Source organism: Momordica charantia, assembly GCF_013281855.1.
Source record: "Momordica charantia cultivar OHB3-1 chromosome 8 unlocalized genomic scaffold, Mcharantia_2.0 BLBB01000008.1, whole genome shotgun sequence".
Lineage (NCBI taxonomy): Eukaryota > Viridiplantae > Streptophyta > Magnoliopsida > Cucurbitales > Cucurbitaceae > Momordica > Momordica charantia.
The window spans coordinates 12,283,320-12,344,267 of NW_028275166.1; the positions used below are offsets into that span (position 1 = coordinate 12,283,320).

Here is a 60,948-nt window from a genome sequence, read left to right on the forward strand (position 1 = left end):
AATCGATTAAGGATTATGTTTCCTATTTTGATTATATCTCTTTATTTACAAACTATCCTAAAAATCCATAATTCTCAAATTGAAGCGTCCAGCCATAATAATTGTGTCTATATTTTATCCATTAGGCTCTCCCCAATTTGGTGAAGTCTGTATTATCCTCTAAAATTGCGCTTTTAAATTATTATTCTTGAATCTTCACTCTGCCACAAAATTATAATTATAATTAAATTCAAATATTTAAACATAATAAATTTATAAAATATAAAATAAATATATAAAATATGGGTGCATTTTTCATTTTATAACAATGAAATCCTCCATGTCATTAAGTTGCAAAAGACGTTGCTCCCCATCTTTTTGAAGATCAAAATTAAATTTCTTGATGGCCCAATAGGCTTTCCGTTCCAATTCCACTGGAAGGTGACAAGCTTTCCCAAACACTAATCGATACGGTGATGTACCAATTGGAGTTTTAAAAGCTGTTCTGTAGGCATAGTGCATCGTCCAACTTCAAAGCCGAATTCCTTCGGTTTGTTTTGACTATTTTCTCCAAGATCTGCTTCATTTCCCTTAGCAGCAGTACGAGTAGGTCCAAAGTGACCGCCATAAGGTGAGGAGTGACATTCACGCAAAATTTTATTAATTTCCTTAGTTGGAACATACCTTCGAATGATTTGTTCAGAACAAATTTTGAAAAGTAAGGGTTCGTCCCACAGGTAATGTTTTACATCATGCAAGAATTTTTTTCTTTGATGAGAATTGAGATCCGGCGGTAGTACTCCTCCTACAATAAAATTAACAAAGTCAACAAACCAATGAATACTAGACTCTACCTGATACAGTTTCTCATCAGGAAAATTTTCTATAATGGGAAGTGTTTTGGGATTGTCCTATTCAATCTTCAACAAGTGATCAGCTACCACATTTTCACAAGCTCTCATATCCTTAATCTCAAAATCAAACTCTTGAAAAAGAAGAATCCATCAAATCAGGCGAGGTTTTGCAACCTTCTTATCAAATAAAATCGAAGAGTTGCATGGTCAGTATGCACAATTACTTGAGTGCCTAACAAATATGGCCTAAATTTATCAAAAACAAAAACTACAGTAAGCATTTCTTTTTCTGTGGTAGTGTAATTTTGTTGTGCACTGTCAAGAGTCCTGCTTGCATAATAAATTGCACTGGATAATTTATCGCGTCTCTGGCCCAAAACTACTCATACTGCATCGTCACTAGCATCACACATAAACTCAAAAGGTTGAGTCCAATCAGGAACTAAAACAATAGGTGCAGAAGTTAGTTTCTCCTTTAACATATTAAATGCTAGCAAACAATCATCAGTAAAGAGAAATAAGCATCTTTTTCAAGAAGATTACATAAAGATTTTACAACGTTTGAAAAATCTTTAATAAAGCATCTGTAAAATCTTGCGTGTCCTAAAAAACTCCTAACTCCTTTCACATTTGTTGGGGGATGAAGTTTTTCAATCACTGAGATTGTAGCCCTATCAACTTCCAACAATCCCATAAAATGACATTTTTCCCAATTTAGAACAAGGTTAGTTTATTGACAACGCTGCAAAACACGAGAAAGATTATGTAGGCATGTGTCAAATGAAGAACCAAAAATCGAAAAATCATCCATAAAAACCTCCATGATGTCCTCAACCATATCAGCAAAATAGCCATCATGCATTGCTGAAATGTAGCAGGGCATTACACAACCCAAATGGCATTTGCCTAAAGGAAAATGTACCCTAAGGACATGTGAATGTTATCTTATCTTGGTCATCAAGAGCAATCGTGATCTGATTATAACCTGCATAACCATAAAAAAAACAATAGTAAGGATAATTTGCCAATCTATCAAGCATCTGATCAATAAAAGGGTCGGGAAAGTGATATTTTCTTGTGGCCTTATTTAATTTTCTGTAGTCAATGCACATGCGCCACCCAGTTACCGTCCTAGTAGAAATGAATTCATTTTTGTCATTTTTTATTACCGTCATACCTTCTTTCTTTGACACAACCTGTACAGGATTCATCCAAGAACTTTCAGATATAGCATAAATAATCTCTGCCTTAAGGAGTTTTAGAACTCCAGCTTTTACCACATCCTTCATGGCCGGGTTTAATCTCCTCTGATGCTCAACTGATGGTCAAAAAGTATCCTCCATTAAAATTTTATGCATAACTATCGAATGACTAACACCTTTTATATCAGTAATGGACCACCCTAAAGCAGATTTATGAGTGCGCATAATTCTCCACAATTTTTCCTCTTCTACTTGGCTCAAAGAAGCATATATAATAACAGAAAAAGTAGAAGGCTCACCAAGAAAGCATATCGAAGATGAAATTGTTTTAACTCAAGAGCAGGAGCTTTCAGAGGTTCATCAATTTTTTCATTAAGCTCCATCACATAAACTTTAATATTTTTATCATGAATAATCACTAATTGATTAAAAGCCTCATGATAAAAAGAAACCTCCTTATATAATCCCCCAATTCCTTAATATCATAACCAAGCATGCATTTTTCAAGGGAATCAACAAATGAAACAAAACCTTTAATTTTAGCCACATAGGCATCAACAACGTCTATCCTATGACATGTACTTACCTCCTTGGGATATCACGAGATATGTCAAACACAACGACCTCCTCATTAACTCTCAAAGTCAACTTACTAAATTGCACATCTATCAAAGCACGTCTAGTAGCTAGGAAAAGTCGTCCCAAAATTATGGGAATCTCTTAATCTTCTTCCATGTGTTCAAGACCACAAAATCCGCAGGGAAAATGAATTTGTCCACTTTGACTAGAACATCTTCAATACCACCTCTGGGATAAGTGATAGATCGATCAGCTAGCTGCAAAGATATTGTACTTGGTTGCACCTCTCCAAGACCAAGTTTCCTGAAAATAGATAAAGACATCAAATTAATACTGGCACCAAGATCACATAAAGCCTTATTAAACGATGAACTCCCAATAATACAAGGAATAGTAAAACTCCCTAGATCTCTTAATTTCTGTGGTAGTTTTCGCTGAAGGATCGCACTACACTCCTTAGTGAGATTCTCCATTTCATAAGCCTCAAATTTTCTTTTTCCAGTCATAATGTCCTTCATAAACCTCACATAATTTGGCATTTGTTCCAGTGCATCTGCAAAAGGAATATTAATATGAAGTTTCTTAAAAATTTCTAAAAATTTAGCAAAATTTAGTATTAATTTTTTTCTTTTGAAACACTAAGGATAAGGTAAAGAATTAGGAGGACTCGAAGTAATAGAACTAGTGGGCTTGTCAGCTTGTAGAGCAGGAGTGGCCTCCTTTACAACTTCCTCCTTATTTTCCTATTCCTCAGTTGTGATGACTAATTCTTAAATTTCTTTCTTTTCATGCTCCTGTAGTTCCTTTCCACTTCTCAAAGTGACGATTTTGCAATGTTCTCGTGGGTTAACTTCAGTGTCACTTGGAAACTTCCATTTCTGCATAGTGTTCAAGGTGGATGCTATTTGCCCTATCTGAACCTTCATATTCTTCATGGTAGTTGTGTTTCCTTCTAATTTAACTTCCATGCCTTCTACCTGGTTTTCAATCCGACTAGCTCGACTCCTGGACTCATTGGTGAAAGCCCTAAGTAAATCCTCGAGGGATGATTTCTTTCCAGTTGGCTGAGATGTGAAACCTAGTAAAGGTTGCATAACATTCCTGTTGTTAGCATAAGAAAAATTTTCATGAGTCCTCAATCTTGGATGATAGTGTGTTGGCAATGAGTTTTGTTGCTGATTCCCCTTGTAGCCAAAATTTCTATTATTGACATACTGAGCTTGCTCAATGGTTGGCTCCATATAGTAAGAATATGTATCTGCTACTACCACCAACTCATTTGAATGCAAAGTTCCTGTTCTTGAAAGTTTAGACATAGTAGTATTCAAAGCTTGAACTTGAGCTTTTAGGGAAGAATCAACAGACCAACCAAAAGCTTCCAGAACTGCTGAGTTTAGAAGATATGTTCAAGGCATACATGACAAAGAATGACGCTAATGTGCAAGGCCAAGCTGCATTGTTGCAGAGTCAAGCAGCATCCTTGCATAATATGGAAGTTCAGATGGACCAATTGGCAACATAATTAAAAATCAGGCCAAAAGAAGCATTACCGAGCGATACAGAGCAGTCAAAATGAGATGGAAATGAGCAGTGCAATGCTTTAACTGTTGGGTGTGTTGCCCTAAACTCGTAGTTTGTATTTATGCAAAAACAAATTTATATTCAATAAAGCTTTATTCAATCAATTTGTTGTTGAATTCATTGCATGACATTGTCTAAAATCCAATAAACTAAATATTCAAGGTTATTATCATGTAACCGGAACAATATATACACTGGATATATATTTGATATACTCTCGATATACAAGTGGATAATATCCTGGGAATAACCTAATGGGTCTATAGTATATGGATAAGGTTGGGTACCTTATCCTGGCAACACTATGTGATACGACCCACTTTGTAAATGTTACAGACGACCCGATCTAGGTCGTTCGTGTTGAGATATGCGATTGGGGGTATGCTATAAAATGAGTTGTATACGATCGGACCACGAAATAGCCGATCTTTAGATGTAACGTCGTTGACTAACAGATTACTATTTCATAGGATGACCAGACAACTCATTCTTAATCTTGAGTGAGTTATGGACTCCTGTTCGTGAGGTCTCATCCTTTGATCTATATGGGTGGGAGTGGCTCGAGTTGCCGACTCAATATTCCTACCATTTTAGGGACGAGACCGAGTGGGGAGTTGGGAACAAAACTTCAAGAGATGGAATTCACTGCTGCCCGACTTTCGGGGAGTAGATGAGTGTTCTCTTAAATGCTGACTCCGGGACTTGAACAAGGGGGCCACACCCTTTCACTAATCCGAGAGGGACTTCCGGTTATTGGTGGGACCATGACCAGGTTGTTCATTAGAGGAGCAGTGATATTTAAGGAGTAAGATGTGACTCAGTGGTAAAACGGTAATTTGACTCAGCTTGAGTTACGAGCACTCATGAAGGATTGACTTGCCATTAATGGTCGTATAACCGTGGACACGAAAACATTATGCAGTGAGAAGACTATAGTTGTGGGTCTTTAGTGGAGTGACCCATAGTTAACGAATGTTGATTAACTCGGTTAATGAATTTGACCCATTAATCCTATATCGTTAGAGCTTCTGATCTGTAGGTCTATTAGGTCCCTTTGTTAGCTCACAACGAATAAAACGAGGATCATGAATTATGAAATAATTTGGAATGTTCAAATTATATTAGGGAACGTATATAATATATATTGATACATTATATATATTATATATAAATATATATATTAATTTTGGATAAAGATACAAAATTAATACTATATATTATGAGAGAAATCATTTTAATGGATTCAAATAAAAATTAATATGAATAGGATTCATATTAAAACTATAACTTAAAAATAATGTGCATGAGATGTACATTATAACTATAGGTTATACGAGAGAAATGCTTTAGAATATGATTCTATTTTGATAATAAATAATTAAATGTTAATTATTTATTTGATTAATATATATATATAAATAATTAATTAATTAATAGTTAATTAGATTAATAATTAATTAATTTATATGATTAATTTATATAATATTAATATATATATATATATTATCAATATTCATTTTATTAATATTCATTTAATAAAAAACAAATAAAAATAAAAAAACATTTTGCAGGGGAGTGGGGAGTTATCCCATGTGGTCATGTTGGTTTTAGATTTTGCAGAAGAGTTATGCAAAAACAGAACGGTAAAACCCAAGAAAGCTTTCCTGCATTTCTCCTAAACAAACAGACTCTCTCAATTCCTTTGCTTTAAGAATTCATAAACGGTTGCTCCCAGAAGCAAGATCATCGTTCCCAGAGGATAGCAGGAAGAACTGTGGTAGTGTTCTTGAAGAAGATTGTTAAAAGTGAGTTATTTTCCCCTGTATTTTCCTTTTCGTTTGTGGTTTTTGTTTCTAAAAACTCAAGTACAAGATCGTCGTTTTCGCTGCGGGATTAACATCCCATCATTAACATTGAGAAGTGGCAGGGCACTACCACTGGCGTATCAGTAAGAAGGAGCTAACGAGGAAAGGGCAGTTAGACCAAAAATCCTCGAGCAAACAGAGCAAACTACACAGTCAGATGAATTAGTGAATGCCTAGGAAGGCCAAAGGGTATAGCAGTTGGGAGACAATGAAACCCCAACACAAACGGTAGAATCAAAGCAACAAGTGTATGGGGATAAGAACACTGAAAGGGCATCTAAATCAGGGAAAGCTAAAGCATTCGTGTCTAAGTCAGCTGATAAGCAGCAGCTTCCAGAAAAACCCCCTGCTTCAGAGAGTCCTCGGAATATGTACCTATAATACTATATCCAAAAAGGTTGCAGAAGAAGAATCAGGAGGGGCAGTTTAAACACTTCCTTGAAGTGCTTAAGCAGATACACATTAACATCCCACTGGTGGAAGCGCTCGAACAAATGCCAACTTACGTGAAATTTTTAAAGGATGTTCTCAGTAAGAAGTGCAGACGAGGAGAATTTGAAACTGTCTACCTGAAAAAGAGTGCAACACGATTCTGACCAGAAAAATTCCAGAAAAAATGAAGGATTTGGGAAGCTTTACAATTCTGATATCCATTGGAGGTCACAAAATTGGACAAGCACTGTGGGACTTCGGAGCAATCATTAATTTAATGCCGCTGTCAGTATACAAGAGGTTGGGCATGGGAAAAGTGAGGCCAACTACAGTCACACTTCAGCTAGCGGATCGCTCAATTGCAAACCCTGAAGAAAAACCGAGGATGTGCTGGTACAAGTGGATAAGTTTGTATTTCCAGCTGACTTTATTGTTCTTAATTTTCATGTAGATGAGGAAGTGCCAATCATCATAGGAAGGCCATTCTTGGCCGTGGGGCATGCGCTAGTGGATGTACATAAAAATGAAGTAACGATGAGAGTACAAGACCAAGAAATCAAATTTGCAGTGTATGACTACATGAAGTATCCTTCGGATGGTGAGGATTGCGCGGTCTTGCGAGTGCTAGATGAAGCTATAATGGCGTCGCTCAGTGCAGAGACAATGCTGGAGTAGCAGAATAGTGAAGTGGAAATATGCTGGAGCAGGCAGATGAAATATGCCAAGAAATCCTCTATTTGGACTGCGAAGGAGATTTAGCAAGATAATGATCAAGAGTTCACGAGAGCTTGGAATTAGAGGACATCAGACGTAAGCAGTTGAAACTATCTATCAAGGAACCACCCGCAACATTTAAAGTATTCATATCTCGAGGTATCCAACACGTTGCCTATTCTAATTGCTGTAAATCTAACTGCAGAAAAGGAAAACGAGTTGCTGGCAGTATTGAGGGAACACCAAAAAGCCATTGGCTGGACAATCGCAGATATTGAGAGGATACGCCCCAGTTACTACATGAACAAGATTGTTTTAGAAGAAAATTGAAAGAACTCATTAGAACCACAACAGAGGCTTAAAGCCAACTTAGTCCTTAAGTAGGAAAAGTGCCATTTTATGGTACAAGAGGGGATAGTATTGGGACATCGAGTTTCCAAAAAGGAACTGGAGGTGGATAAAGCCAAAGTTGACATCATTGAACAGTTGCCACCGCCAGCTAACGTAAAGGGAATCCAAAGTTTTCTCGGCCATGCAGGGTTCTACTGAAGATTTATAAAGGATTTTTCGAAACTCGCTAAACCTTTGATTTTTCTACTGAATGTTTGCAGGCATTCTCTACACTTAAGTATGCACTCACTCATGCTCCTATTATTCAATCCCCCGACTGGAAGCTCTCATTCGAGCTAATGTGCGACACCAGTGATTTTGCAGTAGAAGGAGTGTTGGCGCAAAAGAAGGATAAAGTATTACATCCAATCTATTATGCCAACAAGACACTGGTAGTGGCTCAGATTAACTACACCACTATAGAGAAAGATCTGCTTGCGATGGTATTCGCTTTTGAAAAGTTTTGAGCCAACCTGATGGGACCGAAAGTGATAGTCGACACTGATCACACTACTTCGAAATATTTGCTAACCAAGAAAGATGCAAAGTTAAGGTTGATTAGATGTATTTTGCTGCTACAGGAATTCGATGTGGAAATAAAGGATAAAAAGGGGTCAAAGAACTTAGTAGCTGACCATTTGTCAATGATTGTAGGAACAGACGCAGGTGTGAAAGCCATAGTCATTAGAGATAGCTTTCCAGATGAGCAGCTGCTCGCCTTGTCACGTAAAGATGCTAAAGAGGAAGAGTACCGGTTTTCAGATATTGCAAATTTCTTAGTAGGAGGAATGTGTTTCTGAAATGTTTCTTCCATGAATGCAGATTTTATTATTGGGATGATCTTTTCTTGTATAGACTCGGGCAGGATAATATAATTCAGAACTGTGTCACCGAATCAGAAGCATCCCAGATATTAAAGAGTTGCCATGCTGCCCTTTATGGGGGACATTCTTGTTACTTCTGGCCATCAGTTTTCAAGTATGCTCACGAGCTGGTAAAAAACTGCGATGAATGTCAGCTGGTTGGGAATATCTTGAAGAAATCTGAAATGCCATTGACCTACTTTGGAGTTTGAGTTGTTTGACGTGTGGGGTATAGACTTCATGGGCCCATTCCCCCATCTAACGGTCATTTGTTTATTTTAGTAGCGGTGGATTATATGTGTCTAAATGGGTTGAAGCAATTTCGTGTCCCACGAGCGATGCTAAGGTGGTAACCAAATTTCTCCTGAAAAACATCTTCACCAAATTTGGTACACTGAGAGAAATTATAAGTGACGAACGATCACATTTTGTGAATAGAGTCGTGCTAGATATATTATCAAGTACAGAATTGCTACAGCCTACCATCTCGAATCCAATGGCCAGGCAGAAAGTTCAAATAGAGAAAATCAAGTGCAACCTAGACAAAGTGGTGAACATCAGCAGAAAAGACTGGATATTCAAATTAGATGAAGTTCTATGGGCATACAGGACGACATTTCAAACTCCGTTAGGAACGTCCCCATACAAGCTGGTGTTTGGAAAAACATGCCAATTACCCTTAGAGCTGGAGCACAAAGCTTTTTGGGCAATGAAAAAGCTTAATCTCAATCATGCTGCAATAGGGGAAAATTAGGAAGCTGTAGCTGTAAGAGTTGGAAGAATTTCGAAGGGACGCCTATGAAAACTCCAAGATTTATAAAGAGAACAAAAAATGGCATGATGCTCACATACATCCCAATAAATTTCAAGTGGGGCAGCAAGTTCTCCTCTACAATTCAAGGCTCAAGTTATTTCCTAGGAAGTTAAAGTTTAAATGGTGGGGAACCTTTCAAATAGTGAAAGTTTCCACTGATGGAGTAATAATGGTAAAGGAATTAAAATCGAATAAAGAGTTCACTGTAAACGGGCAACGATTAAAGCAGTACTGGGGAGAATATGTGGCACGGGATGCTGGAAAACACCCGCTTGCCCCTGCGTAAAGGGATGTCGCCTTGAGAAAAAAATAATAATAAATGAGCTATTCTTTAATTGCCACATTTTGCAAAGCTTCCATATTTTTCTTTTGCTTTCTTTAATTTAAATTTTAATTTATCTTCATTTATGGTAAATCTTAGTTGCTCGAAACTTGATTTGATTTTAATGGCAGGTGGTTAGATGGCTGGCAAGAAATTAAAATGCAAAGCAGAAAGAGAAGGAACAATAATGATGATGGCGCAGCTGGCAGGTAGTTAAGCAGGGTAGCAAGTGGTAAATTTTCCATTTGATGAAGGGCAGTAAATTTTTTTTTGGTTTGGAGGCAGGTTTAAAAGTCAAAATTAAAAAAAGGAAAACTGTGGGAGGGGTGGCCTTTAGGGGTGTTCAAAAAAACCAACAACCCGAAGAATCGGTTTGGGTTGGGTTGAGTAAAGGCTCGATTTGGGTTGGGTTGATATTTTCCCAAACCGAGCAAGTCGGATCGGTTCACGAGTTCGAGTATAAAAAACCCGGGTCAACCCGACCCGACCCGAACTAACACTAAATTAAAAAAAAATTATATATATATATATATATATATATATTTAGGGTTTCGACTGTAGCCACCTCCCTCACCCTCATCTCTTTCTCTCCCTAATCCATTCGTCTCCCTACCCCTCAACTCCTTCTATCCCCCTTCATTTCCTTCCCTCCCCCATCTCTATTCCCTTCTTTCTCCCTCCCTCTACCTAAAAATGAAATCTCTCCTCCATCTCTTTTCCCTTCTTTCTCTCCCATCTCTAATCTCTATTTTTCTCCCTCCCCCTTCGTCTCTTCTTCAACCCACCACCGTCTCCTTCGTCTCACAGTATCCATCTCTTTCATCTCCTTCGTCTCACACTATCCATCCCTTTCGTCTTTCTCTCCATCTGTTCGATCTTTATTTTTGTTTTTTCTTTTTGTCTTTCCTCTACAACCCCATGCCGCCGTCTCTCCCTCCTCACTTTCTCTTCGTCTCCCTCTTCCTACCCTTCATCTCCGTCACTCCGAAAATTTCAAACTCGACCCAATCTGAAAATATAATGGTTGGGTTGGGTTGGGTTGGGTTGTAAATGTCATTCGGTTCTGTCGGGTAGTAGAACCGACTAACCCGAATTTTCGGGTTGGTCCAAAATATCCCTCTAACCCAACCCGACCCAACCCAACCCGTGAACACCCCTAGTGGCCTTTAAGTTCCCTATTTAAATCCCACCACCTCAACCAACCAACCCACGATGACCTCCCCTTTCGTCTTCTTCCTTCGCTGAAACCGCTCAACCAAAACCCTAACTCCTTTGTTTTAAAAAGTCGCCAGCTGTCCTTTTTCACAAAACACAACATGCCTCGTTACAAGTAAAAGCGAATCGTAAGAAGTTAATGGAGCTGCCTTTGTCAGATAGCTCGTCAGACGATTTCAGCGATGCAGACGACCAATGGCTGGCGGCGAAAGTTGCTGAATACACATTTAGCATCGCTCGCAAAGCCACCAGTTGTGTCTACTTCCTATTTGCCTCCGTTTCAGGGTCGGAGCAGCAACTTCAGGCTGAGTTAGAGGAAGAAGAGACTCAGGCCAGACCCACCACTAAAAACCCTACCGAAATCCCTCCACCCATTGCCACCCCACATCCTTCTCACCCAGTAACTGATACTCAGCCTCCACTCGTCCCAACAGCATCGCCGAAAACCACTAAACGTCTATCCTTCTCTGGTCTGGCCTCCTGCACTAGAACTGGCAAAAGGCCAAACGAGTCTACCTTGGAAAGCCTGTCCTCTAAACACGTTAAGTCAGTGGCGGTAGCAAAGCCTAGCCCATGGTCGCCCCATCTTCATCTGCTTCCAAAGGTTCTAACAAAGGTAAATCGGTAAAGACTGCCCCCTTGCCTGAGAGGAAGCGGCAACCTTCTTTCTCTTCAATGCAGGTAAGTGTTGGTACGGTTTAGAACCTTTTGTGCAAGTGTACACAACCGTTGTAGCAAGTGATAAATAGATCGTATCCACAGGGGATTGATAACTAAACACTTCAACAATTACTTAAGAAAATAAACAAATTAACAAAATATGTTTTGAACAAGAAAAACTAAAGGAACTGAAACCAAATATTGTATAGATGATTTGCTAAGTAAAAACAACTGAGAACCAAGTAGAACCAAACCGATTAAATGAAAGTATGCAAATAAGGGATTAAGTACTGATGTTTAAAAGGGTAAGGGGAAGAGTTTATGTGACTTTTTTTGGGCTTACGCAAACGATGCTACAGTATTGACGATGTAATATACTAGCCAAACAGACACGAAATCTTCCCAGATTTCCCAGATTTTCTGCTATTCATGTTTTTAGACAAACTTGACAGCATATATACTCAGTTTATAACCTTGCTAGGTGAGCCTTATTCCTAAGTACCCACACTATAACTAAAGCAGAATCTAGCATGAGTTGAGCCTTATTACAATTTTCCAAGAGTTAATAAGAAGATATCCCAATATGTTAGCCAAACACATTGAAAATAAAACGTTAAAAAGAACTTCAACTCAGTATATATATCATCATAAAGGCAAAACAAAGTTTACAGCCCAAGAACAAGTTCACAACATCTTCCCCCTTCCAAACAAACTTAGCTATTCAATGTAATATAAAAAAAAGAGAAGAAGTAAATACAAAACTCATGCACTTAAGAGTACAAAAGAAGAAGAAAATGAAGAATAGCAGCAGCCATTCTCTCTCTTTGTTGTCTTCTTCAACGATTTCTTAGGAGCTTTCTTGAAGTGAGAGTGAAGTGATGAGATGAGAGTGTTGGAGGCACCATTAATTGCAAGCTTTTATGCCCATCTTGATTTTAGGGCAACACAAATGATAATGTGGGCCCTAGCTCAGAATATCAGGAATTTTTTCATTTTACTGCAGTAATTTCTCGGGTGAAAACTGTCACTGTCAACTCTGTCTTTTTCTGTCTTTTTTATTCCGATGCTCAAAATCAACAATGCTACAACAAAACATTCAAAATTAGGTCATTCTTCATAACTCTCACCATTATCAGCAAAAATAAGGAGGATAGTGAATTTATAACATTTTTTGCCCAAAATCAGTGTACATTGAATGTTGGTGTGGCTATCCTTAGCTAATCTATATGAAGTTCTTGCAGAAATAACTCTCTTTTGGAGAGTTATCACACTCCCAAACTTGAATTATTGCTTGTCCCCAAGCAATTCTAATTCTATCGATACACTCCCTAGAATGGAAAAAAAAATGCATGCCAAACTCTCCCTCAAATGCCCATGATCCATTACTGCAGACAAAACCTTTATGATCTATTAAAGTCTCAAGCTGGTTAGAAATCAACATATCATTTGCACTAAGACTAAGGTGCTTTATTCACAAAAGACCACTTCATTCCACCCTCTCCCTTGACAACCTTCAAAACTTTCCCCAATTTCCTTTCTCAAAACGACTTTCACTCTTCTAAAATGCTAACTTGCTACTGCCCTTTTTAATAGCTATGGGCTACTAGCCCTTCCGAACCCTGTAGCTCTTTTGAAATTTTTTTCTTCGTTTTTTTTTTGTTTTTTTTTTTGGAATTAGAGATTAATTACAGAGCCAAAAATTTTTCATAGCTTTACAAAAGATTGTAACTACACAGGAGATTACAAGAATGAATACTATATTGAAATGAGAATCTCTCACCCCCAAACATAAAATGGAGCATTTGTGTCCCCAATGCTTAAGGAATGACTTTGAAGAAATAAGGACAAGGCTCCCCCAAACTTAGAGTGAAGATAGGATAGATGAAAATGGTATATGAAATACTTCCTATTTGAAGTGGTTCTAAACGGGTGAATGCTTACTAATTTTTCTAAGGCCATTAGCTTGCTGGCAAGATGTGTAGAGGGATATACAACTCTTGAAATTTGGCTAAGGTTAAATTTCTAGGGCTGACAGGGGATACTAGTAGGGTGCAGCTATCCTTTGCTACATAAATACACCTTATTAAGAGGGCAAAAATGTACTTCTCTCTAACCGAATATCATCAAGAATAGGCTTCCAGAATTTTGTCTACAAACCAGTCATCAGGGCAATAGTCTGGAATCAATTAGCATGCATTACCAGACCATTCTACATTGGACCTCTCATTTTTCAACCATGCTTTTCTTTCGTTTCATTGAATTACACTGAGTGCAGCTAAGAAACAAAATCAAACTAGGAATTGAAAAACTAATAGCTACTAGAAATTAAACACTATTCAAAAACATGCAAGCAAATATAATAAAGACAGAGAGTAAATCAGCATGGAAAATAAAATGTCAAGTAGGGCAAACCAACTCGCTTCAGTCAATCTTCTTCTTCTTCACCGTAGGAGCCGCCCGTGGGCTAAGATGCTCCAGCATCGATAGTGTCCCCTACATGTTCGAAGGCTATGGTAAGTTCTTTCTCTAAGCAACCCAACAAGGTCTCCTTTTGTATTTCCGTACTCAGCAAGTCATATGCAAGTCTTAAGAGAGAGCATTCTTCTACATCAGTAGAATATTTTACTAAGTTAAAAAACAAAAAATGTAACCTGTTGATCATTCACTCTCATGGTTAGTTCCTCATTTTGAACATCTATTAGTGTTCTGCCAATAGATAGGAAAGACCTCCTTAAAATTATTGGGATCTCATTGTCTGCTTCATAATCGAGGATGATAGAATTCAGTTGGGAAAATGAACTTGTCCACCTGTACTAACACATCTTCAATCTTGCTTTCTTGATGAGTGATTGACCTGTCAGCTAATTGTAGTGTCACCGTGGTGGGCCTTGCTTCACTAATACCCATCATCTGATATACTGAGAATGACATGAGGTTTATGCTTGCACCCAAATTGCATAAAGCATGACCCACATTCTTACCACCAATAGAGACTGGAATAGTGAAACTTCTGGATCTGATATTTTATGTGGAATCTTGTCTTTTAAAATTTCACTGCACTCCTTGGTTAAAGCTACGGTTTCAAATTCTTGTAATCTCATTTTCTTAATCAATATATCCTTAAAAAATTTTGCATAGTTAGGCATCTGCTCAAGAGCCTCAACTAAGGGTATACTGATGCGAAGTTCCTTCAACACATCCAAAAAATTCTTAAGTTGATTATCTTGGTTTTTCTTTTGAAGCCTTTGAGGATAGAGAGGTGGCCATATTCCCTTGGTATTTCCACACTTTTCTAGACTAGTGCTTCTCTTGGTTCTGCTTCCTCCGCGGATTCAGCTTCTGCGACTCTTTTTCCTCTGCTAATTTTAGGTTCAGGCTGAGCTTCTGTCGCTGGTATCTGCTTATCCGATGCTCCAGCATCGTCCACTCCTTTATCATCAGCCAACACATTTTCGCTCTCTCCCTTCTGGAGCTACTTGCTCCATTTCCTCCTCCGTTGGGAGTTCGCCCAACGTGCTTCTTGAAATACCCCTTCTGGATGAGGCCTTCAATTTGCCTCTTTAAGTCATAGTAGTTGGAGGTATTATGCCCGTGGTCCTTGTGGAAGTGGCAAAACTTTGATCGGTTGTGCTTCTCTGGATCTCAACGCCTGGGACTGGGCACAGTGAGGAGGTCAAGCTTCAAATCTTGTATGTTGGTGAGAATTTCAGCCACGGGGATATTCAAGGGTATGAAGTGATCGTACCATTCAGGTGTTGCGCCCATACAACCGTGTTGACAACACGTACAAGTCTACACGAATTTGCCAATTGTAGCACGAAACGAGGTCGAATCCACAAGGACTTTTGATAATATTCTAAACGATGTTCGCAGATACCAAAATGTAAAAAACAAAGAAATATAGGTGATTGGCTTGTATGTAAAAGAATTTTCATAAACAAAGCAGTAAACACTCTCAACAGCAGACACACTTCAAACAGCTGATGACAGGAAGAAAGTTACAGTACAGAATAACGAAAATTGGGAGTTAACAGGTATGAAAAATTGGGGGAGATTCAACATACTTTCACAAACTTCTCAACCTACCCTCTGGCTTACGAACATTCATTAGTGTCCAACTCGACTTGGTTCCCTCCCGAGACACCCAAACATGGATACCCACACCTCCCGTTGCTAAGTTTTCAAGCAATAAAAACAAGTTCTAGGCATGATTAAGGGACCTCGTTTCTGAGCATCCACAAAATACTATAGAAAAGTACTAATAACAAATAAAGCAAATCGGCAATCGGTAAGCCCTCCCAGGTCAATACAGAAGCGAGCATACAGAACAAAGCGGTCAACAATGTTCAATAAGATAAAGGAAATAAACACAACTTCATTTAAAAACAAATGGCGTAGCTAGAGGTTCGGTTGTTCATCAATTACAACATATGAATCTCCTCCGAAATGGGGTTTAGGTCATGGATAAAAAAGAAAATACAATGGGTAAAGGAAAAACACAAGACATTTTAAGGAAATAGCTGAAAACCAAGGAAGAAGATGACAGCTTGATGCAGCAATCGAATATCCTCTCTATCGTCAGCTTTCTGACCTAAAAAATGGAGAAAATCCTCCTCCTTATCGTTTCAGCCCTAAAAAATGTGTCTCTATTGGGATCTTTGTGTGGCGGCTAGGGTTAAATGTCCCTTTTATATCGGGTTCTGTTTTTAGGGCATCCAACTGAAGTTTGTACAAACATGGTAAACCTCGTGTCTGGACTATTGTTGCGTAATGAATCCATGCTCCAACTCTACTTCGCTCCAGCTTTCATCTGTTCTGTCTCGGAAATTCTTCGCTCGCTCTTCTCTAGGCTTAGCACTCTCTTCATGCTTAATTTTCAGCTTCCAAACCTATGCATTTACACCAGAAATAAAAGCGTTTAGCACAATATTTAGCCAAAGCATTCAAGACCTAGGACTTTTAGCTCGGATTCAATTTTCTAATCTTATTTAGGCTATTTAAGAGCTAAAACAGACACACTTTGACAATTATTTCCATAAAAACACCAAATATACTCTAGAATAACTCTCGTTTGGAGAGTTATCATCAGGTTAGCCGCGTTTCTGGTCCTGCCTCTGGCAGAAGTCGTGGTCGCGTTGTTGCCGGTGGGGTGACGACCTCCTCTCGTTGTCCTGACCTCTTCTCTCTCGAGGCGCGCTAGCTCCGTCCGGTGGGTCTTCCCATGTCTGGATGAGCTGGTTGGCCTGCATGAAGTTCTTGTCGCTCAATGCTAGCCTTAATGGTGAGCTCAGGCTTCTTCGCCAGCGACCACTTCAACTACTCATAACATACTCCTACGGCTAACGTTGAGCAAGCGAACTCCTCGTTGCACAACATCGTGATTTGTGCAGTGAGGAACCTTCTCACATAATCTCTGAGTTTTTCACCTGACTTCTGCCTAACAGTGAGTAGGTATTAGGCAGAGTGTTGAGTTTCTTGTTGGGTCGCGAACTGGGCTACGAACGCCTTACGGAGCTGCTTCTAGGAGGAAATAGAGTGGGCCAGTAACTGCTGGTACCGTTTCCTAGCGGAACCTTGCAACGTCACAAATAACGCCCGACACTTTATTGCATCCAGGTAAGCATGGAAATCCATCAGAGACTTGTAGGTCTCCACGTGGTCCACCAAGTCGACCCAGCCATCGTACTTGTTGAAGCTATAAAGCTTTCCTTTGGAGGAGATCGATGCAGTCAAGATGTCCTGGGTGAAAGGTGGCTTATCATGCTTATTATCATCTAACACTGGCTTTCCCTAAATTTTTCAGAGGTCGTTCTTGAGCTTCTTCCTGAGTTGCTCAAACTGCAGCAACAAATTCCCATTGTTGACTGAGTCTGATCTCGTCAGCCTCTCGACCTTCTTGGTGGAGTACTTCTGGTTCAAGGCCTTGTAGAGGCCTCGGCCATTTGGTGAGGAGGGGTGGGAGCAAAGGTCATCTTGGCCTCGAGGTCGGTCGTTCCCTCCTATGATCAGTTTTGAGGGGTTTGGGCCACAGATCTGTCTAGGTCTTGTCCGGCAGCCTTAGCCTTCCCCCTTCTCGAGCTTAGGCAACTTGGGGAGCGACACCCCGGTCGTTTGTAGGGCTTTCGTTAGAGCAGCACCCCAGTCCTGGGGGTCAAAAACTACCTCGACCTAGAGTCAAGACTTCGACCTCTGGGAATCTGCTCGAGTCTTGGGCTTCCGAGTGATTGGCGACTTGGACGCACCTGATCGTGCCTTTGGGTCTTTGGGACCCAGTGATTGTCCCTGACCTTCGGGCTGTCTCTTTCTTGAGGTCTGAGAACCTTCTGCCATAACTAACGCTTATAAGCGATCTGGCAATGACAGCATTTCCCACAGACTGCGCCAACTATTGATGTCAAAACCCGCCTAAGTCTCATGGGACAACCTGTCAAGTCTATGGACTACTTGGGGCGAGCTTCCTCTGTGGTACCTGTAGAAACAGGCAGATCACTCCGACACCCAAGTTAGTTTAGAATCCAAGCTTAGACAAATGAGCATCAGATAGATTCTCATACCTGTATTGGTGGATAGATGGTGTATTTTTAGTGGTCAATGGGGTAGCTACTTGTCCCATCGGTATATTTCCCTGCTCAAGCTCAGTTCATCCCAAGGGCTGACTGTCCATGCGCGTCATCGGATTCTTCCTACGTCAGGATGGCTATTTCGAGCATTTTTATTCGTGGCAAAGTATTTAACCCCCACCTCTTAGGTCGGGCTCTTCCATGATTTTGGAATGGATCAGCCACTTGGAGTTTGCCTCACAATAAGGATTGTGAGAGAATCTCGCGTGCTGCCTTATAGGAATAATTTTTATTTTGTTTGTACAAAATATAAGGAATGGTATATTTCTGTACTTAATCCTATTATTTATTATTTGTAGGTTGGGCTTAGTACTCTCCATTTTTTTTATTAGGTCTCTTTTGGGTGTATTTTGTCTCCTTTAGAAGCTCTCAAGTAAAAATATCAAAATTTATCCCTGCGTGCCAATTTTATTTTAAACTTTCAATTCCATCAAATTAGATTTTAGATTTTGATTAGTGCTACAATCTTTACAATATGTACTGCAATTTTTAACTCTTAATAGTTATTCGTTTCAAAAAATTGGTAAAATAAATTTGTTGGGTGAGTTTAATGAATTATTAAAACATATGTCCAGTATGTAACTTCATGAAAAAAAAAAAGTGAAATACTTAGATTTCTTTTTTTAAAATATTAGTAAACTCATAACGTCTTGATCAGAGATAGGTGCCTTAACCAAGGGTGGATTTGACAATTTTGTGCGATTCTATTAGTACGTTATGGTAGATTTTTACTATTTTATGAAACTTAATTTTTTTTCAACGTGAAGGTAAAAAATTATTTCTCCTTTTTTCCAAATCACATAAAACACTTTTCTCTCTATCTCATTTCTATCTCCTACCATCTGTTGCACACGTCCACACTCTTCCTTTTGTTTTTTTGTTCTTAGAGAGATAGTGTTGAGATATTAAATTTACCAAACCTATCAAATTAAATTAAATTTTTAGTTGAGTGGTGGTTTATTCATTTCATAAGTCATAAGTCATGCAGATAGAAGAAGAAAAGGGGAAGGAGGGAAAAATTGAAGAAAAGGTGGTGGCCTTATACAATAATTTTTAGAATAAAAAATAGAAATTGATCAAGTATTGTTATTTAAATAAAAAAATCAATTAAAGAAACAAAAAGTAACACTCATCAATTTTTTCACAAGGACGGTGTGTCAATTCAGCAGGACACTTAACCTGGCGGTCTCAGTCCAAGTTTTAAACAATTTAAAGGGAATGAATTTAAATAGTAGTGGTTCGTTGATGCAATAATCCGGAGCCACGTGCGCCTGCCTTAAGTCACGAATACGAGACATCCAAAGTTGGTTGTAAACTCAAACTCAAACTTAAGATTTCCAAGTTTGTTTAACTAAGAGACTCGAAGCCGTTGCGAAGAAAAATTATTTATCATCACTATCATTCTTATCTCTATCTCCATTAGACGTATGGTCACAATTTTCTTGAGCTGTGTATAAATAGGACCAGTGGTTGTGGGGTTGTACAAGCAAAGGCCAAAGAGTAATTCAAAGGGCATCACCATTACAAACTCAGATCGGCGAAAATGCTTGATGGGGTACTTTCAATGGTGGCAGAGGAGAAAAGGGTGGAAGCCGAGTGTCACAATCGCACTTTAACGGGACTCGAGAAGCGATTGTGCGGCACTTGCTTTCACCCTCTAGCAAGTCAGCCAATGCGGAAACGAATAGCCGGTGGCACAAAGGCTATATGTCGCAACCTCCACCCCCGTTTTCGGGAAAACGGTTTTGGAAAACGGGATTAGAGAAAAAGGTTTTGGAAAACGTTTGTAAGCATTTTGGAAATTGTTGTAAGCTTGAATGCAAGAGAATAGATTAGCGGCAAGACAAGAATACAACGCAATGTAGAGAGGAGACTAGGTGTACCCCCTAAGGTAGATTATAAATCATTTTGCCTTTGGCAGGCGTGAACATGCAAAGTGGCGAGGAGTCACTCGCCACCAAAAGTACAAGGAAAACTAAATAACAAGCAAAACTAAATACATGGCATGAAAGCATGTGGAAAGAGGTTGTTATGGGCATGCGGCCACGGGCAACAGACCCTGGACAAGCATGACCATGACATTCTCCCCCACTTAAATGGTTGACGTCCCCGTCAACTGTCGCTGCTCGAACTCTTCAATTGCTACTGCAGCTGTCTTTAGATCTTCAGTACGCTCCCAACTTATCTCTTCATCTGGGAGCCCTTTCCACTTGACTAGGAATTCCTGGACGTCCCTTCGTGGTCTTCCTACTCGGCGTGTTCTTTCGGCGAGGATTGACTCAACTTCTTTGTCAACCTTGTTTGTCAACGTGACTGCTGGACGGGTTACCTCGTTTCGTGTAGGGTCGACAGTGTCGGGATGGTAAGACTTCAAGTTGCTCACGTGGATTACTGGATGGACTTTCATCCACGAGGGTAGTTGAACCCTATAGGATGTCTTGCCCACCTTCTGAAGGACGTTGACGGGTCCTTCATATTTTCGCACAAGGCGTTGGTCTTTGTTACCTCGGAACCGAAGCTGTTCAGGTCTCAACTTCACAAGGACTTGATCTCCTGCCTGGAATTCTAATGGTCTTCGCTTTTTGTCTGCCCACTTTTTCATGTGTTTAAACACCTTCTCTAGGTATGCTCGGGCGACTTCGGTGGATTGACGTCATTCCTTCGTGAAATTGTAGGCTTGAGGGCTCTTGCCCACATAAGGATGGTCGACAACATGAGGTAACACCGGTTGTCGCCCGCACACGATTTCGAAAGGGGTTCTTCCCGTGGTGGTGCTCTTTTGACAATTGAAACAGAATTGGGCTACATCGAGCATCTTGATCCAGTTCTTTTGTCGAGCATCAATAAAGTGGCGGAGGTACTCTTCTAGCATACTGTTGAAGCATTCCGTCTGTCCGTCGGTCTGTGGGTGATAACTCGAAGAGATGTTCAAATTGGATCCTAGTAGGCGGAAAAGTTCTGTCCAGAATGTCCCTGTGAAGCGTCTGTCTCTGTCGCTCACGATGCTCTCAGGAACACCCCATAATTTCACCACATTCCTGAAAAATAATTGTGCAGTCATTTCGACCGAACACATCTTCGGAGTTGGAATAAAGGTAGCATACTTAGAGAACCGATCAACTATCACGAGGATCGCTTCTGTCTCTCCGACTTTAGGTAGGTGGGTGATGAAATCGAGAGACACACTCTCCCACGGTCGTGATGGGATTGGCAAGGGTTCCAGTAAACCTGCAATTTTGTTTCGCTCGACCTTGTCTTGTTGGCAGATGAGACACGTTTTGGTATACTGCATCACGTCATCTCTCAAACTCGGCCAGTAGTAGCCTTTCTTTAACAGGGCGTAAGTTCTCTGTCATCCAGCATGGCCTGCCCACATCGTGTCGTGACATTCTCCAAGTAGGAGCTTTCTTAAGTTCCCAGAACGGGGAACCTACAAATGGTTACCTTTGGTGAAGAGTAGGCCATTCTCCACCCAAAACTGTCTAGTCTTCCCTTCGTTGGCTAACTGAATTATCGCTTGGGCACCTGGGTCATTCTATAAGTTCTCTCTGGTGGCTTCACGAATGGATCCAGTGAGCTTGCTCGCTTTTAGGTGAGCTAACATGCACAGGGCCGCATGTTCGCTCTTTCTGCTAAGGGCATTTGCCGCCTGATTTGCTCGACCGGGCTTATGTTCAAACTGAAAATCGAACTCGACGAGGCACTCTTGCCACCTAGCTTGCTTGGACGACAACTTCGGTTGGTTGAAGAAGTGACAGACTGAGCTGTTGTCGGTCTTGACAACGAACTTGGCCCTTAAGAGATATTACCTCCAGGCCCTCAAGCAGTGGACTACTGCTAACATCTCTTTATCGGAGGCGGCATACCTCCTTTCAGCATCATTCAACTTCCGACTCTCGTATGCAATGGGGTGACCGTCTTGGAGAAGTACTCCTCCTAGTGCGAAGTCTGACGCATCGGTTTCGACTTCGAACGGTCGTGTGACGTCTGCAATTCCCAACACCGGCCCCTCCATCATTGCCTTTTTCAAACTCTCAAATGCGGCGTGACATTCTGGGGTCCAGTTCCACTTCTGGTTCTTCTTCAGTAAATCCGTTAAGGGCCCGGTCTGTTTCGAGAATCCTTCCACGAATCGCCTATAGTAATTGGCTAATCCGAGGAATGAACGTAGTTCTGTGATGGACGTCGGAATTTTCCACTCTTGAATGGCTTTGACCTTTCCATCCTCCATGCCTATTCGACCACATTCTATCACATGACCCAAGAAACTGATGCGTTCTTGGGCAAACGAGCACTTTTCCCGTTTAACATACAACTGGTTCTGTTTGAGCTTCTCGAAAACAAGTTGTAAATGTACCTGGTGTTCTTCCATGGTTGGACTGTAGACGACTATATCATCTAGATAAACCACCACAAATTTGTCGAGGTATTCATGAAACACCTGGTTCATTAAGGTACAGAAGGTGGCGGGAGCATTTGTAAGGCCGAAGGGCATGACAAGAAATTCAAAGGCTCCATACCGAGTGACGCAGGTCGTCTTCGGTTCATTTCCTTCTGCGATGCGCACCTGATAGTATCCAGATCGCAGGTCCAGCTTAGAGAAGTACTTTGCCCCATGAAGCTGATCGAACAGGTCTGTGATGATGGGCAAAGGGTACTTGTTGCGGACTGTGACTTTGTTTAATGCTCGATAGTCAATGCATAGACGGAGACTTCCATCTTTCTTCTTCTGAAAAAGGACTGGGGCCCCATAGGGAGCTTTAGCTGGGCGGATGAATCCAGCATTTAGTAGTTCATCAAGTTGTTTCCTCAGTTTGGCTAGCTCGGGAGGAGCCATCCGATAGGCGTTCTTGGCGGGCGGTTTTGCCCCCGGTAACAATTCAATCTCATGGTCTATCCCCCGTCTTGGAGGTAGATTTTTGGGCAGGTTGTCTGGCATTACATCGGCATACACCTCCAAGACTCGCTGGATTTCTCTGAGAACTGGCTCTTCAGAATTTCTGCCTTCCGCAACAGGAATGGCCATGAAGGTCGGCTCGTCACGGGCGAGACCTTTCTTTAGCTGTAGTGCTGATATCATCTTCACTCCGCTTGGTTGTTTGATGCTTGTCTGAACAACTGTGGGATCGGAACCCGTTATAACCAGGCACTTAGCAAGGGGTATGGGGATGACTTTGTGTTCCAGCAGAAATTCCATCCCCAATACTATGTCGAAGTCGTCCATCCGCACTATCACAAAGTCGACCAGTCCACTCCATGTCCCTAGCTTTACTGAGACTCTTTTTGCAACTCCCATGATGGGGAGAGCAGCCGAGTTGACCGCTTTCATCTTTCCTGGGTCTTTATCCCATCGCAAGTTCAGCCGACGTGCCTCGGTTTCTGTCATGAAATTGTGGGTGGCACCAGAATCTACCATAGTGCTTTTTGCGGCTTTCTGATTGACCCATGCTTCCACATACATCAGACCACGTTCTAGGGGTTCCTTCACTTCCTCGGCTTTCTTCTGAAGCGCCGATAAGAATTTAAGTGCTCCCATACGAGGGTTGTCATCGGCGTCTTCGGGAGGAGTATCTGTTTCGGGGCCTTCCGGTTCGATCGCTCGGTCGTTCGTCAGTGTGGCTTGGAAGGCCCGGAGAACAGCTCGATTCGGACACTCGTATACTCTGTGCGGTCCCTTACAAATGAAGCAGGATGGTCCTGTTCGATTGTTATTGTTTGGTGGGTTCGGCCCTCTCCACGTATTTCCCCCTCTCTACTGGAAGGGTCTGCGGTCTCCTCCTCCATTTCTGTCAGCTCCCCCATTTTTAGGGGACCCCGATCTTGCGAGTCTGTTTCCACTACTAGAAGAAGCTTGGGTCTTCCTCTGCTCTTGTGACGTGTCGTTGCTAAGATTGAACAGTCGTTCGGCTGTTGCGTAAGCAGTAAGGATATCTTGTACCTTCTGTTCATATAGTTTGGCTCGGGCCCATGGTTTCAAACCCTCCACGAAGGCGAAGACCTTGTCTTTCTCGGACATATCGCGGATATCCAACATCAACCCTGAAAACTGCTTTACGTAGTCTCGAACATTTTCTGTGTGTCGTAATTCACGCAGTTTACGACGAGCAAGAATCTCTACATTCTCCGGGAAAAATTGGGATCTGAGTTCCTGCTTTAGTTTTTCCCACGTGTCGATGGTACATTTGCCCTCTTGTACATCTACGTATCTCACTCTCCACCACAACTTCGCATCGTCAGCAAGATGCATTGTGGCTAGTGTGACTTTCGATTCCTCTGTCACCGTGCTTGTCGCCTTGAAGTACTGCTCAAGGTCGAAGATGAAGTTCTCAAGAGCTTTAGCATCTCGTGCCCCACAGAAGGGCTTGGGTTCGGGAACTTTCACCTTGTTGAACTGAATCGGTCCCCCAGCTGGGGCCTGGTTTCCCACCGCTCTCATGGTGAGATTTACTTTGGTGCCTAATTCGGCAATCTCCGCCCTCATTTCGTCGATGGTGGCATTGAAGTCGTCGGTCAGCTCACTGATCATCTGCACAATAGTCTTTTGGGAGATGTCTATTTCTTCGACATGCTCCTCCATGTGGGCGATTGAGCTCGATGAGCTTTCGCCACGCTCAAGGTTATCAGTACGCTTAACCTTGTCTTCAAGGGTCTCAACCCGAAGCATTAACTCACGTATAGCAAGCCTGTCTATGTGGGCATTCACGACGTCAATTCCGTCAGCTTTGGTGGAGATCTCATCCAGCCGAGATTCCACATATCTAAGGTTGTCAGGCATTTCCCTCAAGAACAACAGTTGTTCTTCGATCTCGACGAGTCTGTCGACGTGGGACTTGCCCAACTGCTTTGTCGCGGACATGGTTACTGTTTTCCAACTCGAGGAGCCAACCTGGCTCTGATACCAACTGTCAAAATCGCACTTTAATGGGACTCGGGAAGCGATTGTGCGGCACTTGCTTTCACCCTCTAGCAAGTCAGCCAATGCGGAAACGAATAGCCGGTGGCACAAAGGCTATATGTCGCAACCTCCACCCCCGTTTTCGGAAAAACGGTTTTGGAAAACGGGGTTAGAGAAAAAGGTTTTGGAAAACGTTTGTAAGCATTTTGGAAGTTGTTGTAAGCTTGAATGCAAGAGAATAGATTAGCGGCAAGACAAGAATACAACGCAATGTAGGGAGGAGACTAGGTGTACCCCCCTAAGGTAGATTATAAAGCATTTTGCCTTTGACAGGCGTGAACATGCAAAGTGGCGAGGAGTCACTCGCCACCAAAAGTACAAGCAAAACTAAATAACAAGCAAAACTAAATACATGGCATGAAAGCATGTGGAAAGAGGTTGTTATGGGCATGCGGCCACGGGCAACAGGCCCTGGACAAGCATGACCATGACACCGAGTACCCAAAGAAGATGGAGGAAGAAGCAAAGAGCCGTGCCGATGGCAACAAATTCCCCAAGCATTTCGACCTCAAATCCAGCCACAACGACAAGTACCTCCACTACATAAACTACCACGACAACGAATCATTTGATGGTCTTCTCCAATTCACCAGCGATAAAATGATAAGCCCATACACCAAGTTCGAATTCGTGTATTCCGGCATCGAAGAATGCTACCACTGTTACAACAACAACAGATATTTGGTACGTCACGACGACAAATCATTATATATCGTTGCAACCGTCTCCAAACCCGTAAACGACCCTAATGATTGGAGATGTACGTATGTATGATTCATACGCAAAGAAGCATCAACTTCGCCACCATCAGCTTGGCAAAGCCTCACATATATACAAGGTCCCGAAGTCCCCAACATTCCCAATGCAGCCTATCCCTATGGAGATCCTAATTATAAGCAATCGCTGGCAAACAATGTGGATTGGGACTCCATCTATATACTACCGAGGTATGTGGGGTTGGATCACCGGCAAAAAAATAGATGCTAATAGCACCGATCCCGACACCTTGTTTTCGCCCTTCAAAGTCAAAAACAACATTGCCGCGTTTCGTAATTTGGGTGAGCTGAGTTCATCTAGCTTACAGAACTTCACTCGACTCAAAAGTTTAAGCTAGGACAATCAAAATTTAACCTTTTTATTCATATACTCTCAACAGGTAACGATCGTTTTTGCGTGATAACCAGCGGCTACTTTAACGATTGTCTTAATGCCGATTCGAGTTTGCTTACGAGCCAGCGTACATGGAAGTAGAAGAGCTCGTAGGCTCGCGGACCATTGATAATATGGTGTAACACTTGGTTCACTCATTAAATTTACCCTTGTGGTGACTCCATTGGCACAGCTTTAGACATGAATTCATAGTCGTAGGAGTTGAGGCCAATGAAAAGTCCATCGTGTAGATTATGAACGACTCGTTGTCCATTATGGAAAACATCAGTTTACAATACGAGAAAGGAACTTTGCACATCCCTTGTTTCACCACAGCATTAATCTCCACTCTTGAATTTGGAGGCAGAGTCACAGGGTAAGTAAGTTCAATTATTTCTTTGTGTTTTTGGGTTTCTCCCCATGAATATTCACTCCCCAGCTCAGTTGAAATTTCAACACTTCCACTTCCAATATTGGGAATCCCATCTAATTTGAATTTTGTTGTCACACCAATCTTGGATGAGAGGGTAGCAGACCAAGTTGTCTTCAATTTCTTCTCATAATAGAATTAAAAGGTCACCGTGTCGGTTTCATTTGTCTTGTTGATGGCATCTCCTTTCGCCATGGACAACACCTTTTGGCCATAAACTATTGCATCATGGAGCTTGTACATACATTCCTCGTCTAACGACAATATCTATAATCAGTATTCAGTCTTCCTTGTGAACTTACTCAATAATCTAATAAATGTGCTAAATAGCAATAATTACAACATATAACAAGGTCGATTCAGAAAGATTTAAGATTTAAATGCTATAGTATAAATGATGACGAAAAGCAAGTTAGCTTACCTTTGTTATAATCGAACTTTGATGGAAATGGCCACAACATGCTTAAGCTCACTTGAACGTGGTCCGACAAAATAAAAAATCCTTACAACTTCTCGTTCCAGTGCGAAGCTTGCTTCTGTCCTATAAACCAATAATAAGCAAGTTAGGAAAATGGGCTTTCTAAAAAAATTTGACATAAACAATAACATTCAAACAAAATTTTAAATAATACAGACATATGTGTTGCGGTATGAACCCAACCAAGAGTTTTTTACTTCAAAGTAACATGTCTGACGAAGTAGTCCTACCAGAAAATTTGAATATTCAGATTACTTGAATGGTTATAAGTATTACACCTTCAAATGAATAAATAGGTATATAGTTAACAACTCACAACAAAATTTTTCTGTTCCTCAGGTGAGATAAAATGACCATGAAAGTATAAGGTAGCCGGCAGTCTAAAAAACATGTCTAACAAAAGTGTTGTTACTAATGTATCAACCATGAACTCGAACAATGTGCAAGCAAAAAAGATATTATATGCAACATGAGTTCATGGACAACCCAAAAAGGTAATTACACATATCTTAGGCATAAGTTAAGTAGGACCCAACAAACTCAACCCACTCTATTCTCAACATGTTGATGTCGTCTTTCGTGTATTCATTTAGTTCAAGTTTCATCTATAACCATGGAATCAGTAATTAATTAAGTTCGAAACATTTCACATATATACATATGTTTTGACATTCATGCAGGCTAAATTATTACTTACTACATCCGGGATTGAAGTGCTCTTTTGGTTGACTATGACTCGCATGAATCGCATCACATAATACAAACAAAGAAATCCAGCATCCATGTTCTAAAAAAGTTTTATTGTCTAAACATCAAGCTTTCACGGGATCATTCCAGACATTAAACCATAACAATGCCAGCATGCTTTAAACATAATGAATTGCAACATCGCATTATTAACATTTCTAGCATATCAGATCCCAACCAAAATCCACTGACAAACTTAGCATAGCCAACAAGGTTATATACATCATGCTTACAAACTCATGATACACTTTCCACACAACAATCGTGCAACAGTTCATTCTCAAATCAATAGCAACATTTCTAAAGTAACAACAACACATGCATTCAAGCAAATAATAATCATGGCACACGAACAAGCAACAATTGATTCATATCAATGTACAACAAACATCCTCAAGTAAGAACTACTTACAACCAAGAAACCTAATGCTCCTAAACTGCGTATCGTCGTTTGTTAGGAGTCTATTATCGTGTATATTATCGTGCATACAAGATAATTTGTTTGTCATAGACTCCCAACATATATTATCGTGTATGCCAAACAAATTCAAGTATTCTTAAGCATAATTCCAACCACAAGCAAATAGAAGAATCCGTGTTCGACCCTCACCTATTCACTTTCAAGCTCTGTAATGTCTAGCTTGTGAATAGGTTTAAGGACTACATAGGGGCTAACTTTGAATAAGTTTAGCTGTTTGGTGGCATAAATATTAAACTAATAAAGTTAATGATATGACCCCTATTTGACAAAAGATTGTAATCAACTTTTTAAAGTACATGAACTCTCACAGCCTTACAAACTTCATGGAAAAAATAACTTAACTTGATATAAATCATATACAAAAAGTATATTATGACATAATATTCAAAATATGGCATAATTCACACCATTTTCAAAAACTATATTAGAGTAGTTTTGAATAAAATCACTCCAAAGACTAATTAATGGTGTGGTGCACATTTTTGGCCAACCTCATCTCCCCTTTTATCTTTTATTATGCTCTTTTCTTTTCCATTAAATTATTTCTAATGTGCTGTAATCACAAACATTAAAGAGTAAATCTTTCTTAATTTCTTTTTCTCGCCCCCTTTTCTTAATAAGAGAAATAAGAGTTTCGTGCTGCTGGCCACTCCCCTGCCACTACTTACTAGTGCGTACCTATTTGTAAAACTTTTTGTTTTTGCATTTCTATCTCATCATTAGATGTGAAGTTTGTGGCCGGTTATGTTTTCTTACAAAAGGAAGATCCAGATCTGGAAGACGAAGACTTGTAACTTCTGCTGTTATTGCAAAGATTCACACCATAGATTAGACTATTGAGCGACTGATACTCTGGCAGGAATGCATGGCAATTGGTAACCAAATAAACCCTTTGTCCAATTTTTCTTTTTTTTTTTTTATTTCTCTTTGCTAATGTAAGCATGACTCAATTGGTTAAAATATATATATATATATATATATATATATATTCTCAACTAGCTAGAATCTCGAAAGTTCGAATTCCTATCACATATGTTGAATTAAAATAGAAAACAAAAAAATAAAAAAACTGTGGATTGTCTATGGTATATTGTTCCAATCATATCGAATAATCTTTGAAGAAATAATTAGATAAGGCTAGAACGATGAAGGGAAAATTTTACATTTTTACATGCATAAAATATGTTTTTTAAATATGTATGGAACAACACTATATTTTTTACAATTTTTATCTTTTTTTTATTTTTTCTAAGGTATGGACTTTTGGGAAAGAAATTTAAAGACACATTTGGGCATGTTGGAGGATCCTTTCTTAGAGGTTTAGTGGGTTTGGAAAAACCCAATAACCATAGTGTCCCCTATTCCTTAACAGAATAATTCGTAAGTGTTTATTGGATGCACTCGCTCCTACCCGATGATTTCTATCTCAGAGATGTCATTGTTGAACCTCATCACAACAAATCTCCACTCTTGATCAACAAGGAGCTCTCTCTCGATTATTGTCGATTTTATCTTTGTTTTGAAAGTATATTAGCTAATATGGACAATAAAATGACCAAAATATTAATCTAGAAAGGATCTTTATTATCCAATTAATAAGCAACTAATTAACTATTTTTTGTTCTTTTGATAGAGTGCCAATGGGGAATATGATAGGCCATAAAGGAGAGCAGGCCTCATAGAAAATGGGCTTCACGGCCCTATTAGTTTCAATGGGCCACCAAGCAAGTGGGGCCCTCGAGCTTTGGAATTATCCACTGTGGCTTAGGGATCTCATACCATATGATGTGGACGGTAAGGATAGGCCCCATTACGTTGACCTTGCAGCTCTCGAAGGTTGTTGACTCAATCACAACCCTTCATTTCCCTTGATCCAATCTAATCTGCGCCGTTTATTTACATCATGATGGGTAAAAATGTACTTCTGCAGTTTATAGAGACAGAGAGAGGAAGGTTGCTAGGTACAACGACTTCCGCAGGGATTATTGCTCATCCCGATCTCCAAGTGGAAAGATCTAACGGACAATGATGAGGCAATCGAAGTGCTTCGTGACGTGTACGGTGAGGATGTGGAGGAGCTTGATATTTTGGTGGGGTTGATGGGAGAAGAAAATCAAGGGCTTTGCCATTAGTGAGACTACTTTTGTTACTTTCTTGCTCATGGCTTCGAGGTATTTTAACCTCAAATTTATTTATATTTCCATATTTTGTTATTATTTGATTTGTTTAGGTTTAAATCATATTTTGAGTTACGGTCTTCTTAGTCAATTTTGCAAAATTTTAACATAAATTTTATACATAACGAAGTGACAATGATCTCAACGAATCAAAACTATAAGAAAAAGTACAAGGATGATATGACGATTTTATTGTTAGTTGCATGACAATTTAAAAAATAAAATGATTATTAGACATACATACTGGTTCTAATTTTCGGCTAACATATGGAAAAAAAACCCCTAAAATGCAGAAGGCTAGAGGCAGACAAGTTCTTCACAAGTCATTTTATTGAAGAAACATACAGGATTTGAATGGGTGACCGCAACAGAGAGTTTGAAAGATGTGATAGAAAGGCATCACCCAGAGATCTCAACCAAATGGATGAATTCATCAAGTGCTTTTTCTGTTTGGGATTCTCCTCCTAACAAATCCAACCCTGTCCCTATTTACCTTAGAATTCCTAGCTGAATTCTTTTCGTTTTCCTTTGAAAAATACTAAGATGCATATCGATCAACACTCTCTTTTTGCTGGTCACAATTAAATTTTTGACAGGTATGAGAGAGAAATGCAGAAAAATATATGTTTTTTATGTGTTTAAAAAAACTACACAGCTGTCAAATTTTTATTGATGGTCAGCATAAAAATATGTGTTGATCGATAAGTATTAAGTATTAGTGTTTTTCTTTCACGCCCTCCTACCATCGTCATTATCATGCATTGTGTTGTATTGTACTTCTTCAAGTTTTCTATCATCAATTTGGGTTAGTTTTTATTGTCATATATATTTTGGAATAAAAAGATGGTCTTTCCCTCTAAAGATTTATGAGTTTTCTTTTATCTCACAAGAGATGATTTTAGGTTTGTTGCAATGTAAGTAAGTTAATATTGGAATATCTAGTTACTTGTGTTCATGTAAAATAAAATCACATATTATATTGGAATATCTAGTTACTTGTGTTCATGTAAAAGAAAATCACATATTTGAGAGTGGTGGTAGAATGAGTTAGTTAATTAGAAAATTAAAATTAAAAGTAATCACAATTGATTTTGTAAAAATGATTTAATTACCATGGACTAATATTTGATTTGAAGTGATTTTTATATAATGGCTGATGTCGATCATTTCAACTATACTAAATGATTTTAGATTTTCTCAAATCAATTCTATCTCATGTCCAGACATCATCATTTTAAATAAATGTGATTTTAGTAATGAAAAAATAATTTTAAACTATACCAAAATCACTCTCAAACATATCGAAAATATTGGAGTGTAAGAAGTTCTTGATATGTTGGTTGAAAATTGCAAACAATATAATTGATTTCATAACTTTTGCTTTCTTTCTACTGATTTAGTATTACAAATTGTTGATGCATAATTTTGGTCCTGATCAAGATTTCACCAAATTCGCACCAATCTTCAATGATAAAAAGAGAACTAACATCAACTTGCAAAACAAAAAACTTGAACACTAATGTTGTACTAGTCAGACAGGCTCCGATGCTTAAATTAGAACAGAGGTTGATGATTTTTAAGAGTAGGGTTTTCTAGCTTACCTTGATTGTGAGACTTCTCTCTTTATTTATTTATAGATGTTAAAACCCTAGAGTTGACAGAATATCTACTCAAATAGTTTGGACTTTGGAGATAGCACCATCGTAGGCCGGACAGTACAAGAGAATGGGAATCAGCCCATTAATTGACTTATTGGCAGAGACGAAAACCTGTCGGCTGGGATCTGGTCATGTCCTGGATCTGATCATGCCTTGAACCTTGTCATTCGTTAGATCTGGTTGGGACCTGGTCGACCGAGACCTAATCATGCTCTGAATCTAGACATGCCTTGAATCTGCTAATGTCTTGGATCTGACATGGCCTGAATCTAATCACACCTTGGATCTAGTCATACTCTGGATCTGGTTACCCCCAGATCTGGTCATGCTTTGGACCATGGACCTGTGATGTAGTTCGCATCTCGGGTCTAGTTTACTCTCAAAATAGCAGACAATAAGCATAAATAAAATGCTAAACTTCTATATTGAGAGTATTTGTTGTTTGGTTTCCGAAGATTTTGTTGTTCATGGGCCGACCATTTTTACGGAGCAGCACCCATATTTGATATCCTTTGTCATAATTAGCTTTTAATCAAGTCTCTTAGGCTCTACTATACGATTTACATCTATTCGTTAGTTCTGTTAGCATTGGGCTCTAATTAACCAGCTAGCCTCATTTGCTTGCCTTCAACACATTTCAGTTTCTACACCATTTTGGCTTTTTGCCATTGGTTTTACGAAGACTTCCACCACTAAGTCAACAATATCACAAAATATGGCCATCATGCAACGCTAAAACGTCGCTGCCGATTGGGGCATTGCAGATGTTGAAGGACATTCTCTGAAAGCAAAAATCTTGAAAGTAGTCTTCTATTGATCCTACAGCACGATGGCTATCTGATTATAGTCGTTGTACCCGTCTAGGAAGTAATAGTACTCTTGTCCAGCTAGTCTATCCAACATTTGATTTATGAAGGGTAGAGGGAAGTGATCTTGTTTACGGCATTGTTGAGCTTTCTGTAGTCCATGCAAATTCGCCACCCGATCACTGTTCTTGTATGAATCAACTGTTCTTTTGTAATAAAATAGCCACCTCAACTCCTATATTACATGAGTGTAATTCATATGGCAATGACCATGTTTTTCACGCAACAACAAAGCATATAGATATAGATCATCACTTTGGAGAGAAAAAGTGAGTCTTGGAAACTTAGTTGCAAAATAAGTACCCTCAACAAAACAAGTAGCAGCAGATATCACAAAAAGTCTATCCAAGGCTAGTTTCAAAGATGTTATAAGCAAATTAGGAGTGTATAAAATACCCACTAGATATAAAATTAGAAATCAGCCTACCAAACACTCAACTTGAGGAAATAGATAAATGCTTAACTATACTCGAAAGGAGTACTCTAAATCAACGTAGCTTGAGATCTCTTGGAATTCATCTTTTCCATGAATCTCACTCCAATTAAGTCTTCCTCATTCCAGCTTGCACAGATCAGATTTCTTATTTTTTCAATCTTCTATTTTTGGTACACTGGCGATTATCTCTCTTTCCTTTCCTTGTCTTTATTCAATTCATTCTACATGTGTCTTTAGGAGCCGTTGGTTCCTTTTCTTCTTTTTCTTTCGCCAATTTCTCCTGTAATCAGTATTTTGTACACCTTTTTTACTTGATGAATATACAGAAAGCATCAGCCCAATTTTATTCAATTTCTCCAAAATATTCAAGCTAAAACTTTGATATTAATTTTCCTTCCGCAACAAATGGTGAAAATGTCAATAAAAATATTATACATAGAAATTTAATATATATATATATATATTAGATTTTTTAATTAAATAATGTTCCTTGCGTTCAAAAGATACCACCTCATAAAAATAATATTTTTAAATATCAGAATTTCTTTCTTTTTTTTCTATCAATTTCAAGGACTTGATTTTTTTTCCTTCTGTAGATTGGAAATTCGAACCATAATTTCTCCGGCACAATTATCAAATTGGTGAATAGATACAATAAGTCGTGAATGATTTTCAAGAAAAATCCAAATTCTTAATTTTTTTAATTAGTTTGGTAAATATCTATTATGGGTGGCTCATTTATCAAAATTAAGGTGAATTGAGATGGGATGAGTTCAAACCTCATGATGGTTACCTTTCTTATTAATTCATGTATTTTTGCCGCGTGTAAACTGTTCAAATGAATAAAAAAAAGTTTGGTAGACATAGAATTCATGATTTGATATTCAGAGGCCCAAATAATATTATTTTGCATGAAAAGAAGTTGCTTTCTTATGCCTTTCATTTCATCTCTATAAATATTGGCTTCCATATTATTCTTCTCACAATTCAAACATAGAGAGAGGAGAGAGAGAAAATGATTTCTCAGTTACTGAGATCAGAGCTTCAAAAGTTCATCCATAAAGATTTTCATGAAGTTGTTCAGAGGATGACTGTTATCGACACTCTGCTCTTCTTGGTAACGGTTTTTCATTTTTGGTTTTTCTGTTAAGTTAAAAGCTTTGTTTACAAATTGTTTTATGTCATATTACAACTTTTCAAAAGCGAAATATTTGTTGAACGAAACGATAATATTTGGTAACGCTTATAATTTCTTACGGTCGGTTTGGTAGTGTTTTTCTTTCTCTCTTTTTTTTTTCATTTCGATTCTTGTACTTTTACAAATAAGTCATTTTTGTCGTTATTTTCAATATTTTTACACAATAATTCTACACATGACTAAAATCATTTAATGTAAATTCATGGTTACATTTGACGAATAAAAATGTTGAGTATAGTGTCATGTTGGAATTGTGATAAAAAATGAAATTAAAAATAAAAGTAAAAGACCAAAATGGTCACTTTTTAAAAGTTAAAGTGACCAAAATAAACATTTAGAAAATATAGGAACCAAAATAATCAAAGTTGAAAGTATAAAGTTCAAAATAAACATTTTAAAGGTACAGGGACCAACCTGAACCAAAACTAAAAAGTATATTTTAACCTTATATACTTATTTTTTTAAACATTTATTATGTATTTCCGACCCTAATAAAATAATGTTTCTATTATAATTTTGTTTATAAAAAAAAAAAGAGAGAAAACTAAAAATTAAAAATAAGAAACTTGATTTTATTGTTTCAAAAGTTTTACATAATTTTGAAAATATTTCTTAAAAATGAGAAATATAAACCTTTATCGAACATTTATTCTTCTTAAAAATTAAAAATGAGAAATAACAACATGGCTGGAAAATAATATTACCAAACCGCAATACCTTTCTTATTTTTTATTTTATGTGCTTTGGTTTTCTATTCTCGAGTAGAGAAAAACAAAATGGTGTTCATGATTTCTTTTTGTTGTTGGTTTCTTCTACATCCTTATTATGGTAAAAAGGAAACTAAATTGGTTTGGATGACAATTTAAAATTGAAAAAAAAAAGTAAAGTTTTACCGTAAAACAATTTTTAATAATAATAAATTTAAAACAATGACGTTATATTTTAGATCTTATTTATTATGTATTTTATGAATACAAAATAGTATTTATGTTTTTGAAAAGGTAGAAAGAAGTACAAGAAAACAAAAAATAGTAACCAAAATTTTTTTGTTTTCTTTAATTTATTTACAATTTTGAAAGCAATTTTTACCGATAAAAAACGAGAAATGGATCTTTAACTATTACTACCAAACATTTAAGGTGTGCATATGTCGGCATTAGTTTTGTACTTAAATCGAACCGACGTCGTTCTTTAACCATTTTATTTTTGTCGGTCAAAAACCGTCAATTTTGGAAGCTTTGTAACGACTTCGAACATATAATCGCGGTTGGTCAATTTTGGCTAAAACCAACCTAAGATTGAGCCATGCAAAGACTAAATGAGGTGAACAAAGAAGAAAAAGAAACTTGTGAGGAAGAAATGAAGAGGGGAGAGAAGCAAGAAGAGAAAAGAAGAGGTAGTGAGAAAAGGAAGAAGAAGGGGAGAGGAGGGGGGAGAGTGAAATGATAGGTTTTTTTTTTTCTTTTTTAAGGAAAACTTTTTTTTTATTTAATGTACAAAGTTTCTAGAAGACTACAAATACTCGAAAAAAATAGTGGTACCACTCATTAGACTGACTAATTAACATTGATTTGATGGGTCGATTTTTCAGTAATATGTTCATCCCTAATAAATGCATGCTTATATCAAAAAATTGAAAATAATGAATTGAAAATAATGAAACATTAAAGAAATACGCTCACAAACAACCTCTAACATTCGAATCACATTTTTTTTTTTTGTAGATTGTGCATTTGATTGATAAGTTGGGAGTTTGGCATAAACTACCAGTGATTTTGGGACTAATTTATATAGCAATTCGTCGTCATATTCATCAAGAATATAACTTGTTCAATGTCGGTAGAACTCCGGTCGGAGTTCGGTTCAACTCAGTGGATTTTCCATACCGAACTGCTAATGGCAAGTACAATGATCCCTTCAATGAAGCTGTTGGTGCCCAAGGATCCTTCTTCGGTAGAAACATCCTCCCCATCGACCAAACCAAAAGGGTAACATACAAAAATACACAACATTCACTTGTTATTCTAGGTGATTATTGAGTTCGAAGTTTAAAAACTCATTTGATAACGTTCTTGTAGTTATTGAAACCCAACCCAATGGTGGTTGCTACAAAGCTTCTGGCAAGGAAAAAGCTTATAGACACTGGAAAACAATTCAACATGATTGCTGTTTTTTGGATTCAGTTCATGATTCATGATTGGATGGATCATTTAGAGGATACCAAGCAGGTCCAATACATATATATATATAATATTCTTCTTAATTATTTAATTTAATCCAAATTGAAGTTTTAGAAATCAACATGTGAAAATGAAAGGTGGGGACCAACAACTAGATTTGAACTTTGATGTCCTCTTTCAACTTTTCCACCTATTTAATTTGGTAACATGGGTTCAAGGCGCGTGAGTTGGTTTTTGCGTGTCCTAACTAGCTATAAGTTTACTAATCACACGAGCGGCATAAACCCACGTTACATATATTAAAAAAATTAAAATTCATAATTTAACACGCGTTTAATAACCATTTCTATTTTTTGTTTTTTATTTTTCTTATTTCTAGATTTTGGTTTTTGGTTTTATATGTTTGATAACCATTTTTTGTTTTTTGTTTTTTGTTTTTGAAAAATAGAAAACCAAATATGTTTGGTAATTATTTTTAGTTTTTTATTTTTAAAAAGTTAGAAAATTGAAAATATATATTAGAGAGAAAATTCTATGTAGAGTAGAGATGACAATGGTGTTGGTGCGAGTGAGGATGCTCCCCATTCTCGTGCTCGTGAAAATTTTTAGTCTCCGTCTCCACCCTGTTATTCGGTTTGAGAGATGTTCTCGAGAAAAATTATCGGTTTTATTATTGTTTTTAATTATTTTTAGAATTTAAGTATAAAAACGTGTAACAAATATATATTTATTATTTAAAAAATAGAATTTGGTGTTAAGGATCCCACATTTATAAAAGAAGAGACATGGGTTTATAATAGACATGGACTACTTCTTTCATTACCAATTGGTTTTGAGATGGAACCCCATGAATATTAATATTTGGGACAAGGTGGGACATCATTTCCTATTTTTGGACTTGTAAATAAACTTTTGGAAAATAAATGTTGGAGAGATAAATAGAAAAATTTAGAAAACAAATTAGTGAAAGAAAAGTTAAAAAAACAAAAAGAGAAAAATTTTAGATAAAGAAAGTAAAGTCAAGAGGAATGTTAAAGAAAAAAAAAATTATATGTTAAAAGAAAAAAAATTAGAAAGAAAGAGAAAAATTATAATGTAACAAATTTAGAGATAAAAACAAGATTCAAAATATAATTTTTAGAGAAAATAAATAAATACAAAGATAAATAAAAGAAAGAAAATTGAACAAAAAATATATATATATACTTTTCAGAGAAAACAATAGATGATGAACAGAAAGAAAAGTTATAAAATACTAAATTTTAGAGAGAAAAAAGTTAGGAAAAATATTAAATTTTTAGAGAGAGAAATGAAACTGATCTGTTAGAAAAAATTAAAAAAATAAAAATACAGAAAAATTTAGAGAGAGACAAATAATAATAAATATTCAAAATATGAAAATTTTAGAGAGAGAAAAATAAATTTTGTAGAAAGAAATTTAGAAAGAAAAAAATTTTAGGACGAGAAATAAATTTTTTAGAGATAAATATGATAAATAAAAAAAGTTGAGTATTAGAAGAAAAAATCAGGTTTTGAAAAACAGAAATTTAGAAATGAAAAAACAGAAAATTGAATTAGTTATCAAACAATACTATTTCTAAAAAAACCAAAAATCAAAAACAAAAAACGAAAGGGTTATCAAACGGGTTTAAAGTTACATGTCAAAGTTCAAATAAAGAAGCATACCTAAATTCATGGTTAAAAGTCAATAATATAATGAAATTTGATCTTTCTAAGTCTATAGATCATGATTTGGCTTTAGATGGTTTTCTTAAAGTTTTTCCTCTATGGGCACATGAGAAGAACCATGGTGAAGCCTATAGATGCTTGGACCATATTAACCAAGTTACAATTTTTTCGTCTAAATCATGTTTAGTTTGTTTACTCATCAAAATTAAAAATTAATTTACAGTATCTACGCATATTATCATGGTTAATTTATATAATTACTCTCCTACGTCAAAAAACTTACATATAATTAGATCACTTTCCTTTATTTACATTAAATCATTACATGCATGACCGTATTATTAAAAATTTCCAACGATAATAAACTCAAATCATCGCAACCAACAAATTAAAGAATTCTCCAAATCCAAAGTTTATAACACATTTGTTTATGCCATCAAAAAGCATATTATATTTACTCATACTTCTCAATGTCGGAAGAAATCTATGAGCCAAACCATCTACAAAGTACTAAGACACAACGTTTTTTTTAGTATAACATATGAACTTCGACCAACTTATATATTCTATTCTTTTTCTTTTTCTTTCTTTTAAATTGACATATTTAATTGTAAAAAAAATTGACATATTTATATAAAAAAATTTGTAATATATTTTTTTATTTTTCTAAATTTGACGAAAATGTTTTCTTTTTGCAACACTCACGAAAAAAATGAATAGGAAAAACACGAATGGAAAAAAATGAAAAATAAAAATTACATTAAAAAAAGTGGGGAGGTGTCTATTCGAATTGATTGCAGACAAAGAGATAAGGCGAGGAGGGCTGGCGTAAGCGAATACCACTTGAGCAAGGATATATTTGTTGACCATAAGTAGACATACTTATTCTATAGTATTAAAAGTTACTCTGAACCCAACTTACGTCTACCTATGAATAGACCTGTGTCTCAATCAGTTAAGCTAAAATATATAATGTTTTGAACAAATATAAGAAGGAAAAATAGAATAAAAGGGAATAAGATTTTTAAACATAGACTTAATAAAATTATTAATTTAACATATATGTTCTGTTTTAACATATAGGTTGAGTTGGTTGCTCCACGTGAAGTTGCGAAAAGTGATGAGTGCCCATTGAAATCGTTCAAGTTCTTCAAGACAAAGCAAGTTCCCACCGGATTTTTTGACATCAAAACTGGCTCTGTCAACGTCCGAACACCTTGGTGGTAACATTTCTCACTCACAAAACACCATTTTTATGTCCTAATTAAAAAGGAAAATTTTCACTCTTCTTTTTACTCTTCTGATCTCTGTATTCTATGGAATTGTAGGGATGGAAGTGTTTTGTATGGAAGCAATTCGGAAAAGTTGGGGAAGGTAAGAACTTACAGAGATGGGAAGCTGAAAATCGCCGATGACGGCCTTCTTCTTCACGACCGTGACGGCGTTGCCATCTCCGGCGATGTCCGAAACAGCTGGGCCGGTGTTTCAACCTTGCAGGCTCTCTTTATCAAGGAGCACAACGCGGTCTGTGATGCCCTAAAGGTTTGAACACTTAACCCATTTTTCTCGTTTCTTGTTTCTTTGTTTTGTAAGAAGCAAAGTTTGTGTAGAAATTTTTTAAAAAGGGAGAAATAAGGGATAAAGAATAAAGAACATGACCCAACACTTGTGGGTTCTTTCGGTAATATTCCCATTTTATGTGTCTCGTTTTCAATTTTCTTAAAAAATCTATACATTTTGTAACTGACTTTGTTTCTTGTTTTTTCTCTCTTTTGGAACATTCTCACAATTGTATATAGAAATTTTGAAAACAATCAAAACGTTGTTCTCAATTTTCAATTTGTTCCAAAACATAAATGAAAAAATTATTTTGTTATACTTGAATTCATGAATGTTGGAGTCATCCAATTCATTTTTCTTCATTAAAAAAACAGAAACATTACCAAACAGACTCTATATTTCTCAAAAATTAAAAATAAAACATAAAAAATAATAAATGCGAACCTTATCAAATGAAAAATACTCTTAGTACTTATTGGTGAACACATATTCATAGAAATCTTTATTTTTGCATTTCTCATCGTTGGTCATGAAGCTTTTGAGGGGTTATGTTTTTAACAGAAGGAAGATTTAGATATGGAAGACGAAGACTTATATCGACATGCAAGACTTGTAACTTCTGCTGTGATTGCTAAGGTTCACACCATAGATTGGTCTGCTGAGCTTCTGAAGACTGAAACTCTCCTTGCAGGATCCCGTATCAATTGGTAACCTAAAAAACCCTTTCTTTGATCATTTTTTTAATTTTTCTCCAACCACGTAAACGCAAAACTGCTAATCTAAACATAGCTTATTTGGTTAAGGTATATATTATCGACTAGCTAGAATGTTGAAAGTTTGAATTCCCATCATATATGTTGATGAACTCAAAATCAAACTATCAATTGTCCATGGTATTGTTCCAATCATATATCAAATAATCTCTGAATAAATCATTCAATAAGGCTAGAAAGACGAAGCCGATGATTTTACATTTTTATATGCATAAAATATATTTTTTAAATATGTTTGGAACAACACTTTATTTTTTATGTTATTTTTTATTTTTTTTTTGTATTTTTTAAGGTATGGACTTTTGGGAAAGAAATTTAAAGACACATTTGGACACGTTGGAGGATCCTTTCTTGGAGGTTTAGTGGGTTTGAAAAAACCCAATAATCATGGCATCCCCTATTCCCTAACCGAAGAATTTGCAAGTGTTTATCGGATGCACTCTTTTTTGCCGGATAATTTCTATCTAAGAGATGTCACCATTGATCCTCATCACAATAAATCTCCACCTTTGATCAACAAGTAGTATCTCTCTTTATTATTGTCTACTTTTATCTCTGTATACGTACCAAAATAGATATTTTGAAAGTCTATTAGCTAAAATGGGCAATAAAATCACCCAATACGATTTAATCTAAGAAAGAATCTTTTATTATCCAATTAGTAAGCAAGTAAATAATTTTTTTTTTCGTTCTTTGATAGAGTGCCAATGGGGAATATGATAGGCCATAAAGGAGAGGAGGCCTCAAAGAAAATGGGCTTCACGGCCCTATTAGTTTCAATGGGCCACCAAGCCAGTGGGGCCCTCGAGCTCTGGAATTATCCACTGTGGCTCAGGGATCTCATACCCCATGACGTGGATGGCAAGGATAGGCCCAATCATGTTGACCTTGCAGCTCTCGAAGGTAGTTGACTTAATCACAACCCTTTATTTCCCTTGATCCAATCTAATCTGCACCGTTGATTTGAATCATGATGGGTAAAAATATAATTTTGCAGTTTATAGAGACAGAGAGAGGAAGGTTGCTAGGTACAACGACTTTCGTAGGGGATTATTTCTCATCCCGATCTCCAAGTGGGAAGATCTGACGGATGACGACGAGGCAATCGAAGTGCTTCGTGACGTGTACGGTGAAGATGTGGAGGAGCTTGATATTCTCGTGGGGCTGATGGCAGAGAAGAAAATCAAGGGTTTTCTCATTAGTGAGACAGCTTTTTTCATTTTCTTGCTTATGGCTTCAAGGTATTTTATTAACCCCATATTTACCTATATTTCCTTTCTTTTGGTATTGGGTTTGTTTAGGTTTAAATTCTATTTCCGTTCCTATCAATTTAGTCCACTTTTGCAAAATTTTAACACAAATTTTATACGTAACAAAGTGACAATGATCTCAACTAATCAAAATTATAAGAAAAAGTACAACAAATAATATGATGATTTTAGTTTCAGTTGCATAACCATTTAAGAAAATATAATGGTTATCATATGTATTGGTTTTGATTTTGGACTAAACATAAAATCCTAAACTGCAGGAGGCTAGAGGCAGACAGGTTCTTCACAAGTCATTTTAATGAACAAACGTACACAAAAAAGGGATTGGAACGGGTGAATACAACAGAGAGTTTGAAGGATGTGATAAGAAGGCATTATCCACAGATCTCAAATAAATGGATGAATTCATCAAGTGCTTTCTCTGTTTGGGATTCTTCTCCCAACAAACCCAACCCTATCCCTATTTACCTTAGAATTCCTAGCTAAATTCTTTTTGTTTTATCTTGAAAAATACTTAAATGTTTACTCATCAGCACCTATCTTTTTGCTGGTCACCACTAAATTTTTGACAAGTAGGAAAGAGAAATACTGAAAAACATGTATTCTTCTGTGTTTCAAAAAAACTACAAAACCGTCACATTTTTAATGATGGTCAGTATAAAAATGTGTGATGATCAATAAGTATTTAAGTATTATTTTTTCTTTCACACCCTCCTCATGCATTGTATCGTACTGTACTTCTTCAAGTTTTCTATCATCTATTTGGGTTAGTTTTTATTTGTCATATATTTTTGGAATAAAATGATGGTGTTTCCCTCTAAAGGTTTATGTATGCGAGTTTTTTTGCAAAAGGGCATGTTAGGTTTGTTGTAATACAAGTAAGCTAATAGTGAAATATCGAATTTCTTGTGTTAACGTTAAAGAAAGGGACATGTTCGAGAGTAATTGTAAAATAAGTGATTTTAGGAAGAAAAATACATAAATACAATTGATTTTGTAAAAGTGATTTAATTACCATTAGTATTTGGTTTGGAGTGATTTTCATATTATTAGGAGTGATATCAATCATTTTAATAAAAATTGCATATTGGAGCATATTTGTAGATGATTTAAGCATACCTAGAATCACTTCCACTAATGTCAAAATTACTATTATTTTAAAATGGCATGTTTTATAATAATTTTCAAGTGACTTTAAAAAAATCCAAAATCACTTTAAGTACGGGTTTACACTTTGGAGGCGATTCAAAAATGATTTTTGGTAAAAAAATTAATAGAAATTTAATTTTTAAAATGGTTATTGTTTTTAATTTCAATTTTATCGGTGTATTTCATCTTACTTTCACCTTAAAATTTGAGACATTTTATTTTTTTCATTTCTAAAAATTTTCTCGATCTCTTTCTTTATTTTTCTTCAATTTTTATTATTCTCTCTAAATTTTTTTTCTCTAAAATTTTTTAATCTGTCTCTAAATTTTTAGTTTCCATTTCTATTCTAAGTTTTTTCTGGGTCTAAGATCTCTCACTCTAACATTTTTTCTCTCTAAAATTTTTGTTCCTCTCTAACTTTTCTCACTCTAAAATATTTTTAAATTCTCTATTTAAACTTCAAATATGAACCATTCAAAATCACTTTTAATTATATAAATATCACTTGAAAAAATTTGCAACCAAACGTCAAAATAATTGCATAAAAATCACTTTCACTAAATCAATTATCATTAAATATCTTTGGTTCATTTTAATAATTGTCCTTTTTTTTTTAAACAAAAGAGCTTACCAACAAAAGTACATAAATGGACTTTTTGAGAATATAGAGACCAAAATGAGCCACTGTAAACCATTATTTTATATATCATATGTGTACTACAATCGTGCTTATATGAATCAATTATGAAACTCATTTGTGATACTTGGTATAATCTCAACTACACAATTCACAAATCAAAATTGGGAAACAATATTATTATAGCATAAAAATGATTTTGTATCCATCTTATGATCTAATAAACTCCTTCCCTGTGTATGTTATGAATCAAAATCAGGGTGTTGTGTGACAAGTGCCATCAAAAAATCATTCCAAGCATCAATGGGGCCTGGCAAGCACCAATGCACACAGTCATTGTAGCCCTTCATCCACTGGTTTCCCCAGAACCCATTCGGGTGCCCGTCGGGTCTCATCATCATCGACATCGTCACGTCGATCATCTCAAATCTCCTCATCCCTTCTCGCCTCGCCATCTTCGTCTCTTCTATCTGAACCTTCCGAACCTTCCAATCGTACCTCTCTAAGTCGATCTCCTTCACGCTCGACGGGCCCGTTCTGTTGCAATACCCACCCGTGTTCCAAACCCCATTCTCGAAGTGGGCGGGCGAGAATGTCCTCAGGATCGTCACCAACTTACCGCACTTCTTGCAGTCGTTGATGTGCTTGAAAGCTGCTCGAATGGCCATTTTCAACGCGAAATCGGGATCGTAGTTTTTTATATTTTTATCGTGGCAATAGATGCAGCCGATCATGTGGCTGCCTTCATGAAGGTACAAGACTCGGAAAAACCAATGCGCGCTCGAGACGATGACGTAGTCCATATTCGGTAGGTGTTTCGCCCAGGCGTCATCCACCTTGTCGAACTTTAGGTCGAAAATGCCGTTTCCGGTTCCGTTCACAACCCTCTCTTCTCCTGTCACCAGGAATTTAGACCACAGCATCATTATGGTTAACTCACTTTTTGGAAAATACCATGTTCTGAACCTATCTTCAATGTCTTTGTAAACATCTTGTGGAGTTTCTTCCTGCAAAATTCGGCCAGCTATATGAAATGAAATTTACATACGGTTCAAGCTAGACAAAAGATCTAGAATCTTCAATAAAATTAATACTCAATTTTAACTTTTAAACTTTCAATTTAATCAAAATTAACTATTTAAATTAATCCTTCTTCAAAACTAAATAATATAATCACCCACAAATTAACCAGTAAAATGCACAAATTTAACCAACAGAACATTGTACTTAACTATGAAGATACACCTAATCCCAATTAGCAAATGAATGGAAAAAAATAAATAAATAAAATAAAAAGAACACTAAAATAATGCTCCTAGCTAACCAAAAATCTTCATATATATATATATATATATATGAAAATTAATTGATGAGATAAATTTCACCATTTGTTTAAAGATTTATATACTCTTTTGGTCTGAGAGTTCTTTTGGCTTTGGTTCTTAGCACTTTCAAAGCTTTCATTTTATTATTGTTTCAAAACATCCATTTTGGTCCCTATACCTTTAAAAGTGACCAATTTGATCCCAATTTACAAATTTTATACATAATGGAAACCATTTAATATAAATTTATGGTTACATTTTAAGTTAGTGAATAAAGTATAATGTTTAAGTATGATTGAAGTCAACCTGAACATAACTTAGTGGGTTAAGGCACCTAATCTGACTAGAAGGTCGTGAGTTCTAATCCCCAACCTCATATGTTATACTAAAAAAAATTATGACGGAAAGAAATGAGATTAAAATGAAAATAAATTAACTAAAATGGTCACTTTTTAAAGTATAGAACAACATGGATATTTCGAAATTACAATAACCAAAATGAACCAAAACTAAAACTACACGACGAAAATGATGCGTAATTCTTTTTAAATTAAGGTTTAATATGATAAAATTAAAAGTTGGAATTAGTTTGAAATTACTAATAATGGGTAAGAAAAATAAATTTAAAACTTAAATTCAATTTTTTTCAATACAAAATACGGTGCTATTTATGCAGGGCAATTAAGTCATTTCACTAGTAGACAACCGTTTAAAGTTAGTTGGAGACAAAAAATCTAGCAACATTGACCATGGATTGCTTTTAATATTCTTTTAATAATTAATTATTTCTTAATCAATCTTTAAAGAATAGAATGCACTATCTTGGGGCTGGACCCAAATATTCCTTTTACACCCCTCTCTTTTATGACTTCTTCAAAAGAAAATTCTCATAATTATATTTCCCTAGTTAATTATTATTATTATTATTATTATTTATATTCTTGTCCTTTTTTAAATGCTTTATTCAATTAAATTTTAGAAAGAAAAACTATTGATTGTATAATAGTTGGTTGGCATTAAACGCCCAAATCCTTGACTGAGGACACTTCAGTCAATTCCCTGAAATTAAGGAATCGTTTACTTTTTGTATGTATTGAATTTCTTGTTCTTCTCAATTTAATTTTTAACCCTAAATATACATTTCAAATAAAATTTTACAATATTTCTCTTTCATCCCTTAAGTTTGAGTTTAATTTTCATTTAACCCTTAGATTTGAAAATATTACAATTTTATCCTTAAATTTTGGTAGTTTTCATTTTCACCAAGTTTTTAGAGTTTAGTTTCTATTTGGTCCCTAGATTTCAAAATATTACACTTTGCTTTTGAGTTTTGAATTTAGTTTTCATTTGATCTATGGACTTTTATCTTATAATTTATTTTTATTTACTTTTTTACTTTTTTTTAAATACAGCATCACAAATGTATTGAATATAACATTACCTATAAATAAATTTGACACAATAATTACTTGTGGCAACTGATTTAATTATTCATATATATTGTTTAGGTAAGTTTAACTATTTATAAATGACACACCTTAATGATTATCGGAATCATATTCAATGAATTAGTTGATAATGCTGTAATAATTATTGAATCATATCAATTAGAAAAAAAAATATTAAAAAATTAAAGTAAGAAAAAACTCATTTTTGGTCTTTAAAAAAAAAGAGAAAAAAGGTCATTTTGGAAAATGAATATTTTTACAGTTTATTGCCAAATTTGTAACCCTGAATCAAGGGAATTAGTACAAAAGAGAAAAAAAATCCAGCGAATCGCAAGTGGGAATTTGCTTAAATCCAACCCTTAATTTTGGAAAGTCATAATATTCAATAATAAAAAAAATCATTTCCAAATAACAAAAATGACAACAAAATATGACCTTACTCTTCTTGAAATTTTTTAGTTTTGTTTGGTAATTTTTTTTCCATTTTTTCTTGTTTCTAGTTTTTAAAAAATATATTTATTTGGCAATTTGTCGATTACCATCTTTAAGAAATGATCCAAAATTATACACGAAATTTTGAGAACAATTTTGAAATTAAATAATATAATAATAATATCTCCATTTTTCCTCTTTTTAATTTTATTTTATTTCGAAATTTTCCAAAACATAATTATATGTGATGTTTGTTTAACAAATTTTAAAAATTTAAATAAAATAAAATAATTTGAATATTTATTTTCAAGTAATTTTAAATTCAAAAATTAAGAAACAAGAAACAAAAAAGGATTATAAAATGTATTTGTATTGTTTTTCCATTAAAAAAAAAACTATAAAAAAAAACTTTATCCATTATCATACTTTTTAAGTTTAAATACTATCTTTAATTTTTAGGTTTTTGCTTATTTTGGTATCTAAGCTGGTCAGGTTGCTGCTAGGCTCATGTCAATTTGGTCTCTATATTTCAACCTCTTCTAGTCCTTATATTTTGATGTATAAAATTTATGTTAAAACTTTGTAAACAAAGATTAAAATGGTCGCTTTTAAAGTTACAAAACCAAAACCGACATTTTCCAGAGGAACCAAAGGCAAGCCAAAAAGATTGATAAAAAGTAAAATGGTGAGCCCACAAGTCATCCATGGAGGGGGAATTTCCCAAATAATGACAATTCCCAGAAGCCACAAGGCCAACCAAAAGCAATTCCCCATCATTATTCCATTCCTTGAAAACCAACCCCCAAAATGCAATCAACACCAAATAATCAAAATCATCAAAAAAGAGACACCCAGTTGTGTTTGAACAAGAAATTTTGCAATGCATAATTATTTGAATCTAAGAGATAGAGAGAGAGAGAGATGGGAACCTGTGATAAGAGGCAGAGGAGAGAGTCCATATGGTTTCTGGCAACAGAATCGCCAATGAATGCGAGTTTCTTGCCACGGAGAAGATTATGAAAGGCGACGGGATCGAAGCGTGGAAGATCGCAATCCTGCGGCTTCCATCTCCAATCGAGGAACCCGGTGTCCTTCCGGCCATGCCTGAAGCAGTTCTTGGAGTCCGGGATGGAGGAGCAGCTCCAATTGGTGTACATCCGGGGCCCCCTCGGCTCCGAGACCCAATGCCCTTTGAACAAATCGCAACTCAATCTCTGTTCGGACTGCTGCGGCTGCGGATGGACGAGGGGGGGCGGATCATGGACGGATTGGAGCCCGACGAGGCCGGGGCGGAGAACCAGAAATGGGTTCGGAGGGCGGAGGGAGGAGAAGAAGAAGAAGAAGAAGCTGACAATGGCGGTGGTGGCTAGCAATGGCCATAGCAGAGGTCGCTGCCCATGGTGATGGGATTTCATGGCGGGAGGGAGAGGGAGAGAGAGAGAGAGAGAGGGGGGCTTTTAAGAATGCTTGCTTTTGAGAGAGATCCTGCTAACAACTTCTTCCTTCTGGGCCACGATTTGATGGCGTTTCAGTGAATATTTTCCTTTCATTTCACTTTTGTCTTTGGAATTTGAAGAACAGAGGAAGACACAGCGCAGAGCCGCGGATGTGGTCGAATCACCCACTAACTGATTACGCCACGTCCCAACACCCTAACGAATTGCATGTGATTTTGTGGGCCATAACTCCAATCAACATTACCCTCATTTCTCGCCAACATTACTCATACCATTTTTACATATTCCTCTTCTCGGGGGCATTATAGCCATTTCGTTACATTTATTGTCTATCATTTAAAAAGAACGCCCAAAAATATTTTAAAAGTCCTTCTATATTAAATAATCCGAATAACATAAAATTAAAATATATAACTTTTATGGTGAGTAAAAAAAATATAATTTAAAAATTATTAAATTTAGGTTGGTTTGATTTAGCCCAAATGGATCCTTAAACCAACCAACTTGACTCATAAAATTTTCATTTATTTGAACCAAATTTAAACCAAACAAGTTTATAACCCAATTTGAATCAAATTAGGCTGATCCATTTTTTCGGGTAATCGAATTTTTTTTAATACCCGTATACTCTCTGGTAATGAACTAATGATATCTTAACCGTTGAAAGTAGACATTTTTCACCATCAGAACCACTGTGAACAAAAAACCTGTCTCCTAACCAATAATGTTTGTAAGAAAGCAAGAAGTAAAAAACTCCCGAAGACAAGTTACTGGTAGAGAGACAAGTTTATATTCAACGGATCAGAAAAATTAGAAGTAATACATGGCAATGCCATATACGCAGCACTTTCTTTCATTGTATTCAGCCATTTCTTACTTGAAACCAACCAATGGAATATTATCATATTAATTGCCAAGATCCAGTATGACATTTTTAGAGTCTCTAAAGAGACGTATTCCTTTTTCATGTTGAGTTTCACATCATCTACAGAGAGAGAGAGAGAGAGAATATTTATAAACCTTGGAATGTCATTGACAAGTAAAAATGAAGATTAGCAAATGTACAAAATTCAGACAGTGAAGTGTTTTGTAAATATCTGAAGCTGTCTTCTTCTGGTAGGGGCCTGTTCTTCACAAAAGACAACTAGTTTATAACCGATGAATTTTGATTGCTCCAGATAAAACACCAAATAAAATGATGGCTCCAAGTTGGGGGGGTCCTGTTTCCGATTTGTAAAGGTGGAATGGGAAAACTGGGAGTGAGAAAAACAGTTCACGACCATGGGAGAAAGGGCCTGTGTATTACTATCAATTAAGAGAAGAAAAAAGAGAGTAAAAGGAATCTAACAGTAAGAATGAAGTAATAGCTACATATGTAAGGGAAAACACAGCTGAGTATCATTGACAAAGGCCGGCCACAACCTCTAAAAGGTCCTTACATCCAGTTCTGTTCTGAAGGTGAAGGGGAGGACTGAGAAAGGAACGGGCTCGGGAGCGTACCTGGATGGATGGGAATCGTCCACATATCGGACGCTATTCATCAAGTTTCTAGACACCACTTTCCTTGTGCTTCTATTAAGTTAGATATTTACAAATGAAAACCTTGTCTGCCGAGCAAAACAAATCCGTCGAAATGTGTGCAGCAGAAAAAGCAGCTGCCTGAAAAACCAGTGGTGCTGCTGCAACATTTGAGAGGGAACACGAGCCCCATCTTTAAGCAGTCCTTCATTATTTGCTCGACTAATGCTGTATACTCTGTTCTTTCTCTCTGTCTGTAATTCTTTGGCCTACCAAAAGAGCCAGAAAACGGTCAATATTAGAAAAAAGGAGAAAGAAAACACGAATACAAGAAATAATAACAACAAAAAAAATTACAAAATTGGAAAAGAAAAGCAGTGACAAGAACACAGAATGAACCATCATACAAAACAAACACCCACATGCCTCTATGGGTTGCATTCGAAATAGGCACAGCATTAGGTCCTCAATTGAATTTTCCATAACAGAAGCAAAAATCACTTCAAATGGAGTGGACTTGGGCAAGTACTTGCTTTTGAAACTTGCAAAGGAAGCTTAAAAATGCTAAGTTTATGTTAACGCAAGCTAAAATCCCAACATACTCTTTTAATGTCTCACGATTATTAAATACCTCAGAAAAGCCAGACTACCAGTCCGATCACTCAGCTGTTTTTAATTCTTTGTTTTCAAAAATAAGTTTGAGGTTCCAAAAATTAGGAAACCAGAGAAAATAGTGACTAAGAAAACCAAATATCATAATTACAAACAAACAAACAAACAAACAAACAAAAACCTCCAGATTGTCAGGCAGAAAATAAAATAAATATATATATATAAATAAAACAGAACAGCAAGCTAACGGTTCCTGCACAAATGGCACAGGGAACATTTCAAACCCAAGCACAAAAATTTAAGAATTAGCATTCCTACATTGGAGCTTTAAGTCATCCTAGAAAGAAAAGAAAGAAAAGGGAAAACAAATTTAATGGGAGAAACAAATTCATAAGAGACCTAAAGAATGTACCAAATATTCAGTATAATACATTCAGTGTTATAATATTCAGCGTAATAACTTCAGTATAATCAGATCATCTTTTGACAATTCGGCAGAATGGGTGTGGAAGAGGAAGAGTAAGGTTACCAAGACTTACTTGTGACCAGAAATGCTACTGCCCTCACTCATTGTTGCTTGTAGTTAAGCCTATCGGCAGCATCTAAGCCACTGTCAGGTTCTTTTCTCTTGTGTATACCACCTATCTGAAACATCTTGAGCTGCTCATCGGCAAAAGGTTGCAAATTGGGAACTGAAAGTTGTCTCAATGCTAAAGGCAACTTTTCATCAATTCTTTCTTTATCCATAATCCCATGACCTGCATTAAGATCCAGACCTTGACTTCCCCATTTTCCAATCTCAGGACCAACAGTACCACTGCTGCTTGGGTAGCTCATAATGAAGGGCCTTGGATAGGGGGTAGGGACTACCCCAGCTGGTCCTAATAAATGAGAAGTAATGGTAGGGAATCCAAGCGAACAACCAGAGGATGAATCCATGTAAGATGTTGAACCTGAAAAAGTGTTTGACTGTAGAGGAAAACTAGTTTCAAAAGGAAACCCAGAATAACTAAAGGAGTTAGCAGGTGGAAATGCCAAAGCAGGAGAGGAAGAAAGCACCGGTGCACGATAAAGTTCAGCAGCAAACCCAGTGCCCGTGGGAGGAGCAAATACTCTCTGAGAAACAGCAGCAGGAACATAATTTTGTTCTCCTCTACCTGGCAAAACTGATGGGATTGCTGTTATTGCTGAATACGAATTTCCCTGAGGAAACCAAGAATAGAAGTTCCCAATTTCTCCTGAGTTCACCTTCATTCCAGGTAGAAGTGATGAAAATGGCATGTAGCTTTTATTCTGCCGAATGAGAGGTACTGTTTCAGGCCCCAATTCTTCAAGGGATGGTCCGTTGTTCAAATCAAAATTTCTGGAGACACTGAATCCACAATTGGCTAATCCACCAGAAACAAATGGCCTACTTGACATGGGAAGTTCCAACCTACTCTTGCTCACAGAACATGGGCCCATATCATGACTTTCGTCAACTTTGTTCAAATCAAGATCAAGTCCACCACCACGATCACAAGATTCAAGACTTGCGATCCGTGGTACATTTGACAAAGTAGCTTCTTCTAGGAGTCTCTGGTCTGGCACATTCAGGTCGAAGTCCAGAGGTGGGCGTCCCTCTTTGCTACTGGTGGTAACGAGAGGCACATCACTCAAACTGAGTGGCATTTCCAGATTTTTTCGAGGTTCTGCCCGGCGAAAAGCACTTGTAGCAGCTGAACCCTTCCATCCAAGCTCAGCCTTGTTTGCTAGGGAGTTCTCTGGTGGAACAACTGATCCTTTTGCAGCAGAAGCCACAGTAATTGCAATAGGGAAACTTTCTGATGCCGAAGGAATGGAAAGAGGTGGCAGAATGGGCAGCTGAACAGCAGATGAACTTCCAATAATATCCTCTTGTATCCCATCATCGACAGAACAACCTTCATTTAAATCAAAGTCCAGCTTTACTACTGTATCTGACCTAGGAGCAGAAAGTGAAGGATTTGAACAAGTGACATGGTCTTTGATTCCAATTAAATCGGGAACACTTAACTGACAACCACTCAATTTCTCACCCTGATCATTTTCTGGTAAGGATATCGAGGGAGATTCCACATGCATTGAAGTCCTACCACAACAATTATCAATATCATCTTTTCTTCCCAAATCCTGCACTGCAGAATCCTCTTTTTGATCTGACCGAGGAAAACCCTGAATCAGTGTTTGCTTCCCAATGTGATTAACATAAATTTCTGAGTTCACAATATTTAATTTTTTATCCTTGGATTCTGCATCCGAAGGATTGGCATCAGGATGAACAACAGCAGTCTCAATCTTTTGCTCCTGAGAGTCTGCATGAATCTCAGGTGTAGACGGCAGTTTCTCCTCCACTCCACTGCCACTAGTTGAATCCCCATGAGTCTGAACATCAATGCCACTCAATTGTGAAGACAAACAAGATGTCTTTTCATCCACTTGCTTTTCCACTTCAAGAGCTGTGGCAGTTACTTCTGATTTCAAAACCATTCCATTCTCTGTCAGTCTATCATCAGTTTGATCCACTTTTTCATTTTCATGGAGTTGGGCACCCTCTTCCAATAATGAGTCGGGTAAACTACTACTTTCCACTTTAAGGAACCTCGATTTCCCTAGTTCATTTTGATCAGAAAGCTGGTTTGTTTTGGTCTCTGTATTATCTTCTTCTGCACCATATGAAGAACAGACAGCTACAGAGGCGTTGCATGCTTCAGCATCAGGTTTCATATAAGACTTCGAAGGTGTCCTCTCCATGTTTTGCTGCGAATTTGACGGCATAATACAGTCCCTTGAACAGCCAAATGAACCACCTCTTCCGTCTCTAGAAGAGTCAGCTGAGGTATAAGAGGCAGGATGAGATCCATTTCTATCCTGCAACATATTATTGCCGTCAAGAGGCTCAGAGGATATGCAACCCTTAGCCCCACAATTAGCATCAGCTTCATCACATTTAGTCTTAACTACTCCTTCAGGTAAAATTTTCAGTTGTCCATCATTACCGGCAGATGATTCTTCTGCCAAAGGTGATCGTTCCTGAGGAGAATCCAATGGTGACACATTGTTAGATTTAGATATTTCCCCAGTAGCCACACTAGCAAGAAGATTCATCCCTACAACATCCCCGGGAGGAGATGATGTATTAGTCTCAGAAAATTTAACACAACTTTCAATCAAAGCATTTATAGAGCTTAAAGAAGCTGCATAAGTTTTTCCAGGCCTAGATACAAGTCCAGTCAACGAAGCAGTAGTTTCTGATTGCTCCAGCAATTCATTGGCTTCAGCGAGCCTGGATTTCTCGTTGCTGACACCTATCTCTTTACCTTCCTCAGAGCTGAGAAATTCATCTTTCTTATGGCAATGGTCTGAGTTTGCTTCAGTTGCCAAACTAGCCCCAAGCAAATCACCTCTGCCTTTTGCTTTCTTATCATGGTTATCACACGCCTCATCAGGAAGGGATCCTTTGTGACCTGAAACAACATGATCTTCAGTGACAACCCTAGTAGCTCCCTTAGGACTCCTGCACGTGTTTGGTATCTTTACAACAAGTCGACTATAACCATGATCAGCAAGAGAAACATCTGGAGATTTCTCATGTGATGCCATGGAGGACTTTTCAGCAGTCAAGCTCTTATTTACGGCATTAAGTTTTCCAGACCCAGATACCTTCTGTGTTCCCATGTGAGTATTCAAATGAATACCATTGCTTGATTTCCGATGGCGAGAAGCACCACTAGAAACTTTGCTAACACTTCCTGAACCAGAATTTGAGCTCCTAGTATCTTCTTTACATGAGGATGCCACAGTTTTTGCATGATCACTGGACTGACTGTTGTTCTGGGACTGACTTGAACTGCTGCTCCTTTCCTCCTTTATTGGAGTCAAGGGAAGGTCTGAGTTTCCAACAACTAGTGTCTTAAAGTTATAATCCTTGGATGATGCACCCATGGTTGAAGAAGACTTCATGCTGCTAGAGGATGCAGATGATTTGACAACCATTTCAGTAGGAACAAACTTAGGTTGAGAATGTTTAAACATGGTAGGATGTGTAGAGCTCTTCACGCCATCATCACCAGAACCCCCAGCCTTTCTGCTCCCTACTTGAGAAAGTTCCAAAGGCACAGATTTAGAAGGCCATGAAACACCACGACTGGATTCAGACTTTGCATCATTAACATCCATCTCAGCTTCCACACGTTTCTTCCAAGTATCTACCAAACTCCTTGCTTTCTTCTGAATTTCAGAATTCTTATGTGTTCGTAAATGATTAACAGACTTGCCCACGTTACAAGTCTGAAGAGCATTAAGATTCACAGGAAGTTTATCCAGAGCACGAAGTAGAGCGAAAAGAAAATCTTCAACAGTTTTATCACTTCCTTTCATGCCATTGCCATCACCAATTTTACCCTTATGAACTTCTTGAAGCCATTCATCTAATACAGGCAAACCCCTGAGCTGCAAAAACCATCCTAGACAATCAAACCTATCAGTGACTGCTATAACATCAGCAAGCATCATTCGGTCAGCCAATTCTATTTTCTTACCAGAACCGTCAGGTTGCATAAGTTTGACAAATTTTTCAACCCCCTCAAAGTCAATAAGCCCTCCTTTATCAGTAATCTTTGCAATCTCATTCTTTAGCGTACTTTCAGATCTAATCTGACCGAATTCCCCATCTTCTGCTTTAAACAACCGCTCTCTCTTAGTGGGTTCAGACCCCTGATCACCCCGTTCTCTTTTCTTGCTTTTAACGAGTGAAGTGAGAAAGGGACTATTTGGTACACTTTCTGAACCAGATTTTGACTGCACAGCTGATATTGAACCATTCAAGGGCTTTGGTGAACGGCCTCCAGACTGCACCACCCCATGCATTTCTAGCCTTGTCTTTTCTATTAGTTGATCTACTTCTTCTTGTCGTTCCTGCAGTTAAAATTTGATTGAGTTGGTGGGTGTGTTGCTAGAAAATCCATCAAAAGAATGGAAAGAAGGTTCTCAATAGCTGTGAGATTAAAGAGGAGACTCTAGATACTCACATTAATATAATCTCTATCAGTTAACCACCATAAACACTTGTTATCAGTATCATACACTCTTCTGCACACAAATGAGGAGATGCCCGATGGAAGTTCAACACCTTTGCGAAGGAATGCAACTTTACAAGGATGGAGCAATGACGCTGCAGGTATCTCATCTTTATGAAATGAGTAAAAGATCTCATTCGGCGCAGCATCTAATGATATTCCTTTTGGGAGCTTCACATCAGCAGGCCGGTAAAGCCAATTCACATCTAACTTTAAATTAGTCTCCTTGTCCGATTTCAATGAACGTATAATTCCAATAAAAGGTGGAGAATCTAGTGGTGGCTTGAAAAGGGCACAATCACCAACATGGATTTTGCGTCCATCCTGCGATGATTAAAACCTTTTTTAAAAACATGGTATAAAAGAAGTATAATAAATAAAATATGTTGCAGTAGACTGAGTAAAATGTAAATGAGCGCAGTTCACATTAACCTCACCCACCCCCCCCCCCCCCCCCCCCCCCCCCAAAAAAAACCAAAAGGAGGCAACCAAATTAAGCTTAAGGTAAAGCAAATTCGAACTAGAAAGAACTCACAGAAAGGATTGGCTGCATATAATTCCGACAAAAAAGAAAAAAAACATGTATATAGTACACACACAAAATCCTTAAATCCATGTAACCAAAAATAACAATTTTACATTGAAAACAAAGGAGTTTGTCGGATTATTTGCTTGGATGTAAATATTTAGATTTCATGAAAGCATAAAAAGTAAAATTAAAACAAAGATCAGCATGAGAAGTGACAGAAAAACTGCATTTGAATTATCACATTCTTTTCAAGCATATGGAATTGAGATATTAGTCAGACATTGGAGCTTCAGCTTCACAAGAAAGTTGAATGATAAAAACTTCCTAAATCATCAATTCAAGCATTCAACTTCTATGGAATAACAATAGGTTTTCTTTTTTGGCCAGCAAGATAAAAGGAAACAAAATAGAACTTAGATAATATCTCCTGACAGCAACTCCATGACCCAAAGTGGGGCTTCTTCCAACCCACTTTATTGACGTCGCTACTAGCTTAGCAAGTTCATGGGCAGACCCATTCCCTTTTCTTCACGTCAAAGAGAAGGTAACAACTCTGACCCCTGTTGTAGCCTTCTTTGTTTTCTGAAATTACCAATTCCACCTTCTGTTCCAGTTCATCCTCATTTTGCAACTCCAACTAGTGGAATAGGGATCCAACTCAAGCACCACCAGCAACAACTCAAATTCCAGGGCTAAAGTAGTTCCTTTCTTTAATGCTATAGCTTCAGCAATTTCTATCTAACACATGCAGGATTTTGCATGTTGATGTTTCCATCAAACTCTCTTTAAAGTTCCAAATGGCCATACCAACCACAACTCAATCCGGTTCTTTGTCAATTGAGGCATTAGTATTAAAATTTCTATACACTTTCATGGGGAGAAACAAATCTCAACAGATGACTGAATGAAAGTACAACATGTACACTTTCATAGCCCATCTCTCCAGCATTTACCGTACTTCATGATCCATTCAAGTAGATGTTGTGAACCTTGCATTGCTTGTTCATGGTTCCATAAATTCCTACTATTCCACAAAGCCCATTATATGAAAAGCATGTGGATCTCTAAGAGTGTTCATGGGTTAAGAAGCACCTTGTACTCAACCCATTTCTTCAATTGCAAATTTGTCAAATACAAATGGCTTGGTTAGGTAATGGACCAAACCCAATCATATAATATTTAGGTCAGGTTAGTCAGGGTTTTCAAGTTGATCGTTTTCAAATTTTGTTCAATAAAAAATAGTGAAAAGATGGTCCTCCTAGAAAATGTTTGGCTAGTGTGTTAGGTTTGTATAACTCAAGATTAAGAGACTGAGTGCATTCCTAATCTCAAGTTACAAGTTTGCAAATCCCATGAACTACAAAAATCAATATTACATAAACACAGACTTATGAGATCTTCCCTTTGCATTACATATGTCTTCAAATCATAAACCCAGTAACCAAAGACAGATTACACAAACTTCAGTTAATGTAATCTATTATTTTGTACAATCAAAACATTGTGAACATAAACCTAGGCTTCTCATCCCCATACTTAACAAAAACTCTTGTTTTTTAAGCCACGTGTCTAACAACCCATTAAGAATTTATTTATCTAGTTTCACCCATAGAATTACAAATAACAGTCTCAATGTCAAATTATATATTACAAAATCTAATTCATCCAACCCTACATTATTCAATATTGAGAAACTCGTAAGATAATTAATATCCTAAGTAAATGGAAATCATGGTCTAAACCCACAAAATTAGTCAAGAAGCACTCAGTTGGTTATAACACTCAAGTCAACAGAAAATAATAAATAAATACAATAGTCTAAGGACATGAATAAATAACTTTAGAAAAAATTGTTGGAGTTAAAAAATGTTAAAAAGAGCCACAAAGGTAAATAATATTAAAAGAGACATGCAAAAGAAATTTTATTGAAAGTAGAACACATTTCTTTAATTAAAAAATTGGATACAGTTTGATTCCATACAAACCTAATCTTATAGATTCATAAACCAACTCAAGTGTCAACTCATTTAAACCCAAATCAATCCAAACAAGCCTATAATTAAACTAGTTGGTTAGTTTGCATCTAAATCCCTTTAAATTAGGAGATGAAGACATGGCCACATTATTTAACTATGACCACTTTTTTATTTTGGTGGAATTTAGGGGTGAAAATCTTAAGTTTTTCCCTTCGGCATCACCTATCATTATAAATTATGACCAGTTCCCAATCAAATTCCTCCATCTTGCATCTGTTTCCGATAAAAGGCTTCTAAAAGAAATGAAGGTCTACTGCCAAGCTCTGCCTCCATAAAGGAGCTTTCAGTAAAGTATTTTCCCTTCAAAACCTTTTCTAGCAAAACCTTAGGGTGGTTTGACACTCTCTAATGTGGCTAAGCGTAAGCCAACACCAACATAGCTTGATTGAGAAAAGCGATACCCCGTCCACTTTGAGGTCTACAATCCACACAGACAAGTAAACAAACAAATATCCTTACCAGTTACCCCCATTGTTGAATCCCCACCAAAAATTAGCCACTACAGAGTTCATTTGAATCATACTTTGCTGGGGATCTAAAGCAATTCAATTTGACTTAAAAACAACAGAAATGTAACACATCTATACCAAAAAGTAACACATTATATAGGCCAGGACCCTTTTCGATCACCAAGAAGTAACACATTTATACCAAACCAAATAACTAACCAGTGTGCAGTAAGAACGCTCTTCAAATTTTTGAAGTACTAAAGCAACAAGTAGTTCCCTGATACTGGCAGATTCTCACTAATACTTAATTTAACTTTAAAGAGATCAGATCAATAAATCACACTAAAATGGTGAAGACTGAAGGCATGCCGGAAACCAATGGAAAAATGAAATAAAGAAAGCGGGTAAAGAAAGCAAATAATAAACGATTATGTCTTCATTTAGAAACCTTAAGGAGAATAGCCTTAACAAAATCATATCAGATTCACATGACACGTAATCTCCGGAAGGCGTTAGAGCGATCCTGCGGTGAGTTGGATGCGTAACAAAGAAGATCAAAATCAAGGCGGGGAAAAGAAACGCAACACAGCACAGCACAGCACAGCAGAAGATACGCAAATAACGGACACAGCAATTCAGAAGTAAAAACGAAATCTGTGCGAAACTGGAAAATAGAAAAGAAGCGAAAAAATGTAAAACTCGCAATACTTTGAGAAAGAAATCTGGGGCGGATAATTCGCAAGCTACAGGTGTGGAATTAGAATGGACCGGCCACATGTGCGGCCTCTGTTTCCACCTCTCACCTCCAGACCCATGCATATCCCTCCATTCTCCTTGAATCTTGAATAAAGACCAGTTTCGTCTTGGAAAAGAATCATGAATTCAGATCAAATCCCACCCCCTAACACAGGCGAGAGAAAAAAAGGGCAGTAAAATCGCAAATTGGGGGGGATAAACAAAGTAGGGAAGAAACCTGCAATCAGGGCCGGGTCGTGTGCAAGCAAGCAACTAAGCAGAGAAAAAACAGGAGGCCATGAATAAAGGACGGAGGGGTGAAACTAGGGATTTGTGCAAACTGAGCTCTGATGTAGGGGATTGAAATTGGAATTGGAATTGAAATTGGGTTGCGTCCGCAGTAGAGTCAGAGAAATTGGAGCGATTGAATGAAATACGGGGGATGGGAAAAACGAACAAAAAAGAGCAAAAATGGATTCCGAAGATTTTGAGCGAAGAACTCGGCGTGAGAGATTTGGAGAGAGATTTGGGAAACGAAACAGGCGAATGAGAGCGAATACGTGGGCTGCGGGCCAATTTTTTTGCAGAGAGTCGAGGGAGTGGTTGAAAAGGACAATACCCAACCCAACGACGTCGTTTTTTTCTTTATCTTCTGGGTCAATGGGAATCATGTCGTTTGCAGGTGCCGATATGTCGTATCCTGTACGCAACTCATTCCTATACGTGCTCTAATTAGGGGGACTTTTTTATTTTTTTTACGAGGGTGGCAATTTTACCTTAAACTTAAATAAGTTTTGTAGTCTTTATGATCTTGCATGCTTTCATTTTAAGACCAAGGAAAAAAAATATTCTGTTCAATGAAGTTTACCATGTATGTCTAGCATGAAACTGATGGAACTTTGTATAAAAGTGATATTAGAGTTACATTTTCTTTTTTTCTTTTGTGATTATGAGATTGACTCGATGATTGATCTTGTGTATTAATTGGAGCTAATTTTGTATAGGGCTTTGACTTTCTATGGGTCACTGGATTTAGAAAAAAAAATTGGACTCTTCTTTTAGTAGAAGTTTGTTAGGATTATGAGCCAAAACCAAGGATGCATAGCCAAGTATATTAAGAGGAGAGCTTCGAGATGTTAGTTGGAACGTCGCCAACGTTGGCGCGAAGCATAATAGAGACATGCTACAATTCATAGTATTGAAATGCTGGTGATAGCATCTCAGCACTACCGTGATCTAGAGAATGATAGAAGGAGAAAAATAAATGCACGACGACGCTACAATTTTACGGCATTCTGATGCTATCTCTAGTATCATAACAATCCAATAATTTTTTAATAAAGCCAAAAGCATTTTATTATGGTTTTGTGAAGTGAAAATAAGCAAA

At 37.2% G+C, this 60,948-nt stretch overlaps 4 protein-coding genes and 2 pseudogenes across 6 annotated transcripts; 3 read left to right on the forward strand and 3 right to left on the reverse strand.

Annotated features, from left to right (window-relative positions):
• Nucleotides 1–6,676: 6,676 nt before the first annotated feature.
• LOC148209532 (uncharacterized) lies at nucleotides 6,677–7,167 on the forward strand. The gene is made up of 2 exons (XM_088126903.1): nucleotides 6,677–6,899; nucleotides 6,944–7,167. Exons 1-2 carry the CDS (start codon nucleotides 6,677–6,679, stop codon nucleotides 7,165–7,167), a joined length of 447 nt encoding a protein of 148 aa, XP_087983029.1.
• Nucleotides 7,168–20,182: 13,015 nt separating this feature from the next.
• On the reverse strand, nucleotides 20,183–24,946 carry LOC148209533 (uncharacterized; annotated as a pseudogene).
• Nucleotides 24,947–30,015: 5,069 nt separating this feature from the next.
• Nucleotides 30,016–31,018, forward strand: LOC111018359 (alpha-dioxygenase PIOX-like; annotated as a pseudogene).
• A 3,424-nt stretch (nucleotides 31,019–34,442) lies between these two features.
• LOC111018381 (alpha-dioxygenase PIOX-like) lies at nucleotides 34,443–42,822 on the forward strand. The gene is made up of 10 exons (XM_088127840.1): nucleotides 34,443–34,584; nucleotides 36,390–36,653; nucleotides 36,744–36,893; nucleotides 39,618–39,757; nucleotides 39,863–40,076; nucleotides 40,656–40,801; nucleotides 41,160–41,387; nucleotides 41,568–41,770; nucleotides 41,865–42,108; nucleotides 42,399–42,822. The coding sequence occupies exons 1-10, from the start codon at nucleotides 34,483–34,485 to the stop codon at nucleotides 42,622–42,624; spliced, it is 1,917 nt and encodes a 638-aa protein (XP_087983966.1). The 5' UTR covers nucleotides 34,443–34,482; the 3' UTR covers nucleotides 42,625–42,822.
• Nucleotides 42,823–43,952: 1,130 nt separating this feature from the next.
• Nucleotides 43,953–48,826, reverse strand: TBL22 (TRICHOME BIREFRINGENCE-LIKE 22). Its single transcript, XM_022294383.2, has 2 exons — nucleotides 48,059–48,826; nucleotides 43,953–44,931 (listed from the first exon to the last, which is right to left on the reverse strand). The coding sequence occupies exons 1-2, from the start codon at nucleotides 48,542–48,544 to the stop codon at nucleotides 44,167–44,169; spliced, it is 1,251 nt and encodes a 416-aa protein (XP_022150075.1). The 5' UTR covers nucleotides 48,545–48,826; the 3' UTR covers nucleotides 43,953–44,166.
• Nucleotides 48,827–49,455: 629 nt separating this feature from the next.
• On the reverse strand, nucleotides 49,456–60,142 carry LOC111018372 (uncharacterized). Of its 3 annotated transcripts, none has more exons than XR_002602393.2 (5): nucleotides 59,535–60,142; nucleotides 55,765–56,136; nucleotides 51,256–55,651; nucleotides 50,087–50,373; nucleotides 49,456–49,881 (listed from the first exon to the last, which is right to left on the reverse strand). XR_002602393.2 is itself a non-coding variant. In XM_022294423.2 (5 exons), the coding sequence occupies exons 2-4, from the start codon at nucleotides 59,643–59,645 to the stop codon at nucleotides 51,284–51,286; spliced, it is 4,851 nt and encodes a 1,616-aa protein (XP_022150115.1). In that variant the 5' UTR covers nucleotides 59,646–59,688; nucleotides 59,800–60,142; the 3' UTR covers nucleotides 49,577–50,373; nucleotides 51,256–51,283. The 3 variants fall into 3 exon arrangements, 2 of the variants coding, with proteins under 2 accessions (XP_022150115.1, XP_022150117.1); XM_022294423.2 differs by having other exon boundaries at nucleotides 49,577–50,373; nucleotides 59,535–59,688; nucleotides 59,800–60,142; XM_022294425.2 differs by having other exon boundaries at nucleotides 49,577–50,373; nucleotides 51,256–55,200; nucleotides 55,276–55,651.
• Between the last annotated feature and the right edge of the window lie 806 nt (nucleotides 60,143–60,948).

Excerpts from the sequence above, each read along its gene's own strand:
- TBL22 (XM_022294383.2), bottom strand. The coding sequence starts at position 48,544 with ATGAAATCCCATCACCATGGGCAGCGACCTCTGCTATGGCCATTGCTA. Across the intron at positions 44,932-48,058 it reads TCCTCTGCCTCTTATCACAG|GAAGAAACTCCACAAGATGT; the intron begins GTTCCCATCTCT and ends CGAATTTTGCAG.
- LOC111018372 (XM_022294423.2), bottom strand. The coding sequence starts at position 59,645 with ATGCATGGGTCTGGAGGTGAGAGGTGGAAACAGAGGCCGCACATGTGG. Across the intron at positions 56,137-59,534 it reads CCCCAGATTTCTTTCTCAAA|GATGGACGCAAAATCCATGT; the intron begins GTATTGCGAGTT and ends TAATCATCGCAG. Across the intron at positions 55,652-55,764 it reads CTGATAGAGATTATATTAAT|GAACGACAAGAAGAAGTAGA; the intron begins GTGAGTATCTAG and ends TTTTAACTGCAG.
- LOC148209532 (XM_088126903.1), top strand. The coding sequence starts at position 6,677 with ATGAAGGATTTGGGAAGCTTTACAATTCTGATATCCATTGGAGGTCAC. Across the intron at positions 6,900-6,943 it reads GTGCTGGTACAAGTGGATAA|ATGAGGAAGTGCCAATCATC; the intron begins GTTTGTATTTCC and ends ATTTTCATGTAG.
- LOC111018381 (XM_088127840.1), top strand. The coding sequence starts at position 34,483 with ATGATTTCTCAGTTACTGAGATCAGAGCTTCAAAAGTTCATCCATAAA. Across the intron at positions 41,388-41,567 it reads TCTCCACCTTTGATCAACAA|AGTGCCAATGGGGAATATGA; the intron begins GTAGTATCTCTC and ends GTTCTTTGATAG. Across the intron at positions 41,771-41,864 it reads TGACCTTGCAGCTCTCGAAG|TTTATAGAGACAGAGAGAGG; the intron begins GTAGTTGACTTA and ends ATAATTTTGCAG.